General features: G+C 35.9%; 1 protein-coding gene and 1 long non-coding RNA gene across 7 annotated transcripts; one reads left to right on the top strand and one right to left on the bottom strand.

The window, feature by feature from the left end:
• Nucleotides 1-22,152: 22,152 nt before the first annotated feature.
• Nucleotides 22,153-24,905, top strand: LOC123467411. Of its 4 annotated transcripts, XM_045167383.1 has the most exons (10): nucleotides 22,153-22,658; nucleotides 22,715-22,822; nucleotides 22,881-23,116; nucleotides 23,176-23,357; nucleotides 23,419-23,911; nucleotides 23,973-24,090; nucleotides 24,153-24,243; nucleotides 24,321-24,426; nucleotides 24,490-24,776; nucleotides 24,836-24,905. In XM_045167383.1, the coding sequence occupies exons 3-8, from the start codon at nucleotides 23,051-23,053 to the stop codon at nucleotides 24,364-24,366; spliced, it is 996 nt and encodes a 331-aa protein (XP_045023318.1). In that variant the 5' UTR covers nucleotides 22,153-22,658; nucleotides 22,715-22,822; nucleotides 22,881-23,050; the 3' UTR covers nucleotides 24,367-24,426; nucleotides 24,490-24,776; nucleotides 24,836-24,905. The 4 variants fall into 4 exon arrangements, with proteins under 4 accessions (XP_045023318.1, XP_045023316.1, XP_045023315.1 ...); XM_045167381.1 differs by lacking the exons at nucleotides 22,153-22,658; nucleotides 22,715-22,822 and having other exon boundaries at nucleotides 22,956-23,116; nucleotides 24,160-24,243; nucleotides 24,303-24,426; XM_045167380.1 differs by lacking the exons at nucleotides 22,153-22,658; nucleotides 22,715-22,822 and having other exon boundaries at nucleotides 22,956-23,116; nucleotides 24,303-24,426.
• Nucleotides 24,906-27,023: 2,118 nt separating this feature from the next.
• Nucleotides 27,024-27,842, bottom strand: LOC116931935. 3 transcript variants are annotated; one of them, XR_004399206.2, is made up of 3 exons: nucleotides 27,730-27,842; nucleotides 27,469-27,667; nucleotides 27,024-27,401 (listed from the first exon to the last, which is right to left on the bottom strand). It is a non-coding gene; the product is annotated as an uncharacterized LOC116931935 (long non-coding RNA). The 3 variants fall into 3 exon arrangements; XR_004399207.2 differs by having other exon boundaries at nucleotides 27,024-27,397; XR_006641753.1 differs by having other exon boundaries at nucleotides 27,024-27,667.
• Nucleotides 27,843-72,089: the final 44,247 nt, after the last annotated feature.

Here is a 72,089-nt window from a genome sequence, read left to right as displayed (position 1 = left end):
GCAATTGAATATCCTAAACAATTTAGTAGAACTAATGCAGGAATCAAATTCAAAATCAGTTTCTGACATAGTGATGTCAGAAAAACAGGATAATCAGATAGGCACCATGTTTTCATGGTTCGACACATTAAAAATTCTTATCCTATCTATTATCGGATTCATTATATTCATCATATGCCTACGCATATTCATCATTTGTGACCCTTTCACAAGAATCATGGAAAAAATTCGTCAAACTAGAAGATTAAGACGATACGAAATCAATATGGAAGAAGCACACGAATTAACTTCAATGATCGCAAATTCAAGCAGTCAACCACCAGAAGAAATAATAGAACAACCATTCACTAGGATGACGGCTCCTACACCTCTTACCATGGAAAGACCCACACAATCACGCCCAGCTCAACCAAGCGCACCGAAACAACGTAATATTTACCCTATTATGGAAGAAAACTGGGAATCCGATCAAGCTCGCAAATGCACAGGAAAACACATGACGTGCACTTACGTTGTGGGTTATGGAATGGTATGGAAAGACCTTTGCAGATGCTCAACAGAAGTTGAATCTAAAAACCTTTTGAAAAAAAAAAAAAAAACAACTTAACATGTTTTTATTTTTGGGTGAAAGGAGAAAGTAGTAAATGTATTAAAAATTTAATACTTCGTTATACCATTAGTGTTTAAACAGCCACCAAACAATCAAGTGTTAAGTAAAAATGAAAGTTTTTAACGTAGTGAAGAAAAACAACGAAGAAACCTTAGTGATGGAACAGAACAGTGAAGACGCAGTGCAACATAATGAAGCAAGTGACAGTGAAAGTCAACCAGAAACACACTACTTAGCGATCGAAAGTGACATTGAAACCGAAAGTGAAACACAACGAGATGGACTCTTCGGGGATTATGGTTTTTATCCACCAACGTTCGAATTTAATCCAAATACTACACAAAAAGCAACACTACCTAAATGTAGTAACTGTGCGATGAAAACGCACCCAACTTTATCGGCAGCGAGAGCAGATGCTATCCAAAAACGAACACAAACCATCACACGACTACGTGATCAAGAAATTTTCTTAGAAATGATAGACGCTCCAAGGGAAGAAATAAGAAGGTGTATCATCCAGAAATTGGGTCCCGCTGCATGGGATTACCACCCGAAGGCAGAATTTCTAAACCAAAAATTTAACAACAAAACACTGCTCCGTACAAGCGTGAAAGCGGGAAAACTGGACATTACGGATTTACTGTTAGACTACGGAGCTGACCCAGATATAGAAGAGGATGGCCAGACCAATGCACATAGAGCGGCAGCAGAAAATTACAAGCTCTTGATCAGGATATCATGATATCACAAATACAAGTTGTCATCGTATAATAGCCTTGTAGAAACACCACTAATGGTCGCCATCACCTACGGGCATGAAGAAGTGGCTAGTTATTTGTGGATAAGTTCCAACGTTGCCCAAATGGAAAAGGACAACAGCACCGTCCTACATTATGCCGCCAAACATGGAAACAACACTCTCGCTAGGGCAGCATGCGAAAGGAAAATCCACATTAACATCAATCAAACGACTAGACCAGGAAACTATACGGCCCCCACACCTCGCCACAATGTATAGGCAAGATCACATAGTAAATATCTTATTGGGACACGGAGCATATCCAGACATAACTGATGTCAATGGAAATACCCCGCAGGATTACGCGTTTGACGAACAAAGGAGAAACATATTCGAAGATTGGGACTATATAAGAGGCCGCAAGAGAAAAACTTCTGACAGCGAATAAAACTAAAATTAAAAAGAAAAACTAAAGGAAGAAAAGAGAAGAAAAGCATACAAGAAAGATGATTGATGAATGATTGAAATCTGTAGTAGCATTCAAGTAAAAAGGAACGTAGACCATCAATTATTAACTAACACTCTTATTAGCCTAAAGACGACGAATAACGGTCCGAGGAAACATATATTGTATTTTGTGCCTCATACTATATACACATAGCCCAACAAACAAGAATAACGGTGAAGGAAAGAAAATAGATGACAGGTAAAAACAAGTTTTCACCTAACCATTGTCATGCCAAATGCCGGAAAGAAGTAGGGAGAAGAAGAAAGAAGAAGACAAAGAGGAAAATTAGAGGACCAATTTCTTCTTGCCAAAGGGGGAAGGAATGTAATAGACCGCAGCAACTCCTCCCAGCAACAAGCCCCACCCAGCAAGAAGGTCGTCAAGAATGCAACCTTCCCTGAGGATAATAGTTTACGATAAAAGTAAAAGTTATTGTAAATCCCTCCTCTTCTTAACCTTCAATCTTTTGGTATATAAGTTCATGGTTGTATCGTCTTAAGTAGAGTTAGTTTACTGGTAAATACACAGTCTAGAAACTATTACATTTGTAGGTCCCAACGAGACTGCAAGAATAACATCGAGACTCTTGAAGAAAAGTTTCTGATCTGTGCTTCATTTGCTAGCTGCAAGTGTTCTACGCTTCTATCACCTTTTTTTATCTTCAAGCAACCGACATCGGAACATCATCGAGGTAAGCGAATGCCGTCTGATTCACCTGTACAAAAGACTGCTCTCAACGAGAAAACACTACTACCTTTATACCCCGTACTACAAGAATCTGATTTAACCGACCAAGACCCAAACCTAAGTCACCATCGAGAACAATTTTTGACCATTGGTAGACCTTAATAGCCTTAGAATTAAAGCAAGACTTAGAAAGAAGTAAATCATACCAGACAATCTCAACAACTGAAAATATCCAACAGTTACAAACACAGAAACAAGAAGCAAGTCAGGCGACGCAAAATTCGCTGCATTTTTACACTTATTACCTTCTAGAACAAACTTTAAAAGTAACAGATGGTGTAACGGCAGAAACCATTGCAAATGCTACTAAAACACTCAAAGACGATATAGTCGCACAAGGTGGGAACACCAGAACACTCGACAGTTTACTCCAACAACTACACACATTGCACGGAAAAGATAAAGAATTTTTGTTCGGTACCATCAGTGTATTGCAGAAAGAGTCAGTAATTGCACTAATTGAAGATAAAAGCAGATATCTGCGCTAAAATTTGAACTTTCAAACGCGCAAAAACAATTGGAGAGTAACAAAAAGAAGGCAAAGAGTTCCAAATACACTTTAAGCAGTTCGTTAGAGCAACTTCAAGAAAACAACGAAGCTCTGAAAAACTCCCTTGAAAAAGCCAATTCCCGAATCGCCGACCTAGAACAAAACCTTGAAGCCACCTTAGCAACCGAGAGCCAATTGCAGAATCTTCTAAAAAAAAACAAAAAAAAAGAGGAAAACAACGCAGCTGTCGAGGCCGAAGGGCAAGAAATAATTAACAAACTTGAAGGTGAGAAGACCAGACTAATCCCAGAAACTCAGCACTGCAGAAAACCAGATAAAACAAGTATCGGAAACAGCAGAGCAGCTCCAGAAAGAGATAAAAGTTTTGGCAGACAGACTCGACAAGGCTTCAGCAGAGAAAATCAATTTAAAGAAAAACTTGCTAGATTTTACTTCGAAGAACAAGAACCTTGAAAAAGACCTTCAAGAACTACCAAGATCGGGTACGAGGACAAGAAAATCAAATAATATTTCTAGAAAACCGGGTGAAAGAATACAAAAAAATTCAAGTTAAATTCAACGAGACTGAAGACTCTAACGACTCAAGGTAAGACGAGGACGAACCAGGATAAATAACCAAACTAGTGGGAGATATAAACGAACTGACCTTGCCGACAGACAGTGGAGACAAGTCACTCCACTACGAGCTGGAAATAGAACAAACAAACGATTTTGAACAAACAATAGAAAACCTGAAAACGCAAATAGAACACTTAAACAAAACAATCATCTATTTGGAGCAAGAAAATCAACAGCTAAAAAAGAAGGTCGACATGGGCGTAACACACGACGACGAGGACACTTCGGAAAAAACGTTCGCGAATACCCGCAAGAAAAATCCCAAGGATGACGATATTCCAGCAACTGAGCAGGACGACGAAGACGCAAAGAAAGTGAACAGGTACTTCACTCAGCCAATAGTGAAGGCCCTAGGAGAGCAAAAGGCAATCCCAATCTTTTAAGGAAAAAGCACTGATAAACTAATATCAGAGTGGCTACGCTGCGCCGAGCACGTAGCACGAAACAACGAATGGGACGACAATCAAAAGATGCGTTTCTTCTCTGATCGATTGAAAGGCGAAGCCTTCGAATGGCATGAAAACTACGCTGAGGAAGAAGGCGATGATCTAAATTACCAGGATTGGAAAGAAGCACTAATAACAAGATTTCAAGACACCTACGACTTAGCTACGCTGGAGAAAAAACTTTCAAAATTAACTGAAAAACCGGAAGAAAACTGCAGAGCTTTTGTTTCAAGGTTAAATAATCTTTACGATACCATCGCTGGTAAAGAAGAAAAGGCTGACCATAACCAAACTATTATTGAAGGACAATTACTAAACAAAGTGAAAAAGATGAGGGATCACAGAAAAAGCAAAATCGTACTACAAGGATTACTACCAAAGTATAAAGCAGAACTTTATCTACGAATGCCAGAAAACACAGAAGACTTTGACGCATTATGTAAACAACTTTTCATTTCTGAAAAAATTCTACACACAAAAGAAGCTACAGACGACAAGGAGATGTCAGCTGTCATAGCAGGGATAACGCATCACGAAAAACAACAAGACGATAAAATCCAACTACTTCAGCAAAAATTATCAGAAACTCTGTCAGAATTAAAATGTACTAATACGAAACGTGGATCCTCACAGGAAAACGACGTTACCATAGCTGCAACTGACCAATACGAAAACAGAAGACCACGTCCAAGTGAACGTTACTCAAGATCACGTGATTCGCGAGTGCGATTTGCTGACAGTCATAACAGCCGAGAATCAAGTCGAGAAAGAAGTCTAAGTAGAAACAGAGACAACAGCCCCTACCGCAGAGATTACAATTCGTCAGGACGAAGAAATTATAATCCTTCAGGATACAGGCAAACCAGATTTCCATCTCACCAACGTCCCCCATATCGGAACGACTACCCCAACCGACAAGGAAACTACAGCGCACCAAACAACTACAGACAACAAGCACGTTATAACACCAACCAACATCCACAGCAGCAACAGCACACTAGCAACAACCCTCGAACCACTGAAAATCGAGAAATAACCTGCTACAAGTGTAACCGAAGAGGACATATTGCAAGAGAATGTTGGACAGATATGGCACGTACCAAAAACCAAGGTCCCCGATAAACACCATAAAACCAATCCGTAACTCCCACTAATATACAATTTAGGATCAGCTGTAGAAGTAGAAATTCCAAAACTAATACGTATTCCCGTTAGAATTTTTAATAAGGAAATCATAGCTATAGTGGACACGGGCGCAGCCGCTAGTTTAGTATCCAGTAAAATATTGGATAATCTAGAGTGTAATGAGAACTTAAAACAAGTAGAAAATGCGAAGCCTCCTATTTTTAGAACGGTGTCGGGACAAGAACTTAAATCGATAGGGAAATTTGAATTTTCGGTTATTATCAATGATAACCATATTATTAACCATCACTTTTATGTTATGAACAACTTAAATGAACAATGCATCTTAGGATTAGATTTCTTATCTAACAATAATGTGAAGATTAACACTAGAAATCGTCAAATATGTTATGATCACTTTGGAGTAGAACATAATTTTGGGAGTAATACCATGCCCATTTATAGCGTAACATTTATCAAAGCAGGCATCCATATACCACTGATCCCAACTGATAGAGAAGACGAAGATCTTACACAACAAGATTATCGTAATTTAGAATCCTTCACTCAATTAGACTTTAATAATAAAACTAAGCAGATAGCTAAGATTGCTGAAAAAGAAGAACAATAGCTCAATGTATCAGACGACATACAAACTAAAATTGAAATTTTACTAAAGAAACACGAAGATCTTTTCGTAGACCAAGAATCCGACTTGGGTCTAGCTACACAAGTGAAACATCACATCAACATAGGCCATAACGCGCCCATTAATCAAAGACTGCGAAGAACACCCGAATCCCTAAAACTTGTTGTTAAGACTAAAATAGAGGTAATGCTAAGTAACAAAATAATAAGAGAAAGCCACAGTCCTTTTGCTTCAGTTATAGTAATGGTACCTAAAAAGATGGAGAGATGCGAATGTGCATCGACTACAGAGCTTTGAACAAAATTACTGTTAAGGATAAGTACCCTCTACCTAGGATAGATGACACAAATGCCGCGTTGTGCAGATCGGTTTATTTTTCAACATTGGACTTACTGAGCGGCTACTGGCAAATAGAAATAGAAGAAAGTGATAAACACAAAACAGCTTTCATTTGTGAATTTGGCCAATACGAATTTAATCGAATGCCATTTGGTTTAACAAATGCACCCAGCACTTTTCAAAGAGCAATGAATAACATTTTGAAAACGGTATTGTACAAATTCGCATTGGTTTACCTAGATGACATCATTGTGTTCAGTAATTTAATTACTGATCATGTGACACACTTGGAAGCAGTTTTGAGACTCCTTAAACAAGCGGGTTTAAAGTTGAAAAGGAAGAAGTGCGAATTTTTTAAAGAAGAATTAGATTATTAAGGATACATCGTATCCGGGAAAGGAATAACACCAAGTACAAAAAAGTTAGACGCGATTATTAAATATCCTGCTCCAAAAAACGTAAAAGAATTGAGCTCATTTTTAGGTCTAGCCAGCTACTACAGAAAATTTATTCGGGCTTTTGCTGATAAAGCCCATCCACTAACTGCGCTCACTAGAAAGTCAGCGGAAGGGGAACGGGGGAGGAACAAAGGGACGCCTTTGAATGTATTAAGAACTGTCTCATCACTAGACCTGTTCTAGGTTATCCGGATTTTTCTCGAGAATTTATCATCTACACGGATGCTTCAGGATATGGAATAGGAGCAGTCTTGGCTCAAATACAACCTCCACCTCAATCAGCTGATTTAGCGGAGTCCGACGGACAGGACCTTCGTAAATCAGACGGCGTAGTAGTCGTCATAGCCTATACCTCTAAACATCTGAACGACCGCGAGGCCAAGTGGTCAACCATAGAGAAAGAGGCATACGCAATAATCCACGCCATCGACGTGTTTAGGACGTACCTATACAGGCGTAAGTTTACCGTATTTACAGATCATAGACCTTTAGAATGGCTAATGAGTAAGACAGAACCAGCAGGAAGATTAGCTCGATGGGCTCTTAAGATCCTAGAATTTGACATCATTATTGGGTACCGACCAGGAAAGTCACACCAAAATGCTGACACACTTAGTCGCACCCCAACAGTGCCGCTAGCGAAAGTAGAAACAAAGTCAACAGGTACAAAAGAGAAACCAGAAGTAAAAAACGAAACCAAGGAAACTAGAACAAAACAAGTAATTTTCGAAACAGAAAGTAATCAGTCCGAGGACACGGAAAAATGGATAGAACTCCAACACAAACATGAGTATTGCCGAACAATATTAAAAGAAATGGCAAAGGCCAATCCAAGTAAAGACGTTAAAAATAAATTTAAAATAAACGAAAAAGGATTATTAGCAGGTATCAGAGGAAGAATTGTAACGCCAGTACGACTGGTGCCACAAATTTTAAAGGAAAATCACGATCACATATTAGCAGGACATTTAGGAGTAGGAAAAACGTTGGCTAAGACTTCAAAGACAGTACACATGGCCATGCATGCGTACCGCCGTAATAGAATACGTTAAAAGTAGTTTGATGTGTAGTAAAAGAAAAGCGGTAGGTGGTAGTAAAGCACCATTGCACCCTTTGCCTTTAGTTGAAGGAGTATGGGAAAGGATCGCTATGGTCATAGTGGGCCCAATTCAAGAAAGCGCTAAGGGATACAGATATATATTAGTTATTTCAGATTATGCCAGTAGGTTTGTTTTTACAGTTCCAATGAGAAATCAAACTGCCCAAACAATTGCGAAGGTTTTAGTTAATAAAATATTTACTAAATATGGATCTCCAGAAGTAGTTCTAACAGACCAAGGTACTAACTTTCTATCCAGTCTGATACAAGAGGTGTGTAAACTATTCAAAGTCAAACAAATAAGGACTACGGCCTATCATCCACAAACTGATGGATTAGTTGAGAGGTTCAATCGAACTCTCTGTGACATGTTAGCTTGTTATGTCTCAGACCAACCTGCTAACTGGGACAAATACTTTCCCTTCGTTACTTTTGCTTACAACACAGCAAAACAAGCTTCAACTCAAGAAACACCATTCTTTCTATTCTTCGGACGAGAACCAATAATGCCCAATGATATCAAGATTAACAGAAGATACGAGACCTATGAAGATACTAGTATGGTGTATTCACAGCAATGGGAAAAAGCTCAAAACTGGCAAGAGAACATCTCTTCAAATCCCAAACAAGACAGAAAAAATACTACGACGTAACCACGAAAATTATTAAATACAACATAGGTGACTACGTATTACTGAAGGCGCCACCAGCAGCAGGAAAATTCATAAATCGATGGAACGGACCATTTCAAATTTCAAGAAGCTTCTCGGATATCAACTACGAGATCCAGCACACTGAAAACAAAAAACTGAAATCTGTAGTATCAACCGTCTCAAACTTTACATACCAAGGAAACAAGAAACAACTAAGGAAGAAGAAATACTACAAAACCTACCAGAAAATGTTGAAGCCCAACGACGACCAGTAATTCACCAACGCCGCCCAGGCCGACCAAGGAAGCAGCAGCTGATAAATCCAGTGAAAATGAACATCAAACCACGCAGGAACGAAGGAGAACCAAAAGAACCAACAAACCACACAATACCCAACTTTTACCGTAACCAAATCCGAAACGATCCTATAACGAATCACCAATACAACTTACGAAGACGATATCAAGGACCAGATTACTAAACATTTTCTTTTTCACAGATGCAGACATTACTCTTCCTTCATTGCCTCCTTCATTCACTTAACCCTACTTACCCTATCTACGCATCCGTCTGAGATTGTAACAATATGAAAATACGAGGAATCCTAGACTTCGAATTGCCTTACTACTCTGACAATGAAAAACCAGAAACACAACACTTACCAAGGATACCAACTACTTACACCTTAGTAACCAAGCAAAAACCAGCAGCCACTTGGAAAGGATGGACATGTCGACAGTGGACTAAAACAAAGAAAATAACCGGATCGTTCTGGATCGGATCCTTCGATACAGTTTACTCCCAAGAAACAATACTAATCACCCCTTTGGAATGCTGGCGGATGGTCAACGATAAAAAATGTGGCGACAATAACATGCAAACCGGACGGACGGGACTCAGTTTTACAGCCACTCCTTCAGGAGCAGGAAAATGGTACGCCATCAAGGAATACCAAACACTCAACTGTATAGCGGAACAGATCACGCTACGTCAGGAGAAGCGAGATAGCCCAATCGAAAGCCCTTTCGGATTACTAAACACCACCCAACAGGAAGGGCAATTCATCCAAAATCAAAATACGATCGTTTGCGGAGAAAGAACAACCAACAGTTCATACACTCAGACGCTACTAAAGGGGAAAGGATACCTGGAAATTCCTCGAGAACCGGAGTCGGATAACTCCAGCCGCCTTTACGACACCAGTCGACAGATTGAAATATCTTTTCTTAACAAACCATATAAGGACATCGTACCAATAGGATATAAAGTGGTTGGAATCCCGCTAACGTACTTGACGTTTCCTGCAGAAACAACAAAAATTTTATATGATATGTTCAAGAACACAATCGCAACATGCCTTAAAAATACTAACCTTGCCACACCAGTCTGTGAAGACTACAGAGAACTGTACAAATCCAGACCACAACGTTCTCTTCTTCAAGAAGTTAACTTTCTTTTCGACACCCAAGTCGAAGACCAACAACTTGGAATTTGCCTTTACAGTATTTCATACGCCTGGGGAACTTTAAGATTGGCACATAGAAGACCAAAGATAATAAAGGAAGATGGAAAAATCGTACAAAAGGATGCAACAATATACATTACTTACGAGTCTGGAAGCAGAAATCCTTTGATAACGTACAGTCAACTTTCGAAGGACGACCCTCTCCCACCAGGATCGAAATTTGAGTACATTGTCGATCAAACAATACGCTTACAAAATACTCATGCATCACGGAAACAACACACGACTACGTATTTGCTGCAGCCTGTTCAGAAGAATCAACGAGATGGATATTAGAAAAAGAGAACAGCTACCTAATTTCTCAAGAATCAGAAATGTGTCTTACCGTAGAGCTTGACAAAACCTTAAAATTGGAAAAGTGTGCTTTGGAAGGAGATACCAGGAATAACCAGCAATGGTTCTTTCAAACAATAAATACCAATCCGGATGTTATAGAAAATTTTCCCGATGTAACATTGCAGGATATTCAAGAAGTCCGATTAGAACAACGAAGAGCAGTTACAACCACAATCAACTCACCCATATTTGGTGGTATCTTAAAAGCAAATCACGGCAGTGGAAACATCATCTGGGACATGATCGCCTGGGGATTGTTGAAAAATGGACAAATCCAAACGGGAAATGTGTCACACATCATGGGCTTGAAAAACAACTAACCATAGAAGATTGTGACACAGATTGGACAAAATGTCAAGAAGAACTAAAAACGTTTATCACAAGTAACGATCCCCTGGTCACAAGTATCCGTAGGAAACTGCAGTAAAGTAACTACCAAAGGCCAAGCTTTCGAGTATACGTCTGATTTCACCATAAGACCGTTCAACACTAATGCTTGCGTCAAGGCAAACACAACGATGCTTATTCTACAGGAATGCGCCAACACCAGTTCAATTTCGGGCACTTTCGAACACACAGGACAGCTCATGGCAACAGACAGAACTGGCCTACATTCACCGGCGTCAGACAGAAAATGTCTCACACTAAAAGTAGGACGTCTGAGTTTAGGACATTGCCACGGTTCAAGTAGAAAACAACAGTTTAACTTCGAATATCGAAACCCGCACCAAATACGGACGCTTTCAGCAGCAGCCATTATAGCGCTTCACACTCAACAATCATTGGACGGAACACAACTCCCACTTATACCACCTCTTCTCAAAAGAGAAAGTAAAGCAAACAACGAAAACTTAACCACGCCCACCACACAAAAATCTATTTCATCTACTTCAAGCACCACAAAGACAGTAAAACCGACTACAAAATTAAGCACAACCACAATTAAAACAACAATAGCCACAACAGCCATAAAAACGACCGTTAAAAGCACATCACTGACAACTAGGCCTACAACAACTACTAAGCCTACGACTACCACAACTAAGCCTACGACTACCACAACTAAGCCTACGACTACCACAACCAAGCCTACAACTACAACAACAAAGCCTACAACAACAACAAATAAGCCTACTACTACAACTGCTACGCCTACAACTACAACGAAAAAGCCTACAACTACAACAACAAAGCCTACGACTACAACTACTACGCCTACAACTACAACAACAAAGCCTACAACTACAACAGATAAGCCAACAACTACAACAACCCTGCCTACAACTACAACTACTAAGCCAACAACTACAACCACTAGGCCTACATTTCCAAGTACTGAACCTACATTGCCATCAACTACAACTGAAACCACGTCCACTGCACTATCATCAACGACAACTATGGCGACTACAACAACAACTGAATTAATAAGCAATTCAACAAGAAATAACACAACAACTGAAAAAAATAGAAGATCCTCCAGTCACGAAAAATCAGACCATTACGGAAGATGCAATAATGGAAATTATTGATGACACTGAACAAACAGCTCCGCAAGAAATACCCGAAGCAGCGTCTTTAACACTAGAACAAGTACCGGAGGTACCAATAAAAGATGAAACAGAAAGCGGTCTACCCCAAAATATAGAAGAATTCGGTGACAAAATTAAATCCGAAATTTTAAAAATGCAGGAGCAATATAAAATAAGTATAGAAACAGAACACGAAAACAAACTTGCAAAAGAAATCCACGACGTATATTGTCAACTATCAACGATAAAGAAAACTCAAGCGGTGATTCTAGCTCAAAGTAACGGAATTCTTGCTGCTTCAGCGCTTGGATTACCCATCTGTACGAGACTGCAAGGCTTCGGACAAGCGATGACACTTCAAAAATATGAAACAAAACGGATTTTCATCTCCGCAAAAGAATCCAAATGTGGATTTCAACCATTCTTTACCTATGAAGATAAAAACTGCACAATTGGAGTAGATGGATGGTCTATACATCCATATTCCGATTGTTTTTGGAAAACTAATTTGGTAAATTTAAAGGGATTCCATCACACCTGGGAACACAATTCAACAGACGGAGACTGGGTAAAACAAAAAGCAAGCATTCACATGCCGAACTTAGACCTTATCACAGAGTTCGAAGAGTTGCACTTGAATGATTTCGACTACAGTTTGAAGAGCCATCCAGCACATAAAACAATGGAAATGGAGCAATTGAATATCCTAAACAATTTAGTAGAACTAATGCAGGAATCAAATTCAAAATCAGTTTCTGACATAGTGATGTCAGAAAAACAGGATAATCAGATAGGCACCATGTTTTCATGGTTCGACACATTAAAAATTCTTATCCTATCTATTATCGGATTCATTATATTCATCATATGCCTACGCATATTCATCATTTGTGACCCTTTCACAAGAATCATGGAAAAAATTCGTCAAACTAGAAGATTAAGACGATACGAAATCAATATGGAAGAAGCACACGAATTAACTTCAATGATCGCAAATTCAAGCAGTCAACCACCAGAAGAAATAATAGAACAACCATTCACTAGGATGACGGCTCCTACACCTCTTACCATGGAAAGACCCACACAATCACGCCCAGCTCAACCAAGCGCACCGAAACAACGTAATATTTACCCTATTATGGAAGAAAACTGGGAATCCGATCAAGCTCGCAAATGCACAGGAAAACACACGACGTGCACTTACGTTGTGGGTTATGGAATGGTATGGGAAGACCTTTGCAGATGCTCAACAGAAGTTGAATCTAAAAACCTTTTGAAAAAAAACAAAAAAAAACAACTTAACATGTTTTTATTTTTGGGTGAAAGGAGAAAGTAGTAAATGTATAAAAATTTAATACTTCGTTATACCATTAGTGTTTAAACAGCCACCAAACAATCAAGTGTTAAGTAAAAATGAAAGTTTTTAACGTAGTGAAGAAAAACAACGAAGAAACCTTAGTGATGGAACAGAACAGTGAAGACGCAGTGCAACATAATGAAGCAAGTGACAGTGAAAGTCAACCAGAAACAAACTACTTAGCGATCGAAAGTGACATTGAAACAGAAAGTGAAACACAACGATTTGGACTCTTCGGGGATTATGGTTTTTATCCACCAACGTTCGAATTTAATCCAAATACTACACAAAAAGCAACACTACCTAAATGTAGTAACTGTGCGATGAAAACGCACCGTGCAACTTTATCGGCAGTGAGAGCAGATGCTATCCAAAAACGAACACAAACCATCACACGACTACGTGATCAAGAAATTTTCTTAGAAATGATAGACGCTCCAAGGGAAGAAATAAGGTGTATCATCCAGAAATTGGGTCCCGCTGCATGGGATTACCACCCGAAGGCAGAATTTCTAAACCAAAAATTTAACAACAAAACACTACTCCATACAAGCGTGAAAGCGGGACAACTGGACATTACGGATTTACTGTTAGACTACGGAGCTGACCCAGATATAAAGAGGATGGCCAGACCAATGCACATAGAGCGGCAGCAGAAAATTACAAGCTCTTGATCAGGATATCATGATATCACAAATACAAGTTGTCATCGTATAATAGCCTTGTAGAAACACCACTAATGGTCGCCATCACCTACGGGCATGAAGAAGTGGCTTGAAAGTTATTTGTGGATAAGTTCCAACGTTGCCCAAATGGAAAAGGACAACAGCACCGTCCTACTTTATGCCGCCAAACATGGAAACAACACTCTCGCTAGGGCAGCATGCGAAAGGAAAATCCACATTAACATCAATCAAACGACTAGACCAGGAAACTATACGGCCCTACACCTCGCCACAATGTATAGGCAAGATCACATAGTAAATATCTTATTGGGACACGGAGCATATCCAGACATAACTGATGTCAATGGAAATACCCCGCAGGATTACGCGTTTGACGAATAAAGGAGAAACATATTCGAAGATTGGGACTATATAAGAGGCCGCAAGAGAAAAACTTCTGACAGCGAATAAAACTAAAATTAAAGAAGAAAAACTAAAGGAAGAAAAGAGAAGAAAAGCATACAAGAAAGATGATTGATGAATGATTGAAATCTGTAGTAGCATTCAAGTAAAAAGGAACGTAGACCATCAATTATTAACTAACACTCTTATTAGCCTAAAGACAACGAATAACGGTCCAGGAAACATATATTGTATTTTGTGCCTCATACTATATACACATAGCCCAACAAACAAGAATAACGGTGAAGGAAAGAAAATAGATGACAGGTAAAAACAAGTTTTCACCTAACCATTGTCACGCCAAATGCCGGAAAGAAGTAGGGAGAAGAAGAAAGAAGAAGACAAAGAGGAAAATTAGAGGACCAATTTCTTCTTGCCAAAGGGGGGAAGGAATGTAATAGACCGCAGCAACTCCTCCCAGCAACAGCAGCCCCACCCAGCAAGAAGGTCGTCAAGAATGCAACCTTCCCTGAGGATAATAGTTTACGATAAAAGTAAAAGTTATTGTAAACCCCTCCCTTCTTAACATTCAATCTTTTGGTATATTAGTGCATGGTTGTCTCGTCTTCAGTAGAGTTAGTTTACTGGCAAATACACAGTCTAGAAACTATTACATGAGTTTATACTTCTACATGTAAAATGCATAAAATATACTTGTATTCAATGTTAATACACTGTGATATTATGAATTTATACATCTACATGTAAACAGCATGAAATATACTTGTATTCAATGTGAATAAACTGCTATTCCATGAGATTTTACTTCTATATTAAAACACCATCAAATATACTTGTATTCAATGTGAATACACTGTGATACCATAAGTTTTTACTTCTATATGTATACAGGATCAAATATACTTGTATTCAATGTGAATACACTGTGATATTATGAGTTTATACTTCTACATGTAAACAGCATCAAATATACTTGTATTCAATGGGAATACACTGTTATACCACGAGTTTTTACTTCTATATGTAAACAGGATCAAATATACTTGTATTCAATGTGAATACACTGTGATATTATAAGTTTATACTTCTACATGTAAAAAGCATCAAAAATACTTGAATTCAATGTGAATACACTGTGATACCATGAGTTTTACTTCTATATATAAGCAAGATCAAATATACTTGTATTTAATGTGAATACACAGTGATATTATGAGTTTATACTTCTACATGTAAACAGCATCAAATATACTTGTATTCAATGTGAATACACCGCTATTCCATGAGTTTTTACTTCTATATGTAAACAGCATCAAATATACTTGTATTCAATGTGAATACACTGTGATACCATGAGTTTTTACTTCTATATGTATACAGGATCAAATATACTTGTATTCAATGTGAATACACTGTGATACCATGAGTTTTTACTTCTATATTTATATGGGATCATATATACTTGTATTCAATGTGAATACACTGTTATATTATGAGTTTATACTTTTACATGTATACAGCATCAAATATACTTGTATTCAATGTAAATACAATGCTATAAAACGAGTTATTAATTCGATATGTAAACAGCATCAAATATACTTGTATTCAATTTGAATACACTGTGATATTATGAGTTTATACTTCTATATGTAAACAGCATCAAATATACTTGTATTCAATGTGAATACACTGTGATATCATGAGTTTATACTTCTACATGTAAACTGAATAAAAAATACTTGTATTCAATGTGAATACACTGTGATATTATGAATTTATACATCTACATGTTAACAGCATCAACTATACTTGTATTCAATGTGAATACACTGCTATATCACGAGTTTTTACTTCTATATGTAAACAGCATCAAATATACTTGTATTCAATGTGAATACACTGTGATATGATAAGTTTATACTTCTACATGTAAAAAGTATCAAACATACTTGTATTCAATTTGAATACACTGTGATATTATGAGTTTATACTTCTACATGTAAACAGGATCAAATATACTTGTATTCAATGTAAATACACTGCTATTCCATGAGTTTTTAATTCTATATGTAAACAGCATCAAATATACTTGTATTAAATGTGAATACACTGTGATACCATGAGTTTTTACTTCTATATGAAAACAGCATCAAATATACTTGTATTCAATGTGAATACACTGTGATACCATGAGTTTTTACTTCTATATGTATACAGGATCAAATATACTTGTATTCAATGTGAATACACTGTGATACCATGAGTTTTTACTTCTATATTTATACGGGATCATATATACTTGTATTCAATGTGAATACACTGTTATATTATGAGTTTATACTTCTACATGAATACAGCATCAAATATACTTGTATTCAATGTAAATACAATGCTATAAAATGAGTTTTTAATTCTATATGTAAACAGGATCAAATATACTTGTATTCAATGTGAATTAACTGTGAGACCAAGAGTTCAAACTTCTACATGTAAACAGCATCAAATATACTTGTATTCAATGTGAATACACTGTGATATTATGAGTATATACTTCTATATGTAAACAGCATCAAATATACTTGTATTCAATGTGAATACACTGTGATATCATGAGTTTTTACTTCTACATGTAAACTGAATCAAAAATACTTGTATTCAATGTGAAAACACTGTGATATTATGAATTTATACATCTACATGTTAACAGCATCAACTATACTTGTATTCAATGTGAATACACTGCTATATCACGAGTTTTTACTTCTATATGTAAAAAGCATCAAATATACTTGTATTCAATGTGAATACACTGTGATATGATAAGTTTATACTTCTACATGTAAACAGCATCAAACATACTTGTATTCAATGTGAATACACTGTGATATTATGAGTTTATACTTCTACATGTAAACAGCATCAAATATACTTGTATTCAATGTAAATACACTGCTATTCCATGAGTTTTTAATTCTATATGTAAACAGCATCAAATATAGTTGTATTAAATGTGAATACACTGTGATACCATGAGTTTTTACATCTATATGTAAACAGCATCAAATATACTTGTATTCAATGTGAATACACTGTGATACCATGAGTTTTTACTTCTACATGTAAATAGGATCAAATATACATGTATTCAATGTGAATACACTACGATATTATGAGTTTCTTCTTCTTCATGTAAACAGCATCAAATATACTTGTATTCAATGTGAATACACTGCTATACCATGAGTTTTTACTTCTTTATGTAAACAGCATCAAATATACTTGTATTCAATGTGAATACACTGTGATATCATGAATTTTAACTTCTATATGTATCCAGGATCAAATATACTTGTATTCAATGTGAATACACCGTGATATGATGAGTTTATACTTCTACAGTAAACAGCATCAAATATACTTGTATTCAATGTGAATACACTGCTATTCCATGAGTTTTTACTTCTATATGTAAACAGCATCAAATATACTTGTATTCAATGGGAATACACTGTGATACCATAAGTTTTTATTTCTATATGTCTACAGGATCAAATATACTTGTATTCAATGTGAATACACTGTTATACCACGAGGTTTTACTTCTGTATGTAAACAGGATCAAATATACTTGTATTCAATGTGAATACACTGTGATTTTATAAGTTTATACTTCTACATGTAAACAGCATCAAATATACTTGTATTCAATGTGAATACACTTTTATACCACGAGGTTTTACTTCTATATGTAAACAGGATGAAATATACTTGTATTCAATGTGAATACACTGTGATATTATGAGTTTATACTTCTTCATGTAAAAAGAATCAAATATACTTGAATTCAATGTAAATACACTGTGATACAATGAGTTTTTACTTCTTTATATAAGCAGGATCAAATATACTTGTATTCAATGTGAATACACTGTTATATTATGAGTTTATACTTCTACATGTAAACAGTTTAAAATATACTTGTATTCAATGTGAATAAACAGTTATACCATGAGTTTTAACATCTATATGTTAACAGGATCAAATATACTTGTATTCAATGTGAATACACTTTAATATTATGAGTTTATACTTCTACATGTAAACAGCATCAAATATACTTGTATTCAATGTGAATACACTGTTATAACATGAATTTTTACTTCCATAAGTAAACAACATCAAATATACTTGTATTTAATGTGAATACACTGTTATACCACGAGTTTATACTTCTACATGTAAAAAGAATCAAATATACTTGTATTCAATGTGCATACCCTGTGATATTATGAGTTTATCCTTCTACATGTAAACAGCATCAAATATACTTGTATTCAATGTGAATACACTGTTATACCACGAGTTTTTACTTCTATATGTAAAAAGCATCAAATATTCTTGTATTCAATATGAATACACCGCTATTCGATGAGTTTTTACTTCTATAAGTAAACAGCATCAAATATACTTGTATTCAATGTGAATACACTGTGATGCCATGAGTTCATACTTCTACATGTAAACAGCATCAAATATACTTGTATTCAATGTGAATTTACTGCTATACCATGAGTTTTTACTTGTATATGTAAACAGCATCAAATATACTTGTATTCAATGTGAATACACTGTCATATTATGAGTTTATACTTCTACATGTAAACAGCATATAATATACTTGTATTCAGTGTGAATACACTGTGATACCATGAGTTTTTACTTGTATAGGTAAACAGCATCAAATATACTTGTATTCAATGTGAATACACTGTCATATTATGAGTTTATACTTCTACATGTAAACAGCATAAAATATACTTGAATTCAATGTGAATACACTGTGATACCATGAGTTTATACTTTTACATGTAAACAACATAAAATATACTTGTATTCAATGTGAATACACTGTGATACCATGAGTTTTTACTTCTATATGTAAACAGGATCAAATATGCTTGTGAAATTGCAATGTGAATACACTGTGATATTATGAGTTTTTACTTCTACATGTAAAAAGCATCAAATATACTTGTATTCAATGTGAATACACTGTTATACAATGAGTTTTTACTTCCATAAGTAAACAACATCATATATACTTGTATTCAATGTGAATACACTGTCATACCATGAGTTTATACTTCTACATGTTAACAGAATCAAATATACTTGTATTCAATGTGCATACACTGTGATATTATGAGTTTATACTTCTACATGTAAACAGCATCAAATATACTTGTATTCAATGTGAATACACTGTGATACTATGAGTTTGTACTTCTACGTGTAAAGAGCATCAAATATACTTGTATTCAATGTGAACACAATGTTATATTCTGAGTTTATTCTTCTACATGTAAACTGCATTAAATATACTTGTTTTAAATGTGAATACACTGTGATACCACGAGTTTTTACATCTATATGTTAACAGGATCAAATATACTTGTATTCAATGTGAATACACTTTGATATTATGAGTTTATACTTCTAAATGTAAACAGCATCAAATATACTTGTATTCAATGTGAATACACTGTTATAACATGAGTTTTTACTTCCATAAGTAAACAATATCAAATATACTTGTATTCAATGTGAATACACTGTGATATTATTAGTTTATACTTCTACATGTAAACAGCATCAAATATACTTGTATTCAATGTGAATACACTGTGATACCATGAGTTTTTACTTATATATTTATACAGGATCAAATATACTTGTATTGAATGTGAATACACTGTGATATTATGAGTTGATACTTCTACATGTAAACAGCATCAAATATACTTGTATTCAATGTGAATACACTGTGATACTATGAGTTTATACTTCTACGTGTAAAGAGCATCAAATATACTTGTATTCAATGTGAATACAATGTTATATTCTGAGTTTATACTTCTACATGTAAACTGCATTAAATATACTGGTATTAAATGTGAATACACTGTGATACCATGAGTTTTTACTTCTATATGTAAACAGGATCAAATATACTTGTATTCAATATGAAAACACTGTTATATTATGACTTTATATTGCTACATGTAAACAGCATCAAATATACTTGTATTTAATGTGAATACACTGTTATACCATAAATTTTTACTTCTATATGTAAAAAGCATCAAATATACTTGTATTCAATGTGAATACACTGTTATATTATGAGTTTATACTTCTACATGTAAACAGCATAAAATATACTTGTATTCAATGTGAATAAACAGTTATACCATGAGTTTTAACATCTATATGTTAACAGGATCAAATATACTTGTATTCAATGTGAATACACTTTAATATTATGAGTTTATACTTCTACATGTAAACAGCATCAAATATACTTGTATTCAATGTGAATACACTGTTATAACATGAATTTTTACTTCCATAAGTAAACAACATCAAATATACTTGTATTTAATGTGAATACACTGTTATACCACGAGTTTATACTTCTACATGTAAAAAGAATCAAATATACTTGTATTCAATGTGCATACCCTGTGATATTATGAGTTTATCCTTCTACATGTAAACAGCATCAAATATACTTGTATTCAATGTGAATACACTGTTATACCACGAGTTTTTACTTCTATATGTAAAAAGCATCAAATATTCTTGTATTCAATATGAATACACCGCTATTCGATGAGTTTTTACTTCTATAAGTAAACAGCATCAAATATACTTGTATTCAATGTGAATACACTGTGATGCCATGAGTTCATACTTCTACATGTAAACAGCATCAAATATACTTGTATTCAATGTGAATTTACTGCTATACCATGAGTTTTTACTTGTATATGTAAACAGCATCAAATATACTTGTATTCAATGTGAATACACTGTCATATTATGAGTTTATACTTCTACATGTAAACAGCATATAATATACTTGTATTCAGTGTGAATACACTGTGATACCATGAGTTTTTACTTGTATAGGTAAACAGCATCAAATATACTTGTATTCAATGTGAATACACTGTCATATTATGAGTTTATACTTCTACATGTAAACAGCATAAAATATACTTGAATTCAATGTGAATACACTGTGATACCATGAGTTTATACTTTTACATGTAAACAACATAAAATATACTTGTATTCAATGTGAATACACTGTGATACCATGAGTTTTTACTTCTATATGTAAACAGGATCAAATATGCTTGTGAAATTGCAATGTGAATACACTGTGATATTATGAGTTTATACTTCTACATGTAAACAGCATGAAATATTATTGTATGAACATGGCTTCCCTTAACGTCAAAAATTGTTTTGACTTGCTTGCCATGCCTTTGATTGGGTGGAAATCATCACGTGACAGTTAATTTTTTTTTTCAGGCGTCCATTTTCTTTTTTTATCTCTTACTTACTTAGTGTCAAAATGAACGAAGCAGAACCCAAAAGTAAACGACTGAAGATGGATGAATATAACGAAAGGAAAAAACTTGAGAGAAGGAAAAAAAAGTCCTTTTCCTGGTACCAGAGGGTATGGTAGTTGTAATTCCAATGCTCTTCTGAACAAAACTGGTATCGGAGCTCAATTACTTAAATTTAGGAGTGAAAAGAGAAAACGAGAATGTTGTTTAAAGAAAGCTGATCGAAATTCGTAGTCTGGTGAGCTTTTTCATGTATATAGAATTGAGATGATAGTGTTTATGTTTTGCGATAAATATGTTTTTGTATTTGTGTGTGATTGTTTACTTTGAGTTTTTTTATTTGTTGTTTGTTTTCAGAGAAAGGTAAAAATTCAAATATTCTAGACACAGAGATATATGTTGTTGCTTCTCTTGCATCTTTTAAGGATTATATGGAAACATCCATTGGAATAAGTGAGTTGCATCGTTTACTTTGTTGTTGGTGATTTGTTCTTCAAATATTTTAAAAGTTCGTATAAACAAGTTCTCTTCAAAATATGTTTGAAGACATTGTAGTAGAAGAAAATAACTTAACAGTTCAACAAAGAAATCCAAAGAAATCATGGAAAGAACGTGTGGAATCCATGGAAAAAGCTTGGAAAGACGTTTTTAAAACCCTCCTGAATGACGTTTTTGCCAGACAGGCATTTTATATTTCGCCTTGTGGAAAGTGTGGTTGTAAGCTGCCGAGGTTTGTCATTCGATGCAAAACTTGTTCCATTTTCTATTGTGAAGACTGTGATTTAAAACACCACGAAAAACATTTGTTTCATCAACGAACGCTAGCAACAGCAACATCGTCAACCTGTTTACTCGTCCACCAATTTATCAATGCAAAGGGAGAACTATTTTCAAAAGGTTTTACGTAAAAAATACTGTTGAACATAAATAATTTTATTATTTGTTTGTTATAGATATTTCAATTCTTTGCTTTAAACCCGAAAAATGCTCTAACTGTGATGGCCAAGAACAGTTGGAAATTTTACCAGGCGATGAAAACATAGCAGTTGTCAACAAAGATGGTATTTTTTCAAAAATAATTGCAATTCATTTTATACATAGCTTTTTTTTTACATTTAGGGCGGTTTGATTTAAAATCAGCAAAATTCTTTTGTTCTTATTGCAAATTGGTCACTAAAGCGTCAATCATTGACTATATTTGTTCTGGATATTAGCCAGGAGACCCTAATAATATATCCTACTTAATTTCTGAGGATTTATTACGGTTTTCGTACCTTACTAAACACAACATGCCTGGTACCTCTCTAAACAAGTTCTTGGAAACCCTTGAGACGCTGTTTGAAGGGTTTAGACCGGTAAACATAATGTTATATTTAATTTATCTAAATTATTTAATCTAGATTTTGATTTGTAGTTCAAGCCAATCAATAAAATTCATTTTCAGAATGCTAGTCGTCACTACGAAACTCTTATGCACCTTATTGACAACAAAATCAAGCTAAGAGACAAAACACTCTGTTTTAGTTGTAAAGGTATTATGCTTGCTTCTCATCCGGACGGAAATTTCAAACTTTATCGCCTGCGTTCTGCTTTGGGGTTGTAACTTTTTTTGCACAAATTCTTCCTGAAAATTTTCAATTATCATTTAAACATGCAGATTAAACCTGACTTCTTTGTACGGAAATGCGGTTATTGCTTATGATGAAGACATCGAGAAACACAAGTCGTTGATCGACTCCAAAATTTTTAAAGTACACCCAGGTTTCTTTCTTCACCGATATAATAATGTTTTGTTTTTTAGAGCAAGTCAAGTGAAACTTGTGGTGATTCAATTTTCAAGGCAGCAAGATCCGACGCAAGAAAAATATAAAAAATTAGACGAGACTGGGATCATGATGCGAACATGCAGACACGGCATCGTAGACAAGGCCGTTAATATGCATCAAGGAGAAACTTTTCGCCATACGCATTTTATTCACGTTGATCTTCCAGAAAAAAAATGTTCTTTTCTTTGCGGCGATGTTATGTGCCGTTATTGGAAGTGGGCCCAAAAGGTTGCGCTACTCTTTCCTGAATTTCAGCCAATGATTAAAGACATGAAGCCATTTCTTGGAAGAATGCATGCAAAAGTGCACGTATGGTACTGCCAGGTAAATTATTCGATTCGGATCAATAAATCATGCTGTATTTTAAGACGATCCTAAATTTCAGATTCTTTGGGTTGGACATTGGATGTTAGATGCTGCACTGACACTTGGAGAAGAGCAGGAACAGGTGTTCTCTAAAATGTCAAGATATGGCAGCGTGACGAAACATATGGGAGGAGCAAGTAATCATATACTTAATGTAACAAACAATCACAAATAGTTTTTCAATTACTCTTATATTCATATCGCAGGGACCATATAACCGCTGCTGTTTTTTCTGGAATGCGCAAAAGGAAAACGGAATGGTTCATCAACTTGTTAAAAGAAGGAAAAGAGTATGAAATTCCATGATTTGTTTTATACTACGATAAATATTTATATATCGACTACTTTGGCTTGAAATCAAATAAAGATTTCTAGTAAGCAGCTTAAAAGTGATTTTGAAACATACCATTTAAACGCTGAGGTACTTCCCAGGCTTCTTGAGGAACTGAGGAAGACAGCAGAAGATTACAAAAGTATTACTCATGCTACTTAACTTGAAAGGTTTCTGAAAGTAAATTCATTGCATTTTATGATAGCGGGAAGGAAACAAAGCAAAGATGATGAGTCTCCGTTACAAATGGCTCAAAAGGCTCTTGAAGGATATAACGCACATCAAAATCCTTAAAAGCCGAGTCTCCAGGATTGCCACTACATCCGAAAAAAAGGATTAAAATGAGAAAGGCAATGACACTAATGTCCAAAAAAAACGCCGATCTCATAAAATTCATCAATGCAAATTCCGAGTACAACATCACTGAAGAAAGCTTGCTAAATGGCCATTTTCCGTGGCAAAACTATGAACCATCTACCAGCAAATCAAGCAGTATTTAGCATTTGTTTAAAACATTTTATAACGTGCTGAGAAAAAAAATTTCCTTTCAGCGACCTTTCACGAAAAATTCCAGATTATTGACAATTGGATGTTGCTGTTGCGCTCAAACGAAGAAGTGTTGAAGTCAGAAAAAGAGATGCGCAACTTTGTGAATTCTATCATGTGACAGAAATCTTTACTGGAAACAGAAATTAAGTCCCACGTTTCCTTGATCTCTTCTACTAGTTCAACAACAAAAGAAAATAGGGTCGTGCAAGAAAAGACCGTTCTTATAACGCATGAGTTAACTAGGAAACATGAAATGTTGATTTATGCCGTTGCTACATTTCAAGAGATCGACGAAAATTTTGCAGATAGCCCTGGCACAAGGAGTTTATTTTCTTCAAACTCAAAAAGTTTTAGAACGGAAGAAGCAAATGAGGAACACGACGACAACTTTTCAGATGCAGAAATCCTAGACGATTCGCCTGATGACGAAACGTCCGACAACTGGTATGATGACGAAGAAATTCCTTATTAAAACCGGTGTTTGAGATCTAATCAATAAAATCGACTTTATTCGTGTATCTTAGTGGTAGTTTTTTATCAATCAATGAAACGCGGGCACACCCATTCCGAGAATAAAACGGTTTTTTTTATTCAATATATGTTTGTGCTGATCGGTGCGAAATATTTTTCTTGCTAGACGTAAAACACATTTGATAACACCACAAAAAGGTAAGAAGTAGGTAGTGGTAATCATTATTATTATTAGTTTATTAAATGGAAATGTCTACGTTTTAGCTACAAATCTGTTGGATGACTAGTTAAAACCTCAGAGTTCTTGATTCACAAAACGTACAACATTTAATTTATTTTTGACGTGATTACAAAGTTGTTGCCAAAATTAGAAGTTTGATTTCTTTAAAAACATGTTTTTTAAATATTATGTCATATGTCACAAGTATTTCACACTGTAATAAACAAAATATTGAAATTTTTATGGTGAAATTATTTGATTTCTGCCCTATAATGAAAAAAAATGCCCGTAGTAGTGACTAGAAGGTTATGTTAAAAACGATTAATAGAGAATGTGAAAAGATTTAGAGGAGGCGCTTCATCAAAATGTCCGTCATCAGAAGCATCAGGAAGGGGTAAATTTTGATAACAATTTTCGATCAACAACTAAAACAATAGCTATCTAAGTATTGTCTAATAGAAAAACATTCTCAAGATGATGCGGCATGTTAGAAGTCTTTTTTATGGTTTTAGTGTAGGTTGAGACTCAAAGGATAGACTTAAAGTTAACTTTTTTTCATCTTTCCCTCCCTCTAGTAAGTATAAAAAATCTTATATTTATTTGCGGCTGAGACTTTATCGATGCATCTACATTAGTTTAACGGCAATCAATAGCTCTCAGTAAAGACTATCGAATCGGTTAATTTGATAACAAAATAGTTAAAAGATAAGAATTCCCATGAAAACATTTGGTTTCATTTCATCTTCATATATCTCTAGCTTAAGCGCAATACTCGACCCAAAAGACGAAACGCAAAAAAAAAATAAATTTAGGGTTTATGGACTTTTTACCTATGTAATATTCTTTAGCGAGTTTGTATGAGTTCATAGCCCTTGTCGAGGGCTATCAATTACTGTTAAGTTTATGAAAATGCGTCTAATGGTTACTCCGAAAATAAATATTGGATTTTTGAATTTTCCGGGGGAGGGGGAGGGAGAGATATCGAAAAACATCTAATTTTGCGCACATCGTTTGGGTCTTACTGTACACCAAAACGGTAAAAAAATACATTTTAAACATTACTCGTCATCACCTGCCCATATTGTATCAGAACATATTTCGATACTTATAGTTTTGGATAAGAAATAGCATAAAAAATTTACCTCTTCCCCACCCTCCGGGGGAGGATTCCCGATTGCCGCCATTTATATAGTCCCTAAATTAACTCGTTTCATATTGTCTCTTTCTCTTATTTTTCTTTTAATAAACCATAAATCGTTTCATATTGTCTCTTTATTTTAGTCGTTTTTTTATGTATCATCATGAAGTCCCTTTAATGAGGAATTCCAGTCGTTTTAGGATTAACTAATGCACATGGAAAGCACTTGTCAGACATTTTCACGATTTATGGTCTACATTTTGTTTATTATGGATGAAAAATAATAACTACATTAGACGTACACATAGACACACACACATATAGTATGTTAATATAGAAACATCTTCAAATAGGAAATCTCTTTTTAGGCGACCACTTTTTATTTTATCTTCTAGGACGAATATAAAGTTTTGAGCTTTAAAGTTCCCACCTGCAGGGAAATCATTACAGGATTAACTTCTGTGGAGCTAAAAATGATTATTTTATTTTGATTCCTCCCGTTTTTTGTCCATCAGTTTCCGATGTACATACCGGTTGAAACATTTTATTATTAAACACAATCGAGATCATGAACGACGCCGTACGTAAGTCAACCACTTGAAATTACAACAATAATTTTGAAATTGCGAGTCTTTCAACTGTCAATTTGCATTCACTACAATGATTCCAACGTGTGACCTGTTCTCTGCTAGCATTACGACTCTTTCCTAGGATACTGGACAAACTTCTGAAATACTGACTTGTAGAAAAAAATCAGAAAAGAATAAAAATCTACTGCAGAGAAATACAACAAACTTTAATATTACGTTTTAGGAAAATGAATTCTGGATATTGATAGTTCTATATTCTGTTTTTTTTGGTTCTCCTGATCCAACGAAACAAGCAAAAGAACTATCAATCATTGACGCCACTGCAAATTGAAAGTCATACATAAATTGTTTCAAATGCAATGGCTATGATGGAGTCATAGTTCCGACACCACATTACATTTCAGACTTGATCTGGCTTCAGACAAAGAAAGGAATATTATTACATAGTTTATGTGAATGAATGAGTAGGAGTGTTACTTTCTATAGTTTTCGTTTTGCGTTGCCTTCTGGTTCCTTCAATTACCATAAAGAAAGTACTGGATATTAAATTTCTCATTGAGGCTGAACTTCTGTGCTCTTCAGAGCTTTCCCATGGTATAGGATTACTGGTACGCGTACATAAGAGGGCGCAAATGGGACGAAAACTGGAATATTCTGAATTGACAACTCTGGCCGGGTGTGTAACTGTGTAGACTACTTTAACATGGGCTCTTATGGGACTACCCCTTTTGAACTGTTACATTAAGGTGTTTGAATTTTTTTTTTCATTTAGAAAAATTTTTATCGTGCGAAGAATTAATTTTTATGCAAAGTTCATTTTTTGGATTTTAATTTTAAAATGTTTGTATAAAAAAAAAATAAAAATGGTCCAAGAATTTCTGAAAGTCTTTAACTTTCCACTTCTGCTAGACAGTTCCACATTATATATTAAAAGCGGAATTTGTTCTTTGGAGCAGTTACGTTTGCGTCTCGTTGGACGTAGATTGTTTACATTTTGGCTTTCGCCATTGTTTGCAGCCCGAATTTCAAAATAAAACGATAATTAAGTTGTCGTCGTTTGATTTTTAAACAATTTATTTGAGATGAGCAGTGCAATCACCATGGCAATCACTTCCAAAGAACAAATCCCGCTTTTAATATATAATGTGGAACTGTCTAGCAGAAGTGGAAAGTTAAAGACTTTCAGAAATTCCTTGGACCATTTTTTTTTTTTTTTATTATACAAGCATTTTAAAATTAAAATCCAAAAAATGAACTTTGCATAAAAATTAATTCTACGCACGATAAAATTTTTTTTAATGAAAAAAAAAATTCAAACACCTTAATCTAACAGTTCAAAACGGGTAGTCCCATAAGAGCCCATGTTAAAGTAGTCTACACAGTTACACACCCGGCCAGAGTTGTCAATTCAGAATATTCCAGTTTTCGTCCCATTTTCCCAGACGAGGGTCTCTGGAAATACGCCTACCAGTAACCCTATAACATGGCTTTCCTTTAGCCTCTGTAGAGTTACTATTATAGCAGTTTTTTTGCCTTACTTCGGATTCTTTCTCTATTTATAGCTTTCTGTTTTAAATTAAAGAAACACAACATGGTAAACATTGGGACTAATCTTTAAAAACCATGTGTCTACCAACACTTACCGGTATCAGTATCAAATTCAGCATCCCTAAACACACTCAAGAAAAAATCACAAAAACACTCAATAAGTTCATTACAAGTATCAAGATCATCGAACGAATTTAACACTTAATTTCTTACCACTAAAATATTTCCCCAATCCCTTATTTTGTAATAAAATTCTGCAAATTGTAATAAACAAAAACGCCACGGTGTGTTACGGCCCCTCAACAGGCGGCCCGTAAACTGTAACACGTTTCAACCAGCCATGGCCAGTGGCACCTAGGGCTCGGCCCCGGTTCTTGAAAACCCGGTTTACCCGCGGTTCGTCGCCAAAAAAAAGTCGCAAATGAGCGATCCGGGTAGTCTATTTGCGAAAGTGGGTAGGCTGGATGGATTTGATGGGCAAACCGGGTATACCCACCACCATCTTGGAAAATGGCGGCTTGCAAAGCCCCAAGTTAAATTAAAAGTAGTGTAGCAAAAAAAATTTTTTGTGGCGGGAAATTCAAAGGGCGTCACTAGATTTCAGGGAAAAACTCGAGTAATCGGGTAGGAAATCGGGGATAACCGGATTTTGAACCCGGGTAATGGAAACGGTTTTCGAAATTGTGTTACCCACATGGTACCCGGGTAGGTAGTGGGCACAAAGTCTTAGGAACCGTTACCCACCGGATCAAATTTTTTGCCGAGAAGACCTACCCATTCGCCCAAATACCTACCCATTGGACACGGGGCCGAGCCCTAGTGGCACCAAGAAAAAAAAAAAAAAAAACTGTCGATATCGAGTTAGTGTAACTATCGATTTCGATTTTCATCTGTCTAACTATCAGTTTCAAACAGTATTTTACGCAGGCTATTTTGGTTTTCGAAAACGATGCTCCGGTTGAAAAGAAGTTTTCAAAAAAGAGAGATACTGATCAATCTTCTGCTATTTTTCCCTACAAACAAGCCAAGAGCTCACCTACTATGGAATTGGATGAAGAATGTGTTAATAACAGCCTAATTGCAGGTGCAATTCCTCCACACACTTGTCTACTAAACGAAGGTAAGTGCAAGTAAAATCTGCATTCCTGACTTTGATCTGTAATATAAATATGTTTTTATGTAGGTTTGGAAAGGCCAGCAGACCACCTTTTTCTATTTGTTGTGATGAACCAATCTTAAGTCAACCTCATTTTGGAAGAATAAATTTGTTAAACAATTTATTAGTAATCTTGGGGGGGAAAATTTTTTTTCCAAACTGTCTGATCTCCCTAAATGGAAGAAAGTTGTAATTTTACGTATTAATCATGGCTCAATAGAGAAGTTTTAATAGTTTTGTAAGAACGTGTGGCAGAATTTAGATCCAGCAAAAAAATTCAAGATTCTCTTTATGCTATTTAAAACATTCAACTGCTGCAGTTAACAACTTAATTTGCCCTACTCGACAAATGAACTCAAAATGTTAAAGCTGCTTTGTTTTATTTAGAAAATTGTCACTTTGCAGCACTTTTCTAAATTTAATTTCTTATATCTTATTTTTAGATAGTATTTATGAGCAGTCACAGGAGGCCTATTCTTCGGAAGACTTCAGCTGTCTGTTCTATGACTGGTTTTACCAGTTACTTCCCAGTTAAACTGTAAAAATAGTAGATTAACAAAGAAAATTTTATTGTTGTTATTGGTATTTCTTGGTACACTAAATCCACAAACAGTGAACTGACAAAAATTCAGAACTTGAATATGTTTTGTTGATAACCTCTTGGAGCCCAGTTAAAATAAAAAAATGAAAAAAGTACGTACTCAAACTAAATAAAACTTCTTTTTGGCAGGAACTTAAAAGAAAAAAAACTTTCCCTTACAATCTTTAAATTTAAGCACAAATGACATAAAAGACTTTAGTTACAGAAATGTTTGATTGTTGATTTTTGTTCTGACTAATTTCGTTATTCATCGAAATGTATTTCGACTGTGTCCGATGAGGCAACTCGTCTGAATCTGATTCACAATCTACCTCAGTAATCCAATTCTGCTTCTCCTTGCGACCAGAGATATTGAACTGATGGGAAACCTTCATCGAATACGTGCTATTTTCTGTCATACCAAGTTTTTTGTAATAGAAATATTGTTTCAGTTTCAAAGTTAGTCATTACCAGCATTTTTTTCATCAGTGACTATGTCACACAGCCCAGCTACCTCAAATGCCACATTACGAGTTTCATGCAAAACATTTGGCAGATTGTCTTTGGAAATCGCTTTATTTCCTTCGCAAATCTGAAGACCTACTTCATCAGCTATTGACACGTCGGTTGACGTATAAATCAAAAATAATGAATTAATGATCTGTCTCAACAATGTAATGCACAATGAATTGCATTTGAATAGTCTCTACCTTCTCTTTCATCTAAATAGTCGATTTCCTTCTCTTTTTCTTCAAAATTTTTTTCGTCCACTGGACTACCTCTTCAATTGTTTTTCCGATGATTTCTGAAGTTATATATTTTTTCTTGAATGTAGATCATTTCAGTGCTATTTGATTTTTCAGTTTCCAATTCAGAGATATTAGTGATCAAATTGGAAATTCCTGCAATACAATCCCAAATTGCAGGATTCATTAATACGAATAATTTAAAATGATCAGTGTCCCATGCATTCCATCATTGTCTATTGTGTCTCCTTTTTCGTTCTGTTGGATTGTTTTAGAAGTTGACAAATCAAATTCATCTCCTAAAGGAATAGGTTTATCACACGACACTGGAAACAGAAAGATTGGAAAGGAAAATTAGATTTTAATTTGAGAAATTTTCATCACTTACATTCAATTGTTTCACTGAAACTTTTTCTAAAGTAAAGTGCAAAATCCACTGCTTCTTGGGTTGTGAGAATTTTTTCACCTTTACTACCAAAGGCCATTCCATTGAAATTGTCTGGACCCTTAGGATTTTCGACATAAGTAAAAATGAGACTACTCACGCCTTTCTGGGAGGATAACAAGCGAGCCTAAATAGATTTTCGATAAGATCTTTGTTTTAAAACAATCTGTATCCAACATTTACGGTTTGGAACAGATTTTTAAGACGGTAGAATTTGACTTGCCGACTGTTACACACTTTTTCTCATTTTCTAGCATGGAATTCCTAAAAACCAATAAATTCTTATAACAAACTAAATTATGGTAGTAAAAAGTGTAAAAGAGGCTACATGGAAATGCTGAAAAATTCCTTTGTTTTGAACGATTTTAAGCATGATAAATTATTTTTAAAAACGGACTAAAACATACAAACGAAACCAAAATGGCGCCTAAGGTCAAGATCAAATTTTTGGACAACCCTAAAGAAATCACGTGTGCAATATTCAGCCAATAAGCGGCGTGGCATGCAAGTAAAAAGTGTTTTTGACGTCCAAGGAGACCAGGCTGACTTGTATTCAATGTGAATACACTGTAATACAAAGAATTTTAACTACTATATGTAAACAACATCAAACATACTTGTATTCAATGTGAATACACTGTTATATTATGAGTTTATACTTCTACATGTAAACAGCATCAAATATACTTGAATTCAATGTGAATACACTGTGGTATTATGAGTTTATACTTCTACATGTAAACAGCATCAAATATACTTAAATTCAATGTAAATACACTGTGATACCATGAGTTTTTACTTCTTTATGTAAACAGGATCAAATATACTGGTATTCAATGTGAATACACTTTGAAATTATGGTTTTATACTTCTACATGTAAACAGCATCAAATATACTTGTATTCAATGTGAATAAACTGTTATACCATGAGATTTTACTTCTATATGTAAACAGCATTAAATAAACTTGTATTCAATGTGAATACACTGTGATATTATGAGTTTTTACTTCTATATGTAAACAGCATCAAATATACTTGTAGTCAATGTGAATACACTGTGATATTATGAGTTTATACTTCTACATGTAAACTGCATCAAATATAATTGTATTTAATGTGAATACACCGTGATGCCATGAGTTTTTACTTCTATATATGTAAAAAGGATCAAATATACTTGTATTCAATGTGAATACACTGTTATATTATGAGTTTATACTACGAAATGTAAACATTATCAAATATACTTGTATTCAATGTTAATACACTGTGATATTACGTGTTTATACTTCTACATGGAAACAGCATCAAATATACTTGTATTCAACGTGAATACACTGTGATACCATGAGTTTTTACTTCTATGTGTAAACAGGATCAAATATACTGGTATTCAATGTGAATACACTTTGATATTATTATTTTATACTTCTACATGTAAACAGCATCAAATATAATTGTATTCAATGTAAATACACTGTGATACCATGAGTTTATACTTCTACATGTTAACAGTATCAAATATACTTGTACTCAATGTGCATACACTGTGATATTATGAGTTTATACTTCTACATGTAAGCAGCATCAAATATACTTGTATTCAATGTGAATACAGTATAATACTATGAGTTTATACTTCTACATCTAAACAGGATCAAATACACTTGTATTCAATGTGAATGCACTGTGATATGATGATTTTATACTTCTACATGTAAACAGCATCAAATATACTTGTATTCAATGTGAATACACTGTGATATTATGAGTTTATACTTCTACATGTTAACAGCATAAAATATTATGAGTTTTTACTTCTATATGTAAACAGCATCAAATATACTTGTATTCAATGTGAATACACTGTGATATTATGAGTTTATACAGTACCCACCAAACTATTAGGTACACCCCCCTTTTTTCAGTGCATTTTTATGGCACTACGTGTCTTTAAAAAAGTGCAAATACTCTTGAACGGCTTGGGCTAGATTTTTTGTATTTTTTTCCTGAATAGATGTAATGATGTTCTACATTTTTCATACACACAAAAATGTCGTAGGATTAACCCCAATGGCGCTACGGTATCGTTCACTTTATTAGGTACACCCCGTTTTCCCCCATATGCGCCGTGTTAAATACGGCGTTTTCAAAAATATACAAAAAAAACTAAAAATAAAGATAAAATCTTTTTCTTTGCGCCAAAAGATGCACATTTCTTCACTCTATACTAATCCAAAGTATGATTTACAGTCAAACCAACTAAAAGAACCCTTCTATATACCCCGAAGTTTACCCCCCTCAACATTTTTACGGCAAAAATAAAACTGGCGATGTCACCACCAGATGCACTGCAAGATGCGGGATGTTGCTACCAGCCGCCAGCTTTCACAGAATATGGTTTGGGGTAGATTCTGATATGTTACCTCACCTCCTCGGCGGGAAGAAATTGAAAGAATCAATTACATTAAATGGGAAAAAAGTTGTGGCGATCACGCCATTCAAAATTCCTGTCCAAAGGTGAAAATGGGGAGAGCGAGTGATTTGACTGTGATGGAAAAAACTAAAATTGTGACACTTAGACAGGAAGGTGCTTCGTTACGTAAAATTTCTCTTGTTCTAGGCCGTAGTGTTAACGCAGTAAAGCAGGCATTAATAGATTTAATGAGACTGATTGCATAGGAAAAAGAGAAAGAAAGACTTCTTGCAAACGTAAAATTTCCAATGCATCTGCTAGATATTTACACTTATTGTCAAAAAGAGATCGTAGAAAAACTTTGCCTCTTCTTACTCAAGAAGTCAACACCGCAATAAGTACCCCACTTTCATTGTCGACTGTGCGTCGATCCCTGCAAAGTTTTGATATGAACGGCCGAGTTGCGTGCAAAAAACCTCTTCTCAGAAAAGCTAATATACGAAAACGCCTAAAATTTGCTGAAGAACATGTAAATTGGACTGAAGAACAGTGGAATCGAGTATTGTTTACTGATGAAACTAAAGTAGAAGTCTTTGGAACACATCGACGCATATTTGTCAGGAGAAAAGCCGGCGAAAGATATAGGAATGAGGGCCTTGTACCAACTGTAAAATTTGGAGGGGTTCGGTAATGTGTTGGGGGCAATTTGTGCTAAAGGAGCTTTACCACTGCACAGAATAGAAGGGATCATGACTAAGCAAACTTATCACCAAATTTTGATTTGCAAGGTAAAAATAATTTTCGTTTTTTTAGCACAAATGACGTATAAAAATTACTTTATTTGTATGTAAAATTTTATACTAGGCAGTGCCAGGAGGTCTTCGATTACTCGGAGAAGGATTTGTCTATCAAGAAGACAATGATCCTAAACATTCGTCACATCTTTGTCGAGGATATTTAGAAAGAAAAAAAAATTAGGTAGACAAATGATTTCTCGCCTAATTATTATTTTCAAAAATTTGTTATTTGAGTCTAGGAGTGTTAAAGCGCGTGGTTTGGCCTCCTCAGAGCCCGGATTTAAATCCTATTGAGCAGGTCTGGGATTTTGTAAAATCTAGGCTAGAAGAATCCGACAGAGTCACCGTGAGAACTATTTGGATAGAACTGGAGAAAGCTTGGAACTTGATTACGCCCGAATTAATACAGCGATACATCGGCACAATGGCTGACCGATGCAGAGCAGTAATACTAGCCAAGGGAGGGAACACAAGATATAAAAAAAATCTGATTATTTTCATTTTCGCATCGCATATTGCATATTTCATTGTTTATTTTCTAATGGAACTAAGACTAAAATTGAAACTTTTCGCTTTTTCGCAATATTGGCAAATAAAAATTTCCCATCAAACTCATTTTTTTTGTATAAAAATAACTACGTGATTCACGAAGAGAATTAAAGTAACCTCAAACCATATTCTGTGAAAACTGGCGGCTGGTAGCAACAGCCCGAATCTTGCAGTGCCTCTGGTGGCGACATCGCCAGTTTTGATTTTGCCGTAAAAATGTTGAGAGGGGTTAATTTTGGGGTATATAGAAGGGTTCTTTTAGTTAGTTTGACTGTAAATCATACTTTGGATTAGTATAGAGTGAAGAATTGTGCATCTTTTGGCACAAAGAAAAAGATTTTAGCTTTATTTTTAGTTTTTTTTGTATATTTTTGAAAACGCCGTATTTACCACGGCGCATAATATATATATACACCCCGTATCTAATAAAGTGAACGATACCGTAGCACCATGGGGGTTAATCCTATGACATTTTTGTGTGTATAAAAATGTAGATCATCATTAGGTCTACTCAGGAAAAAAATACAAAAAATCTAGCCCAAGCCGTTTAAGACACGTAGTGCCATAGGAATGCACTGAAAAAGGGGGTGTACCTAATAGTTTGGTGGGTACTGTACTTCTACGTGTAAACAGCATCAAATATACTTGTATTCAATGTGAATACACTGTGATACCATGAGTTTTTACTTCTACATGTAAACAGGATCAAATATACTTGTATTCAATGTGAATACACTGTGATACCATGAATTTTACTTCTATATGTAAGCAGGATCAAATATACTTGTATTCAATGTGAATACACTGTGATATTATGAGTTTATACTTCTACATGTAAACAGCATGAAATATACTTGTATTCAATGTGAATAGACTGTGATACCATGAGTTTAAACTTCTACACGTAAACAGCATCAAATATACTTGTATTCAATGTGAATACACTGTGATATTATGAGTTTATACTTCTACATGTAAACAGCATGAAATATACTTGTATTCAATGTGAATAGCCTGTGATACCATGAGTTTAAACTTTTACATGTAAACAGCATCAAATATACTTGTATTCAATGTGAATACACTCTTACACTGTGATATTAGGAGTTTATACTTCTATATGTAAACAGCATCAAATATACTTATATTCAATGTGAATACACTGTGATATCATGAGTGTAATAGACCGCAGTAACTTCTCCCAGCAACAGCAGCCCCACCCAGCAAGAAGGTCGTCACGAATGCAACCTTCCCTGAGGATAATAGTTTACGATAAAAGTAAAAGGTATTGTAAATCCCTCCCTTCTTAACCTTTAATCTTTTGGTATATAAGTTCATGGTTGTATCGTCTTAAGTAGAGTTAGTTTACTGGTAAATACACAGTCTAGAAACTATTACATTTGTAGGTCCCAACGAGACTGCAAGAATAACATCGAGACTCTTGAAGAAAAGTTTCTGATCTGTGCTTCATTTGCTAGCTGCAAGTGTTCTACGCTTCTATCACCTTTTTTTATCTTCAAGCAACCGACATCGGAACATCATCGAGGTAAGCGAATGCCGTTTGATTCACCTGTACAAAAGACTGCTCTCAACGAGAAAACACTACTACCTTTATACCCCGTACTACAAGAATCTGATTTAACCGACCAAGACCCAAACCTAAGTCACCATCGAGAACAATTTTTGACCATTGGTAGACCTTAATAGCCTTAGAATTAAAGCAAGACTTAGAAAGAAGTAAATCATACCAGACAATCTCAACAACTGAAAATATCCAACAGTTACAAACACAGAAACAAGAAGCAAGTCAGGCGACGCAAAATTCGCTGCATTTTTACACTTATTACCTTCTAGAACAAACTTTAAAAGTAACAGATGGTGTAACGGCAGAAACCATTGCTAATGCTACTAAAACACTCAAAGACGATATAGTCGCACAAGGTGGGAACACCAGAACACTCGACAGTTTACTCCAACAACTACACACATTGCACGGAAAAGATAAAGAATTTTTGTTCGGTACCATCAGTGTATTGCAGAAAGAGTCAGTAATTGCACTAATTGAAGATAAAAAGCAGATATCTGCGCTAAAATTTGAACTTTCAAACGCGCAAAAACAATTGGAGAGTAACAAAAAGAAGGCAAAGAGTTCCAAATACACTTTAAGCAGTTCGTTAGAGCAACTTCAAGAAAACAACGAAGCTCTGAAAAACTCCCTTGAAAAAGCCAATTCCCGAATCGCCGACCTAGGACAAAACCTTGAAGCCACCTAAGCAACCGAGAGCCAATTGCAGAATCTTCTCAAAAGAAAAGAGGAAAACAACGCAGCTGTCGAGGCCGAAGGGCAAGAAATAATTAACAAACTTGAAGGTGAGAAGACCAGACTAATCCAGAAACTCAGCACTGCAGAAAACCAGATAAAACAAGTATCGGAAACAGCAGAGCAGCTCCAGAAAGAGATAAAAGTTTTGGCAGACAGACTCGACAAGGCTTCAGCAGAGAAAATCAATTTAAAGAAAAACTTGCTAGATTTTACTTCGAAGAACAAGAACCTTGAAAAAGACCTTCAAGAACTACCAAGATCGGGTACGAGGACAAGAAAATCAAATAATATTTCTAGAAAACCGGGTGAAAGAATACAAAAAAATTCAAGTTAAATTCAACGAGACTGAAGACTCTAACGACTCAAGGTAAGACGAGGACGAACCAGGAGAAATAACCAAACTAGTGGGAGATATAAACGAACTGACCTTGCCGACAGACAGTGGAGACAAGTCACTCCACTACGAGCTGGAAATAGAACAAACAAACGATTTTGAACAAACAATAGAAAACCTGAAAACGCAAATAGAACACTTAAACAAAACAATCATCTATTTGGAGCAAGAAAATCAACAGCTAAAAAAGAAGGTCGACATGGGCGTAACACACGACGACGAGGACACTTCGGAAAAAACGTTCGCGAATACCCGCAAGAAAAATCCCAAGGATGACGATATTCCAGCAACTGAGCAGGACGACGAAGACGCAAAGAAAGTGAACAGGTACTTCACTCAGCCAATAGTGAAGGCCCTAGGAGAGCTATTCTCCAGAGAAGACCAAAAGGCAATCCCAATCTTTTAAGGAAAAAGCACTGATAAACTAACATCAGAGTGGCTACGCTGCGCCGAGCACGTAGCACGAAACAACGAATGGGACGACAATCAAAAGATGCGTTTCTTCTCTGATCGATTGAAAGGCGAAGCCTTCGAATGGCATGAAAACTACGCTGAGGAAGAAGGCGATGATCTAAATTACCAGGATTGGAAAGAAGCACTAATAACAAGATTTCAAGACACCTACGACTTAGCTACGCTGGAGAAAAAACTTTCAAAATTAACTGAAAAACCGGAAGAAAACTGCAGAGCTTTTGTTTCAAGGTTAAATAATCTTTACGATACCATCGCTGGTAAAGAAGAAAAGGCTGACCATAACCAAACTATTATTGAAGGACAATTACTAAACAAAGTGAAAAAGATGAGGGATCACAGAAAAAGCAAAATCGTACTAGAAGGATTACTACCAAAGTATAAAGCAGAACTTTATCTACGAATGCCAGAAAACACAGAAGACTTTGACGCATTATGTAAACAACTTTTCATTTCTGAAAAAATTCTACACACAAAAGAAGCTACAGACGACAAGGAGATGTCAGCTGTCATAGCAGGGATAACGCATCACGAAAAACAACAAGACGATAAAATCCAACTACTTCAGCAAAAATTATCAGAAACTCTGTCAGAATTAAAATGTACTAATACGAAACGTGGATCCTCACAGGAAAACGACGTTACCATAGCTGCAACTGACCAATACGAAAACAGAAGACCACGTCCAAGTGAACGTTACTCAAGATCACGTGATTCGCGAGTGCGATTTGCTGACAATCATAACAGCCGAGAATCAAGTCGAGAAAGAAGTCTAAGTAGAAACAGAGACAACAGCCCCTACCGCAGAGATTACAATTCGTCAGGACGAAGAAATTATAATCCTTCAGGATACAGGCAAACCAGATTTCCATCTCACCAACGTCCCCCATATCGGAACGACTACCCCAACCGACAAGGAAACTACAGCGCACCAAACAACTACAGACAACAAGCACGTTATAACACCAACCAACATCCACAGCAGCAACAGCACACTAGCAACAACCCTCGAACCACTGAAAATCGAGAAATAACCTGCTACAAGTGTAACCGAAGAGGACATATTGCAAGAGAATGTTGGACAGATATGGCACGTACCAAAAACCAAGGTCCCCGATAAACACCATAAAACCAATCCGTAACTCCCACTAATATACAATTTAGGATCAGCTGTAGAAGTAGAAATTCCAAAACTAATACGTATTCCCGTTAGAATTTTTAATAAGGAAATCATAGCTATAGTGGACACGGGCGCAGCCGCTAGTTTAGTATCCAGTAAAATATTGGATAATCTAGAGTGTAATGAGAACTTAAAACAAGTAGAAAATGCGAAGCCTCCTATTTTTAGAACGGTGTCGGGACAAGAACTTAAATCGATAGGGAAATTTGAATTTTCGGTTATTATCAATGATAACCATATTATTAACCATCACTTTTATGTTATGAACAACTTAAATGAACAATGCATCTTAGGATTAGATTTCTTATCTAACAATAATGTGAAGATTAACACTAGAAATCGTCAAATATGTTATGATCACTTTGGAGTAGAACATAATTTTGGGAGTAATACCATGCCCATTTATAGCGTAACATTTATCAAAGCAGGCATCCATATACCACTGATCCCAACTGATAGAGAAGACGAAGATCTTACACAACAAGATTATCGTAATTTAGAATCCTTCACTCAATTAGACTTTAATAATAAAACTAAGCAGATAGCTAAGATTGCTGAAAAAGAAGAACAATCACTCAATGTATCAGACGACATACAAACTAAAATTGAAATTTTACTAAAGAAACACGAAGATCTTTTCGTAGACCAAGAATCCGACTTGGGTCTAGCTACACAAGTGAAACATCACATCAACATAGGCCATAACGCGCCCATTAATCAAAGACTGCGAAGAACACCCGAATCCCTAAAACTTGTTGTTAAGACTAAAATAGAGGTAATGCTAAGTAACAAAATAATAAGAGAAAGCCACAGTCCTTTTGCTTCAGTTATAGTAATGGTACCTAAAAAGATGGAGAGATGCGAATGTGCATCGACTACAGAGCTTTGAACAAAATTACTGTTAAGGATAAGTACCCTCTACCTAGGATAGATGACACAAATGCCGCGTTGTGCAGATCGGTTTATTTTTCAACATTGGACTTACTGAGCGGCTACTGGCAAATAGAAATGGAAGAAAGTGATAAACACAAAACAGCTTTCATTTGTGAATTTGGCCAATACGAATTTAATCGAATGCCATTTGGTTTAACAAATGCACCCAGCACTTTTCAAAGAGCAATGAATAACATTTTGAAAACGGTATTGTACAAATTCGCATTGGTTTACCTAGATGACATCATTGTGTTCAGTAATTTAATTACTGATCATGTGACACACTTGGAAGCAGTTTTGAGACTCCTTAAACAAGCGGGTTTAAAGTTGAAAAGGAAGAAGTGCGAATTTTTTAAAGAAGAATTAGATTATTAAGGATACATCGTATCCGGGAAAGGAATAACACCAAGTACAAAAAAGTTAGACGCGATTAACGTAAAAGAATTGAGCTCATTTTTAGGTCTAGCCAGCTACTACAGAAAATTTATTCGGGCTTTTGCTGATAAAGCCCATCCACTAACTGCGCTCACTAGAAAGTCAGCGGAAGGGGAACGGGGGGAGGAACAAAGGGACGCCTTTGAATGTATTAAGAACTGTCTCATCACTAGACCTGTTCTAGGTTATCCGGATTTTTCTCGAGAATTTATCATCTACACGGATGCTTCAGGATATGGAATAGGAGCAGTCTTGGCTCAAATACAACCTCCACCTCAATCAGCTGATTTAGCGGAGTCCGACGGACAGGACCTTCGTAAATCAGACGACGTAGTAGTCGTCATAGCCTATACCTCTAAACATCTGAACGACCGCGAGGCCAAGTGGTCAACCACAGAGAAAGAGGCATACGCAATAATCCACGCCATCGACGTGTTTAGGACGTACCTATACAGGCGTAAGTTTACCGTATTTACAGATCATAGACCTTTAGAATGGCTAATGAGTAAGACAGAACCAGCAGGAAGATTAGCTCGATGGGCTCTTAAGATCCTAGAATTTGACATCATTATTGGGTACCGACCAGGAAAGTCACACCAAAATGCTGACACACTTAGTCGCACCCCAATAGTGCCGCTAGCGAAAGTAGAAACAAAGTCAACAGGTACAAAAGAGAAACCAGAAGTAAAAAACGAAACCAAGGAAACTAGAACAAAACAAGTAATTTTCGAAACAGAAAGTAATCAGTCCGAGGACACGGAAAAATGGATAGAACTCCAACACAAAGATGAGTATTGCCGAACAATATTAAAAGAAATGGCAAAGGCCAATCCAAGTAAAGACGTTAAAAATAAATTTAAAATAAACGAAAAAGGATTATTAGCAGGTATCAGAGGAAGAATTGTAACGCCAGTACGACTGGTGCCACAAATTTTAAAGGAAAATCACGATCACATATTAGCAGGACATTTAGGAGTAGGAAAAACGTTGGCTAGACTTCAAAGACAGTACACATGGCCATGCATGCGTACCGCCGTAATAGAATACGTTAAAAGTAGTTTGATGTGTAGTAAAAGAAAAGCGGTAGGTGGTAGTAAAGCACCATTGCACCCTTTGCCTTTAGTTGAAGGAGTATGGGAAAGGATCGCTATGGTCATAGTGGGCCCAATTCAAGAAAGCGCTAAGGGATACAGATATATATTAGTTATTTCAGATTATGCCAGTAGGTTTGTTTTTACAGTTCCAATGAGAAATCAAACTGCCCAAACAATTGCGAAGGTTTTAGTTAATAAAATATTTACTAAATATGGATCTCCAGAAGTAGTTCTAACAGACCAAGGTACTAACTTTCTATCCAGTCTGATACAAGAGGTGTGTAAACTATTCAAAGTCAAACAAATAAGGACTACGGCCTATCATCCACAAACTGATGGATTAGTTGAGAGGTTCAATCGAACTCTCTGTGACATGTTAGCTTGTTATGTCTCAGACCAACCTGCTAACTGGGACAAATACTTTCCCTTCGTTACTTTTGCTTACAACACAGCAAAACAAGCTTCAACTCAAGAAACACCATTCTTTCTATTCTTCGGACGAGAACCAATAATGCCCAATGATATCAAGATTAACAGAAGATACGAGACCTATGAAGATACTAGTATGGTGTATTCACAGCAATGGGAAAAAGCTCAAAACTGGCAAGAGAACATCTCTTCAAATCGCAAACAAGACAGAAAAAATACTACGACGTAACCACGAAAATTATTAAATACAACATAGGTGACTACGTATTACTGAAGGCGCCACCAGCAGCAGGAAAATTCATAAATCGATGGAACGGACCATTTCAAATTTCAAGAAGCTTCTCGGATATCAACTACGAGATCCAGCACACTGAAAACAAAAAACTGAAATCTGTAGTATCAACCGTCTCAAACTTTACATACCAAGGAAACAAGAAACAACTAAGGAAGAAGAAATACTACAAAACCTACCAGAAAATGTTGAAGCCCAACGACGACCAGTAATTCACCAACGCCGCCCAGGCCGACCAAGGAAGCAGCAGCTGATAAATCCAGTGAAAATGAACATCAAACCACGCAGGAACGAAGGAGAACCAAAAGAACCAACAAACCACACAATACCCAACTTTTACCGTAACCAAATCCGAAACGATCCTATAACGAATCACCAATACAACTTACGAAGACGATATCAAGGACCAGATTACTAAACATTTTCTTTTTCACAGATGCAGACATTACTCTTCCTTCATTGCCTCCTTCATTCACTTAACCCTACTTACCCTATCTACGCATCCGTCTGAGATTGTAACAATATGAAAATACGAGGAATCCTAGACTTCGAATTGCCTTACTACTCTGACAATGAAAAACCAGAAACACAACACTTACCAAGGATACCAACTACTTACACCTTAGTAACCAAGCAAAAACCAGCAGCCACTTGGAAAGGATGGACATGTCGACAGTGGACTAAAACAAAGAAAATAACCGGATCGTTCTGGATCGGATCCTTCGATACAGTTTACTCCCAAGAAACAATACTAATCACCCCTTTGGAATGCTGGCGGATGGTCAACGATAAAAAATGTGGCGACAATAACATGCAAACCGGACGGACGGGACTCAGTTTTACAGCCACTCCTTCAGGAGCAGGTAAATGGTACGCCATCAAGGAATACCAAACACTCAACTGTATAGCGGAACAGATCACGCTACGTCAGGAGAAGCGAGATAGCCCAATCGAAAGCCCTTTCGGATTACTAAACACCACCCAACAGGAAGGGCAATTCATCCAAAATCAAAATACGATCGTTTGCGGAGAAAGAACAACCAACAGTTCATACACTCAGACGCTACTAAAGGGGAAAGGATACCTGGAAATTCCTCGAGAACCGGAGTCGGATAACTCCAGCCGCCTTTACGACACCAGTCGACAGATTGAAATATCTTTTCTTAACAAACCATATAAGGACATCGTACCAATAGGATATAAAGTGGTTGGAATCCCGCTAACGTACTTGACGTTTCCTGCAGAAACAACAAAAATTTTATATAATATGTTCAAGAACACAATCGCAACATGCCTTAAAAATACTAACCTTGCCACACCAGTCTGTGAAGACTACAGAGAACTGTACAAATCCAGACCACAACGATCTCTTCTTCAAGAAGTTAACTTTCTTTTCGACACCCAAGTCGAAGACCAACAACTTGGAATTTGCCTTTACAGTATTTCATACGCCTGGGGAACTTTAAGATTGGCACATAGAAGACCAAAGATAATAAAGGAAGATGGAAAAATCGTACAAAAGGATGCAACAATATACATTACTTACGAGTCTGGAAGCAGAAATCCTTTGATAACGTACAGTCAACTTTCGAAGGACGACCCTCTCCCACCAGTTTGAGTACATTGTCGATCAAACAATACGCTTACAAAATACTCATGCATCACGGAAACAACACACGACTACGTATTTGCTGCAGCCTGTTCAGAAGAATCAACGAGATGGATATTAGAAAAAGAGAACAGCTACCTAATTTCTCAAGAATCAGAAATGTGTCTTACCGTAGAGCTTGACAAAACCTTAAAATTGGAAAAGTGTGCTTTGGAAGGAGATACCAGGAATAACCAGCAATGGTTCTTTCAAACAATAAATACCAATCCGGATGTTATAGAAAATTTTCCCGATGTAACATTGCAGGATATTCAAGAAGTCCGATTAGAACAACGAAGAGCAGTTACAACCACAATCAACTCACCCATATTTGGCGGTATCTTAAAAGCAAATCACGGCAGTGGAAACATCATCTGGGACATGATCGCCTGGGGATTGTTGAAAAATGGACAATATCCAAACGGGAAATGTGTCACACATCATGGGCTTGAAAAACAACTAACCATAGAAGATTGTGACACAGATTGGACAAAATGTCAAGAAGAACTAAAAACGTTTATCACAAGTAACGATCCCCTGGTCACAAGTATCCGTAGGAAACTGCAGTAAAGTAACTACCAAAGGCCAAGCTTTCGAGTATACGTCTGATTTCACCATAAGACCGTTCAACACTAATGCTTGCGTCAAGGCAAACACAACGATGCTTATTCTACAGGAATGCGCCAACACCAGTTCAATTTCGGGCACTTTCGAACACACAGGACAGCTCATGGCAACAGACAGAACTGGCCTACATTCACCGGCGTCAGACAGAAAATGTCTCACACTAAAAGTAGGACGTCTGAGTTTAGGACATTGCCACGGTTCAAGTAGAAAACAACAGTTTAACTTCGAATATCGAAACCCGCACCAAATACGGACGCTTTCAGCAGCAGCCATTATAGCGCTTCACACTCAACAATCATTGGACGGAACACAACTCCCACTTATACCACCTCTTCTCAAAAGAGAAAGTAAAGCAAACAACGAAAACTTAACCACGCCCACCACACAAAAATCTATTTCATCTACTTCAAGCACCACAAAGACAGTAAAACCGACTACAAAATTAAGCACAACCACAATTAAAACAACAATAGCCACAACAGCCATAAAAACGACCGTTAAAAGCACATCACTGACAACTAGGCCTACAACAACTACTAAGCCTACGACTACCACAACTAAGCCTACGACTACCACAACTAAGCCTACGACTACCACAACCAAGCCTACAACTACAACAACAAAGCCTACAACAACAACAAATAAGCCTACTACTACAACTGCTACGCCTACAACTACAACGAAAAAGCCTACAACTACAACAACAAAGCCTACGACTACAACTACTACGCCTACAACTACAACAACAAAGCCTACAACTACAACAGATAAGCCAACAACTACAACAACCCTGCCTACAACTACAACTACTAAGCCAACAACTACAACCACTAGGCCTACATTTCCAAGTACTGAACCTACATTGCCATCAACTACAACTGAAACCACGTCCACTGCACTATCATCAACGACAACTATGGCGACTACAACAACAACTGAATTAATAAGCAATTCAACAAGAAATAACACAACAACTGAAAAAAATAGAAGATCCTCCAGTCACGAAAAATCAGACCATTACGGAAGATGCAATAATGGAAATTATTGATGACACTGAACAAACAGCTCCGCAAGAAATACCCGAAGCAGCGTCTTTAACACTAGAACAAGTACCGGAGGTACCAATAAAAGATGAAACAGAAAGCGGTCTACCCCAAAATATAGAAGAATTCGGTGACAAAATTAAATCCGAAATTTTAAAAATGCAGGAGCAATATAAAATAAGTATAGAAACAGAACACGAAAACAAACTTGCAAAAGAAATCCACGACGTATATTGTCAACTATCAACGATAAAGAAAACTCAAGCGGTGATTCTAGCTCAAAGTAACGGAATTCTTGCTGCTTCAGCGCTTGGATTACCCATCTGTACGAGACTGCAAGGCTTCGGACAAGCGATGACACTTCAAAAATATGAAACAAAACGGATTTTCATCTCCGCAAAAGAATCCAAATGTGGATTTCAACCATTCTTTACCTATGAAGATAAAAACTGCACAATTGGAGTAGATGGATGGTCTATACATCCATATTCCGATTGTTTTTGGAAAACTAATTTGGTAAATTTAAAGGGATTCCATCACACCTGGGAACACAATTCAACAGACGGAGACTGGGTAAAACAAAAAGCAAGCATTCACATGCCGAACTTAGACCTTATCACAGAGTTCGAAGAGTTGCACTTGAATGATTTCGACTACAGTTTGAAGAGCCATCCAGCACATAAAACAATGGAAATGGAGCAATTGAATATCCTAAACAATTTAGTAGAACTAATGCAGGAATCAAATTCAAAATCAGTTTCTGACATAGTGATGTCAGAAAAACAGGATAATCAGATAGGCACCATGTTTTCATGGTTCGACACATTAAAAATTCTTATCCTATCTATTATCGGATTCATTATATTCATCATATGCCTACGCATATTCATCATTTGTGACCCTTTCACAAGAATCATGGAAAAAATTCGTCAAACTAGAAGATTAAGACGATACGAAATCAATATGGAAGAAGCACACGAATTAACTTCAATGATCGCAAATTCAAGCAGTCAACCACCAGAAGAAATAATAGAACAACCATTCACTAGGATGACGGCTCCTACACCTCTTACCATGGAAAGACCCACACAATCACGCCCAGCTCAACCAAGCGCACCGAAACAACGTAATATTTACCCTATTATGGAAGAAAACTGGGAATCCGATCAAGCTCGCAAATGCACAGGAAAACACACGACGTGCACTTACGTTGTGGGTTATGGAATGGTATGGGAAGACCTTTGCAGATGCTCAACAGAAGTTGAATCTAAAAACCTTTTGAAAAAAAAACAAAAAAAAAACAACTTAACATGTTTTTATTTTTGGGTGAAAGGAGAAAGTAGTAAATGTATAAAAAATTTAATACTTCGTTATACCATTAGTGTTTAAACAGCCACCAAACAATCAAGTGTTAAGTAAAAATGAAAGTTTTTAACGTAGTGAAGAAAAACAACGAAGAAACCTTAGTGATGGAACAGAACAGTGAAGACGCAGTGCAACATAATGAAGCAAGTGACAGTGAAAGTCAACCAGAAACAAACTACTTAGCGATCGAAAGTGACATTGAAACAGAAAGTGAAACACAACGATTTGGACTCTTCGGGGATTATGGTTTTTATCCACCAACGTTCGAATTTAATCCAAATACTACACAAAAAGCAACACTACCTAAATGTAGTAACTGTGCGATGAAAACGCACCCAACTTTATCGGCAGTGAGAGCAGATGCTATCCAAAAACGAACACAAACCATCGCACGAATACGTGATCAAGAAATTTTCTTAGAAATGATAGACGCTCCAAGGGAAGAAATAAGAAGGTGTATCATCCAGAAATTGGGTCCCGCTGCATGGGATTACCACCCGAAGGCAGAATTTCTAAACCAAAAATTTAACAACAAATACTACTCCATACAAGCGTGAAAGCGGGACAACTGGACATTACGGATTTACTGTTAGACTACGGAGCTGACCCAGATATAGAAGAGGATGGCCAGACCAATGCACATAGAGCGGCAGCAGAAAATTACAAGCTCTTGATCAGGATATCATGATATCACAAATACAAGTTGTCATCGTATAATAGCCTTGTAGAAACACCACTAATGGTCGCCATCACCTACGGGCATGAAGAAGTGGCTTGGAAGTTATTTGTGGATAAGTTCCAACGTTGCCCAAATGGAAAAGGACAACAGCACCGTCCTACTTTATGCCGCCAAACATGGAAACAACACTCTCGCTAGGGCAGCATGCGAAAGGAAAATCCACATTAACATCAATCAAACGACTAGACCAGGAAACTATACGGCCCTACACCTCGCCACAATGTATAGGCAAGATCACATAGTAAATATCTTATTGGGACACGGAGCATATCCAGACATAACTGATGTCAATGGAAATACCCCGCAGGATTACGCGTTTGACGAATAAAGGAGAAACATATTCGAAGATTGGGACTATATAAGAGGCCGCAAGAGAAAAACTTCTGACAGCGAATAAAACTAAAATTAAAGAAGAAAAACTAAAGGAAGAAAAGAGAAGAAAAGCATACAAGAAAGATGATTGATGAATGATTGAAATCTGTAGTAGCATTCAAGTAAAAAGGAACGTAGACCATCAATTATTAACTAACACTCTTATTAGCCTAAAGACAACGAATAACGGTCCAGGAAACATATATTGTATTTTGTGCCTCATACTATATACACATAGCCCAACAAACAAGAATAACGGTGAAGGAAAGAAAATAGATGACAGGTAAAAACAAATTTTCACCTAACCATTGTCACGCCAAATGCCGGAAAGAAGTAGGGAGAAGAAGAAAGAAGAAGACAAAGAGGAAAATTAGAGGACCAATTTCTTCTTGCCAAAGGGGGAAGGAATGTAATAGACCGCAGCAACTCCTCCCAGCAACAGCAGCCCCACCCAGCAAGAAGGTCGTCAAGAATGCAACCTTCCCTGAGGATAATAGTTTACGATAAAAGTAAAAGTTATTGTAAACCCCTCCCTTCTTAACATTCAATCTTTTGGTATATTAGTGCATGGTTGTATCGTCTTCAGTAGAGTTAGTTTACTGGCAAATACACAGTCTAGAAACTATTACATGAGTTTATACTTCTACATGTAAAATGCATAAAATATACTTGTATTCAATGTTAATACACTGTGATATTATGAATTTATACATCTACATGTAAACAGCATGAAATATACTTGTATTCAATGTGAATAAACTGCTATTCCATGAGATTTTACTTCTATATTAAAACACCATCAAATATACTTGTATTCAATGTGAATACACTGTGATACCATAAGTTTTTACTTCTATATGTATACAGGATCAAATATACTTGTATTCAATGTGAATACACTGTGATATTATGAGTTTATACTTCTACATGTAAACAGCATCAAATATACTTGTATTCAATGGGAATACACTGTTATACCACGAGTTTTTACTTCTATATGTAAACAGGATCAAATATACTTGTATTCAATGTGAATACACTGTGATATTATGAGTTTATACTTCTACATGTAAAAAGCATCAAAAATACTTGAATTCAATGTGAATACACTGTGATACCATGAGTTTTACTTCTATATATAAGCAAGATCAAATATACTTGTATTTAATGTGAATACACAGTGATATTATGAGTTTATACTTCTACATGTAAACAGCATCAAATATACTTGTATTCAATGTGAATACACCGCTATTCCATGAGTTTTTACTTCTATATGTAAACAGCATCAAATATACTTGTATTCAATGTGAATACACTGTGATACCATGAGTTTTTACTTCTATATGTATACAGGATCAAATATACTTGTATTCAATGTGAATACACTGTGATACCATGAGTTTTTACTTCTATATTTATATGGGATCATATATACTTGTATTCAATGTGAATACACTGTTATATTATGAGTTTATACTTTTACATGTATACAGCATCAAATATACTTGTATTCAATGTAAATACAATGCTATAAAACGAGTTTTTAATTCTATATGTAAACAGGATCAAATATACTTGTATTCAATGTGAATACACTGTGATACCATGAGTTCAAACTTCTACATGTAAACAGCATCAAATATACTTGTATTCAATTTGAATACACTGTGATATTATGAGTTTATACTTCTATATGTAAACAGCATCAAATATACTTGTATTCAATGTGAATACACTGTGATATCATGAGTTTATACTTCTACATGTAAACTGAATAAAAAATACTTGTATTCAATGTGAATACACTGTGATATTATGAATTTATACATCTACATGTTAACAGCATCAACTATACTTGTATTCAATGTGAATACACTGCTATATCACGAGTTTTTACTTCTATATGTAAACAGCATCAAATATACTTGTATTCAATGTGAATACACTGTGATATGATAAGTTTATACTTCTACATGTAAAAAGTATCAAACATACTTGTATTCAATTTGAATACACTGTGATATTATGAGTTTATACTTCTACATGTAAACAGGATCAAATATACTTGTATTCAATGTAAATACACTGCTATTCCATGAGTTTTTAATTCTATATGTAAACAGCATCAAATATACTTGTATTAAATGTGAATACACTGTGATACCATGAGTTTTTACTTCTATATGAAAACAGCATCAAATATACTTGTATTCAATGTGAATACACTGTGATACCATGAGTTTTTACTTCTATATGTATACAGGATCAAATATACTTGTATTCAATGTGAATACACTGTGATACCATGAGTTTTTACTTCTATATTTATACGGGATCATATATACTTGTATTCAATGTGAATACACTGTTATATTATGAGTTTATACTTCTACATGTAAACAGCATCAAATATACTTGTATTCAATGTAAATACAATGCTATAAAATGAGTTTTTAATTCTATATGTAAACAGGATCAAATATACTTGTATTCAATGTGAATTAACTGTGATACCAAGAGTTCAAACTTCTACATGTAAACAGCATCAAATATACTTGTATTCAATGTGAATACACTGTGATATTATGAGTATATACTTCTATATGTAAACAGCATCAAATATACTTGTATTCAATGTGAATACACTGTGATATCATGAGTTTTTACTTCTACATGTAAACTGAATCAAAAATACTTGTATTCAATGTGAAAACACTGTGATATTATGAATTTATACATCTACATGTTAACAGCATCAACTATACTTGTATTCAATGTGAATACACTGCTATATCACGAGTTTTTACTTCTATATGTAAACAGCATCAAATATACTTGTATTCAATGTGAATACACTGTGATACCATGAGTTTTTACTTCTACATGTAAATAGGATCAAATATACATGTATTCAATGTGAATACACTACGATATTATGAGTTTCTACTTCTTCATGTAAACAGCATCAAATATACTTGTATTCAATGTGAATACACTGTGATATCATGAATTTTAACTTCTATATGTATACAGGATCAAATATACTTGTATTCAATGTGAATACACCGTGATATGATGAGTTTATACTTCTACTTGTAAACAGCATCAAATATACTTGTATTCAATGTGAATACACTGCTATTCCATGAGTTTTTACTTCTATATGTAAACAGCATCAAATATACTTGTATTCAATGGGAATACACTGTGATACCATAAGTTTTTATTTCTATATGTCTACAGGATCAAATATACTTGTATTCAATGTGAATACACTGTTATACCACGAGGTTTTACTTCTATATGTAAACAGGATCAAATATACTTGTATTCAATGTGAATACACTGTGATTATATAAGTTTATACTTCTACATGTGAACAGCATCAAATATACTTGTATTCAATGTGAATACACTTTTATACCACGAGGTTTTACTTCTATATGTAAACAGGATGAAATATACTTGTATTCAATGTGAATACACTGTGATATTATGAGTTTATACTTCTTCATGTAAAAAGAATCAAATATACTTGAATTCAATGTAAATACACTGTGATACAAAGAGTTTTTACTTCTTTATATAAGCAGGATCAAATATACTTGTATTCAATGTAAATACACTGTGATATTATGAATTTATACTTCTACATGTAAACAGCATCAAATATACTTGTATTCAATAAGAATACAACGCTATTCCATGAGTTTTAACTTCTATATGTAAACAGCATCAAATATACTTGTATTCAATGTGAATACACTGTGATACCATGAGTTTTTACTTCTATATGTATTCAGGATCAAATATACTTGTATTCAATGTGAATACACTGTAATATTATGAGTTTTTACTTCTACATGTAAAAAGCATCAAATATACTTGTATTCAATGTGAATACACTGTGATATTATGAGTTTATACTTCTACATGTAAACAGCATCAAATATACTTGTATTCAATGTGAATACACTGTTATACCACGAGGTTTTACTTCTATATGTAAACAGGATCAAATATACTTGTATTCAATGTGAATACACTGTGATATTATGAGTTTATACTTCTACATTTAAACAGCATCAAATATACTTGTATTCAATGTGAATACACTTTTATACCACGAGGTTTTACTTCTATATGTAAACAGGATCAAATATACTTGTATTCAATGTGAATACACTGTGATATTATGAGTTTATACTTCTTCATGTAAAAAGCATCAAATATACTTGAATTCAATGTGAATACACTGTGATACAATGAGTTTTTACTTCTTTATATAAGCAGGATCAAATATACTTGTATTCAATGTAAATACACTGTGATATTATGAGTTTATACTTCTACATGTAAACAGCATCAAATATACTTGTATTCAATAAGAATACAACGCAATTCCATGAGTTTTAACTTCTATATGTAAACAGCATCAAATATACTTGTGTTCAATGTGAATACACTGCTATACCATGAGTTTTACTTCTATATGTAAACAGCATCAAATATACTTGTATTCAATGTGAATACACTGTGATATTATGAGTTTATACTTCTACATGTAAACAGCATCAAATATACTTGTGTTCAATGTGAATACACTGCTATACCATGAGTTTTACTTCTATATGTAAACAGCATCAAATATACTTGTATTCAATGTGAATACACTGTGATATTATCAGTTTATACTTCTACATGTAAACAGCATCAAATATACTTGTATTCAATGGGAATACACTGTTATACCACGAGTTTTTACTTCTATATGTAAACAGGATCAAATATACTTGTATTCAATGTGAATACACTGTGATATTATGAGTTTATACTTCTTCATGTAAAAAGCATCAAATATACTTGAATTCAATGTGAATACACTGTGATACCTTGAGTTTTTACTTCTATATGTATACAGCATCAAATATACTTGTATTCAATGTGAATACACTGTGATATTATGAGTTTATACTTCTACATGTAAACAGCATCAAATATACTTGTATTCAATGTGAATACACTGTGATATTATGAGTTTATACTTCTACATGTAAACAGCATCAAATATACTTGTGTTCAATGTGAATACACTGCTATACCATGAGTTTTACTTCTATATGTAAACAGCATCAAATATACTTGTATTCAATGTGAATACACTGTGATATTATCAGTTTATACTTCTACATGTAAACAGCATCAAATATACTTGTATTCAATGTGAATACACTATGATACCCTGAGTTTTTACTTCTACATGTAAACAGTATCAAATATACTTGTATTCAATGTGAATACACTGTGATACCATGAGTTTATACTTCTAGGTGTAAACAGAATCAAATATACTTGTATTCAATGTGAATACACTGTGATACCATGAGTTTTTACTTCTATATGTAAACAGCATCAAATATACTTGTATTCAATGTGAAGACACTGTGATACCATGAGTTTTTACTTCTATATGTAAACAGGATCAAATATACTTGTATTCAATGTGAATACACTGTGATACCATGAGTTTTTACTACTTTATGTAAACAGAATCAAATATACGTGTATTCAATGTGAATACACTGTGATATTATGAGTTTATACCTCTACATGTAAACAGCATCAAATATATTTGTATTCAATAAGAATACAACGCTATTCCATGAGTTTTAACTTCTATATGTAAACAGCATCAAATATACTTGTATTCAATGTGAATACACTGTGATACCATGAGTTTTTACTTCTATATGTATTCAGGATCAAATATACTTGTATTCAATGTGAATACACTGTAATATTATGAGTTTATACTTCTACATGTAAAAAGCATCAAATATACTTGTATTCAATGTGAATACACTGTGATATTATGAGTTTATACTTCTACATGTAAACAGCATCAAATGTACTTGTATTCAATGTGAATACACTGTTATACCACGAGGTTTTACTTCTATATGTAAACAGGATCAAATATACTTGTATTTAATGTGAATACACTGTAATATTATGAGTTTATACTTCTACATGTAAAAAGCATCAAATATACTTGTATTCAATGTGAATACACTGTGATATTATGAGTTTATACTTCTTCATGTAAAAAGCATCAAATATACTTGAATTCAATGTGAATACACTGTGATACAATGAGTTTTTACTTCTTTATATAAGCAGGATCAAATATACTTGTATTCAATGTAAATACACTGTGATATTATGAGTTTATACTTCTACATGTAAACAGCATCAAATATACTTGTGTTCAATGTGTATACACTGCTATACCATGAATTTTACTGCTATATGTAAACAGCATCAAATATACTTGTATTCAATGTGAATACACTGTGATATTATCAGTTTATACTTCTACATGTAAACAGCATCAAATATACTTGTATTCAATGTGAATACACTGTGATACCCTGAGTTTTTACTTCTACATGTAAACAGTATCAATTATTCTTGTATTCAATGTGAAGACACTGTGATACCATGAGTTTTTACTTCTATATGTAAACAGGATCAAATATATTTGTATTCAATGTGAATACACTGTGATACCATGAGTTTATACTTCTACATGTAAACAGAATCAAATATACTTGTATTCAATGTGAATACACTGTGATACCATGAGTTTTTACTTCTATATGTAAACAGCATCAAATATACTTGTATTCAATGTGAAGACACTGTGATACCATGAGTTTTTACTTCTATATGTAAAAAGGATCAAATATACTTGTATTCAATGTGAATACACTGTGATACCATGAGTTTTTACTACTATATGTAAACAGAATCAAATATACGTGTATTCAATGTGAATACACTGTGATATTATGAGTTTATACCTCTACATGTAAGCAGCATCAAATATACTTGTATGCAATGTGAATACACTGTAATACCAAGAGTTTATACTTCTACATGCAAACAGCATCAAATATACTTGTATTCAATGTGAATACACTGTGATACCATGAGTACATCATCCGAAGAGTGGTAAAGCCCACAGCTTGGGTACATCCGTTTATATCTCTTCCGAAGAAAAAACGTGACATCCGTCTGGTAATCGACTTTCGTGAGTTGAACAAGTGCATAATTAGGCCAAATTTTGAGACGGCCACACCTTTTCAGGCAGTGCGCACCATTCCGCCCGGAATGAAATTTTTTACAGTCATTGATGCGCTGAAAGGGTATCATCAGGTACCGCTAGATGACGAATCGATCGACCTGACAACATTTTCTACTGCCTTTGGGCGATATTAGTACCTTCGTCTTCCGTTCGGCGTCTCGCATGCAGGTGACGACTACTGCCGTCGAGTGTCGGAAGTGTTTGATGATCTCCCGAATTGTCGACGCATCGTTGAAGATATTCTCGTATACTCCGCAACATACGATGAGCACATCGAAGCGGTACGAGAATTATTCCATCGAGCAGCAGCTCACAGCGTTGCCATCAACACCACCAAAATAGTGTTCTCCCAGCCCGCTGTTACTTTTGGCGGTTACGTCGTCGATGCTGACGGTTTTCGCCCGGATCCAGAGCTCACCCGAGCTATCCGCGAGTTTCCAACATCCGGCTCGATTACAGACGTCCGTTCATTTTTTGGACTTTGCCAGCAAGTTGGCAATTTTTCTGACCAGCTGGCCGCTGCATTAGATCCATTATCCCCACTGCTCAAGACTGGCTACACATGGGAATGGACCACTCAACATGAAGAAGCTTTCACGGCAGCAAGAACACTCTTGTCTACCGTTCGTGATTTAGCGTTTTACGACCCAAAGCGCCCGACAAGTCTTCATGTTGATGCATCACGGCTTAATGGACTCGGATTTTTACTAAAACAGCTCGACGATTCAAAAGTGTGGCGTGTTGTGCAAGCGGGATCTCGTTTTCTCTCTAGTGCTGAAACACGTTATGCCATGATCGAACTCGAGTGTTTAAGTGCTGCATGGGCTATGAATAAGTGTCGTCAGTTTCTTGAAGGACTTCTTTCGTTTGAATTAGTGACGGACCACAAACCATTAGTGCCCATTCTGAACAGTTACGCTCTAGACAAACTAGACAACCCCCGTTTGCTTCGTTTACGCCTTAAGATGCAGCGCTACTCATTTATTGCTCGTTGGGTGCCCGGAAAACAAAACTCCGACGCTGATGCCCTCTCTCGAGCGCCGGTTGATAAAGCAACCACTAGTGATGAACTGGCTGAAGGATTGCCATCTTTTCAGGGAAAAATTGCTCTGATGAGTCTTTCCGGCAATCAGCTATCACAAACTGATCCGAATCTCGACCCAGTGTTAGAAAAGATTAAGTGTGCTGCAGCCATCGATCCGGTTATGGTAAAACTGAGAAATCAAATCATCTCCGGTTTTCCAAACGACAAGTGTAATTTAGACAGTGACTTGCCTCCCTTTTGGAGTGTAAAAGAACGTTTAGCAATCGATGACTCAGGTGACATGATTGTAATGGGACCTCGTGTCGTTATTCCGCATTCTATTCGTGCAAACATCCTGCGTGATTTAGTGCAGATGCACCAAGGTGCAACAAAAACACGTCAACGAGCCCGTTTATCGGTATACTGGCCGAACATTGATAATGACATTGTGAACGCCACCAGAAATTGTAAAACGTGTACAAAACATCTACCTTCACAGCAACCAGAGCCGTTTCGAGTCCGTCCACCAGCAACGCGTTCGTTTGAACAAATCCATGCGGATCTAGGCGAAGTGAATGGCCGCCATTTTTTAGTGATGGTGGATTCATTCAGTGGTTGGCCTCATGTGGTTGCATTTCGTGACAGAAAAACAACAGCACACAATGTCATTGGCCATATCCGTAATTTTTTTTCTAGCATAGGAGCTCCAGTCACCTTTTGGTCCGACAACGGGCCGCAGTTTGGTGCAGCAGAGTTCCAGCGTTTTCTCATGGATTGGGGGATTACTTCCCTCATGTCTTCACCATATTATGCTCAATCCAATGGCCGGGCTGAAGCAGAAATCGACTCAATGAAGACGCTCATCCGTGGATCATGGACAGCTGGCGCATTTAACGAAGAGAAATTCGCCAAAAGTATCCTGCTTTTCCGAAACGTGCCGCGATCTGGTGTAGCAAGTCCAGCACAGTTGATTTTCAACCGTCCGGTGCGTGACTGTCTACCAGCTCATCGACGCTCATTCGCACCAGAATGGCAAAAAGCAGCCGATGTACTCGAGAAACGGGCGAGACGGTCCAAGGAGCTGCAAATAGCTCATTACAACAAGCATACGTGGCCCCTCGCCCCCGTTTATCATCGGCAACCATGTCCTGATCCAGCATCCCATCAGTAAGCTGTGGTGTACCCCCGGAGTAATCGTAGAAGTCGGCCATCATCGAGACTACCTCATCAAGACTCCAGCCAGGCAGATTTTTCGGCGCAATCGGCGTTTTCTTCGCCCTCGCGTACCCGTATTTCCAGCTACTACACCAGCTACTACACCAGTCCAGCCGGAAGTCGTTCAACCGCCGCAACCGGAACCAACCGAGCCACCGGAACGAGAGAATCCTGCTCCACCGGTACAAGAAAATGCTGTTCCACCGGTGTTACGCCGTTCAACAAGGAAAAAACAGCCGCGGCGCCACTTCTTCCCAGCCGAGTGGACACAATAACACCCATCCCAGTCTCATCTTTACTTATTCATGGCTATGTGTGTGTTGTGTGTCCCCAGTTATTATTTTTCCCTAACATGTTTAAAAAGCAAAGTTAACAATGTACGTTATCTTTGCTCATTGAAAGGGGCGTGTGATGACGCCATCTGGCAACACCGCACCCGTCGGCTCTATATATAGGGGAGAACCCCTTCCCTCTGGTTCAGTCTCTGTCTGCTCTTCATAGAGCACTGGTCGCAGGTGTATCCAATACACGTTGATCCAAGCCGCATCCTATTCTCTCATTCTAAGTTCATCACAGGAACGTGTTTAGTCTCGACCCTCGGGTTAGTATTAAACAGCAAGGTTGTCATTTGGTTTGCCAATAATTCCAACACCTCCCCTCAAACGAAATGCCCGGGCAGAGGTTCCATAACTCCGACTTTTTCTCGCAAGTTGTTGAAACGAGGCCTTGGTAGTGGTTTTGTGAAGATGTCCGCCACCTGATTTTCAGAGCCCACAAATTTGATATCAATCAAACCATTGCTTTGCTGCTCCCGTACAAAATGATATTTAACATCCACATGTTTGGTGCGTTGATGAAACTCGGGGTTTTTTGTAAGACGAATAGCACTTTGACTGTCGCAAAATAAAGGAATTGGGCCAGTCTCTTTTCCTGTAATCTCGTGAAGTAGCCACGATATCCAGTTAGCCTCTTTAGATGCGTCACAAGCCGACATATATTCAGCCTCTGTAGTTGACAAGGCCGTACATGACTGACGTCTGCTTGTCCATGACATTGGACCTCCATGAAATAGGAACACAAAACCGGTGGTGGATCGCCGCTTATCAAGGTCTCCGGCGTAGTCAGCGTCGGCATATCCGGTGATTGAACTTGTGTTGCTTGGATGAAAACAGATACCATGGCGTAAAGTCCCGGCGAGGTAAGATAGGATTCTTTTGATGGCGCTCCAGTGAATGAGGCCAGGATTCTGGCAGTGTTGGGCCACTTGGCTGACCGCGAACGCAATATCGGGACGAGTCATCGTCATGATATACATTAAGGATCCCACTGCCTCTCGGTATGGAACTTTTGCCATTGTTTCCATTTCTTCGTTGTCTTTAGGTCCCATGTTTGAGCTGAGTCTCGTACCAGGATCTGCTGGAATTAGCTTCGGATTGCATTCTGACATATTAAATTTTTCAAGAACAGTGGTCGTGAAGTGCGTCTGAGTGAGAAAAAGTAGGTGTTGATTACGATCCCTAAAAATATTGAGACCAAGAAACCGATCAACAGACATTGTTCGCATCTCAAACTCTGTTCGTAGGTGTTCCAGGATGTTGTTGAGTGAGTCCTCCTTGTTACTGCATATCAGTCCGTCGTCAACGAATATGACCACTAGGGTAAACTCCTCCCCTTGACGACGGAAATATACACATGGGTCAGATGTAGAGCGACTTAGTCCAAACTTTAGAAGAAATTCATTGAATTTCACGTTCCAGCACCTTGGTGACTGCTTTAGTCCATATAGACTGTTCACAAGCTTGCAAACTTGATTCTCCATCCCTTTGGCAGCAAAACCTTCAGGTTGTTCCATGTATATTTCCCTTATTAAGATGACCATACAAGAAGCTGTTTTTATATCTAGTTGAACCATGTTAAGATCAAGAGCAGCCACGAGTCCAAGTACAAGGCGTAGGGTGGTATGTTTTACTACGCGGGAGAAAGTTTCTTGAAAATCAATACCTTTCCTCTGTGTATATCCCTTGGCTACTAACCGAACCTTGTAGCGTTCGGGAATGTCGTTATGGCCGGGCTTAATTTTGAAAATCCACCGACACTTTATGGCTGTACGATTTTCTGGAAGATTCGTTATGGTCCATGTTCCATTCTTGATTAACGACTCGTACTCTTCTTGGATGGCTTCTTTCCAGAATTGAGCCTCTTGAGAGGACAGAGCTTCATTAATAGTTTGGGGTTCAGTTGTTCTGGACGCCAGTGATGTCAAGCCAGATATACCTTTGTACTGTTTGTACTTCTCCGTGTATGTTGGTGTGCGCTGTGATCTGCGCGGCGCTGGAATTTCTTCTCTTGGATCTGTTTGTCTGGCCGATGACAGGAGTTCTTCTTGATCCCATCCATGGAATCCATCCGGTTCGATTTCTGATTCATCGCGAACATCCATGGATTCGTCTTCTACTTCTGGCGATTTCATTTGGGTTTCTTGAGTTGGCCTGGGTAGTTCCGGTGTTTGGTTTAGGTTATTCACGGAAATTTGTGGTTTTGACACTTGGTGTGACTGAGGCTGAGCAGTGTTGACATCTCCATCTGCAACTGGATAGTCAAAATGATAGCTTTTTACCTCTTGTTGTGATGCACATGAAGATTTCTCATCGAATATAATGTCTCGGCTTATGATAATTCTTCGAACGACTTTGTCCCAGGTACGATATGCCTTGGATGTTTCACTATACCCTACAAAGATGCACTCACGTGCCTTAGCATCCAGCTTTTTTCGAGTGGCATCAGGAACATGGACAAACGCTGTGCATCCAAAAACACGTAGTTGTGAGACGTTGGGTTTCTTGTTAAACCAGAGTTCATATGGTGTCTTCTCCGATGTACTTGTCAAGGATCGATTTAATACATAGGTGGCGCACGATATCGATTTTCCCCATAGCTCGACTGGAACTTTCATGGCATACATCTGACTCCTAGCTGCTTCCATGAGAGTCCTATTGGTCCTTTCCGCTACTCCATTTTGTTGAGGTGTGTATGGTGCAGTGGTTTCATGGCGGATGCCGGATTTCGCTAACCAGTCAGCAAGGGTTTTGCCAAGAAATTCTCCACCATTGTCTGACCGGATTGTCCTCACCTCTTTGCCTGTTTCATTCTTTACTTGAGCTACAAATAGTTGTAGGACATCTGGGAGTTGTGACTTCAGCTTGAGTAGTCGAGTAACACACCACCCACTAAAATCATCCTCAAAGACAGAGAAGTATAGAGAGCCGCTTGGGGTGGCTACTGACATTGGTCCACAGATGTCAGTGTGAATCAATTCTCCAACTTGGCTCGCTCTTGTTCGTCCGGGTTTGAACGAAAGTCGATGCATTTTTCCAAGTGTGCATCCGTAGCATGGTATAGATGGGTCTACGTTGTTGTTGACCGCTCCGAGTCCATTAGCACAGCCAGTGGACGCCATCTTGAGGATAGTATTGTGATTTAGATGAGCGAATCGTTGGTGCCAGGTAGAGAGAGATTCCACCTTTGCTGTAACGAGTGCACAGCTTTGTGGGGCCTCCTGTGCTAGTATGTTGAGATGATAAAGTGTGTTTCCTACTCGTTGGCCTTCTATTTCTGCTCTTCCTCCCCTCGAAAATCGAACCGTTTCCCCCACGAACAGAACTTCAGATCCAGTGCTCGTTGCTGACGCGATGGAAAAAAGGTTCGTCCCAATGTCTGGCACGTACAGAACGTCCTTGATTGTAGCCCGAAGAGATTGTCCATTAACTGTGGAGACAACATGGATGTTTCCTTTTCCTTGGACAAAAAGCTTTACTCCGCCAATACCGGTGACAGCCCAAGTGTTTGGTTCAATTTGTTCGAAGCTGTGTAGTGTTGACCGTTGATCTGTCATATGATGAGTGGCGCCGGAATCAGCATACCAGTCATAAGACCGTCTTGCAGAGAAGCAAATACTGGATGAGTACCCAAAGTCTTGTTGTCTGTTGTTAGGTTGTTCTTGAGATTGAGTTTGATTTGTCTCGGCTCTTGTGCGCTTCCGACAAACTGCTATTACATGGCCTGGAATGTTACAGTAGTGACAAACAACCCAGGATCGTCCATTTCCACGTCCACCACGATTTCCTCTTCCATTTCCGCGATATGCCCCTCTGTAATTTCCACGGAAACTCCCACTTTGAGCAGCAAAGTGATGAAAGCCATCCGATGTGCGTGGTTGAAAAGGTGGAACCAAATTTCCAGCAAAGTACGCAGCATCCAGTGGATCAGCTTGCCCTTTGTTGTACAGCTTAGTCATTTTCTCTTCTTTGATAAGCCGTGACGTCAGGTTTGTGATTGTCTTTTCTTCTGATGCTACGCTGTCCCATGCTGAATGAAAATGTCGAAAACTTGGAGGCAGCGACATAATTATCTTGGCCATGATTTGTAAATCCGATACAGGGGAATCTAGATCTTTGAGCTGTGCTGCCATTTGTTCAACAGATGCAATGAACGCCATTACTGTTTGACCTTTAAAAGATATATAATAACAATCAGTTACTGTGTTTGTTTGTTTGTTTTTTTTTTTAACTGGTTGAAACTTATAGTCAAAGAATTTAGCCATCAGCAGATGTTTGTTCTCTATAGCGACCTCTGCATACTCAGTCAGAATTCTGTTCCACATCTCACATGCTGTTGATGTGACACCCGTGAAGGGTTGATTTTTGTTCTGAGCTGATAGCTGAATAAATGCTGAGCCTTGCGTTCACATCTTTCTGTTTCCAGGCCAATATGAGGTCGTGGTTGACCACTTCTCCTGTTTCATCCAATATCTAGATAGTTGAATATCAGAACTTTTCAGTAAATTGTTTGTAACAGTTTCACGTTTGAATTTAACTGAGCACTGTGCCCGCATCACTTGTTGTTTTTAAGTGGATATATACTAAATAATAACTGAGCCTTTTGCTCGCATCACTTGTTGTTTGTAAGTGGATATATACTAAATAATAACTGAGCCTTTTGCTCGCATCACTGTTAGTAAGAGAAAAAGTATCTTTAAAACAACTGAGTATCAGACTCATACTCTCATCACTTTCGTGGGATACTGAAGAAATGAGTTGTGGCATAAGTAGTCATTACAGGAATATGTTTTTACCTTTTCGGGTTCAGTTTCAATTCCTTCCACCACTCGTGTGTACCCTTTCTTCTCCAAGTACATCCATATTCCATATTTCCACGACGGAAAATTGGTCCCATTAAACTTGTCAATATGATCAGTGTCTTTAGTCACGTTAGCGTTCGCCATGTTACTATATGGAGGGAGAAAAAAAAATTTATAAGGTATACATGTGTAATCGTTGCGAACATCTGGGCCCATAACCTATTGAAGAATTATTATTAAGTATAGCACTGAGTCTTATATAAACAGTTAGTGACAGCCTTTTATTGCAGTAACAATTTAATACATAGTAGCAGACATACCAAATTGAAGAGACAGAACACGTTGACTTCCAAAAGTAGACTAGAATAGTTATACAGAGAGAGAGCAGACGTCGACTGCTTGGAACGTGTTTAGTCTCGACCCTCTGGTTAGTATTAAACAGCAAGGTTGTCATTTGGTTTGCCAATAATTCCAACAATATTATGAGTTTTTACTTCTAGAAGTAAACAGAATCAAATATACTCGTATTCAATGTGAATGCACTGTGATACCATTAGTTTTTAAATTCGTAAACAGGATCAATTATACTTGTATTTGATGTTAATACACTGTGGCATTATGAGTTTATACTTTTACATGTAAACAAAATCAAATATACTTGTATTCTTTGTGAATAAACTGTGATTTTATGAGTTTAAACTTCTACATGTAAATAGAATAAAATATACTTGTATTAAATGTGAATACACTGTTATATTATGAGTTAATATTTCTACATGTAAACAGAATCAAATATACTCGTATTCAATGTGAATGCACTGTGATACCATTAGTTTTTAATTCTATTCGTAAACAGGATCAATTATACTTGTATTTGATGTTAATACACTGTGGCATTATGAGTTTATACTTTTACATGTAAACAAAATCAAATATACTTGTATTCTTTGTGAATAAACTGTGATTTTATGAGTTTAAACTTCTACATGTAAATAGAATAAAATATACTTGTTTTCAATGTGAATACACTGTGGTATTATGAGTTTATACTTATGTTATGTTATTTATTATGAGTTTATATTTCTTCATGTAAACAGAATCATATATACTTTTAATCAATGTGGATACACTGTGATACCTTGAGTTTTTATTCTATTTGTAAACAGGATCAAATATACTTGTATTCAATGTGAATACACTGTGATATTACACTATAGGTAAACAGCATCACATATACTTGTGTTCAATGTGAATACACTGTAATACCATGAGTTTTTCTTTCTATATGTAAACAGCATCAAATATACTTGTATTGAATGTGAATACACTGTGATACCAGGAGTTTCTACTTCTATATTGCAATAATTGATCTCTCACGTCTGCCGTGACTAATTTAATGGTACACAAGAGGGAGGACGGGAGCATACAAATGTTGTTAGTCACAATAGAAAAGTATTCTGGTCAGCATTTGCGTGGGTCGTAAATGAATATTTTTTGTTAGGATCCATGAGCCAGTGACGTCGGCTGCCAGGATATGAAGTGATCAAAGGGTAGGAAAGTAAACAAGGATGGTTGGAAGGTTACTTACCGGGATTGGGAATCCATGTCGATGTCTCGTTGCTAGCAGTAGAAATGAAGATGTCGGGGCCAGAAGCGCGGATCGGGGCTGCAATGGGGAGTGGTGGTATACCGGGGAGCACGTACGCATAAAATGAGCGTTTGCCCAAAACGTTTATTTCGTTCAGTAAGCAAGCCCTACAACGGGGAACACAAACAACAACACGCAGCAGTTCCGCCGATTGCTAAAAAGGGACTTTCTCGGGTGACGAATAAGATGTCGGTTTTATACTGCCCCTAGGCTAGGGGACGCTAACGTTGGCGTTTGCCGAAAAAAAGAAAGCATAGGCCACCAGTTCACGCAGAAATGTGGACTCGTGTGGAGGTGAAAAGGTAACGCAAGGCATTGACGCTTCGGTCAAGCGGAAGAAGGTAATAAAAACGATAAGATCGATAGAAGGGGAGAAAAAAAAGGGTCAAGGGAAGGGACAATGGTTTACACAATTCAATATAACACCTTAAGTTAAATGTTTATTTATTTTTATTCCAGAGTCCTTACAATATGTTAACACGATCAAATATACTTGTGTTCAATGTGAATACACTGTGATATTATAAGTTTATACTTCAACATGTAAACAGAATCCAATATACTTGTATTCAATGTAAATACAATGTGATATTATTAGTTTATATTTCTACAAGTAAACAGAATCAAATATCCTTGAATTCAATGTGAATACCCTGTGATATTATGAGTTTACACTGCTACATGTAAACAGAATCAGATGCACTTATATTCCATGTTAATACACTGTGATACCATGAGTTTACATTTCTAGATGTAAACAGAATCAAATATACTTGTATTCAATGTGAATACACTGTGATACCATGAGTTTTTACTTCTAATTGTAAACGGAATCAAATATACTTGTATTCAATGTGAATACCCTGTGATACCATGAGTTTTAACTGCTATATGTAAACAGGATCAAATATAATTGTATTCAATGGGAATACACTGTGATACCATGAGTTTATACTTCTACATGTAAACAGAATCAAATATACTTGTATTCAATGTGAATACACTGTGATACCATGAGTTTTTACTTCTATATGTAAACAGGATCAAATATAATTGTATTCAATATGAATACACTGTGATACCATGAGTTTATACTTTTACATGTAAACAAAATCAAATATACTTGTATTCAATAAAAATACACTGTGATAGTATGATTTCATACTTCTACATGTAAACAGCATCAAATATACTTGTATTCATTGTGAATACACTGTGATACCATGAGTTTATACTTCAACATGTAAACAGAATCAAATATACTTGTATTCAATGGGAATACACTGTTATACCATGAGTTTTTACTTTTACATGTAAACAGAATCAAATATACTTGTATTCAATAATAATAAATTCTTATACCATGAGTTTTTACTTTTATATGTCAACAGGATCAAATCTACTGTTATATTATGAGTTTATACTTCTACATGTAAAAAGAATCAAATATACTTGTATTCATTGTGAATACACTGGTATACCATGAGTTTTATTTCCATATGTAAACAGAAAAAAATATACTTGTATTCAATGTGAATACACTGCGATACCATGAGTTTTACTTCTAAATGTAAACAGGATCAAATATACTTGTATTCAATGTGAATACACGTGATACCATGAGTTTATACATCTACATGTAAACAGAATCAGATATACTTGTATTCAATGTGAATACACTGTGATACCATGAGTTTTTACTTCTATATTTAAACAAGATCAAATATACTCGTATTCAATGTGAATACACTGTGTACCATGAGTTTACACTTCTAAATGTAAACAGCATCAAATATACTTATATTCAATGTGAACACACTTTGATACCATGAGTTTTTACTTCTATACGTAAACAGGATCAATTATACTTGTATTCAATGTTAATACACTGTGATATTATGAGTTTATACTTCTAAATGTAAACAGAATCAAATATACTTGTATTAAATGAGAATACACTGTGATATTATGAGTTTATACTTCTACATTTAAACAGAATCAAATATACTTGTATTTATTGTGAATACACTGTTATACCATGAGTTTTTACTTCTACATTTAAACAGAATCAAATATACTTGTATTTATTGTGAATACACTGTTATACCATGAGTTTTTACTTCTATATGTAAACAGCATCAAATATACTTGTATTCAATGTGAATACACTGTGATACCATGAGTTTATACTTCTACATGTAAACAAAATCAAATATACTTGTATTCAATGCGAATACACTGTGATACTATGAATTTATACTTCTACATGTAAATAGGATCAAATATCCTTGTATTCAATGTGAATACACTTTGATACAATGAGTTTTTACTTCTAAATGTAAACAGGATAAAATATACTTGTATTCATTGTTAATACACTGTGATATTATGAGTTTATACTTCTACATGTAAACAGAATCAAATATACTTGTTGGGGAGACCGGGGTTGGATGGGACAAAAAAATAAAAGATCATTAAAGCTCTATAGATCTTTTTATGTATTTGATGTATGTCTAAAAGAAGTATACGGATTGAAAAACAAGGCTTTTCTGTTTTCCTGTTTTTTTTTATTTTTATTTTCGTTGAAAATTGATAGTTTTATTTAAGATTTTTTAATCTTCATTCATATTTTTTCGTCAAATTTAACGGGGTTGCTTGGGACAGATAAGAAAAGGAAACTGAAGGTATGTTATATATAGGTAAAAAAAATAAATAATAATATATTTACATTCACCAATGAATTTTCATTAAAAAATACTAAATACGTTTATCATTAATCACTATTTCATATAGTAATTAATCTGTAAACTGGTTTCTATCTAAAAACATATATTCAGTGTGAGGGGGTTGGCGTTAGAGGAAAGAAGGCGTTGCTGTAAAAAATTCGATGTTTATTTTAATTTAATCGATTTTGTTTTTATATTTCTTGTTGTTAAAAGTAAGTCTGCAAATATTGTTTTTGCAACCTAAATAGCTCATCCCGCATCACATTTTCTAAAGGTAGTAAATATATCTTACAAATTTCTAAAACTGTATGCCACTAAACTTTTATCCATTTTGTTACCCTACCTTGCAGGCTGAAGTAGGCCTAAACCGTTTTTCAATTGGTTTAAGTTTTTGAAGTGAATCCGTTAGGCCTACATGACTTTTACATATATTAGAAAGAATGGAGATACAGCACCAACTGAATCTGCCATCAAAGAAGCATTACTCCAACAACATTCAAGAGACATTAGCTTTAGAAAAGCAGCGCAACAAGGCATATCAAAATCTTCTCTTCATCGTTTGTCGAAACAGTTTGATCCCACTGATCCAAATACTTCTACGTTGAAACAGAGCTTTCACAATCGACAAGTGTTAACTCCAGAACAAGAAGAACTGTCACAATATCTAATTGTTGCACAGAAGTTAAATCACGGCCTCACTCCTCTTGATACAAAGAAATTGGCCTATTGTTACGGTAAAGCAAATTTGATTTCAATGCCTAATCAGTTGAGTGTAAAGAAAGCAGCAGGGTCAGATTAGTTTTCCTATTTCTGAAACGAAATAAAAACCTCTCGATAAGGAAGCCAGAACGAACAAGTCAAGCGAGAGCAGCTGCTGTAAATCACCGCGTCATTGATAAGTTCTACGATGATTTGTTTGAATTAATAAACAAGCACAACTTTCAACCTGAAGATATTTTTAATTGTGATGAAACAAACAATCCTACAGTAGTTGAGCCACAGAAGATTGTTGCAAAGACTGGAGTGAAGGCGGTAGGTCAAATATTGTAAACATTTTCATTGATTGCTATGAAACACAACTTTCTATGAATGATTCATGTTTCAACAACCACAAGTCAAGAACAAGGAACAAATGTAACAATGTTAGCGTTTGTTAATGCTGCTGGTAAACATTTTCCTGGAGTATTCGTATTCCCAAGAGTGAAAGTCAATCTTGAGAAGATGATTAATCTACCAGAAGGTTTCATTCCTTTAGCACACAAAACTGGCTGGATGACGGCAGAATTGTTCTTGATTTCCCTTCAACATCTTCAGAAACAGATTAACTGTTCACCACAAAAACCAATTCTTTTGATTATGGATAATCATATTAGCCATATAAGTTATCCTGTTGTTGAGTTTTCCAAAAAAAATTGAATCATTCTTTTTACTTTACCACCTCATACCTCACACGAAACGCAACCACTCGATAAGTGTTTATTTGGGCCTATGAAACAAGACTTAAAACAGGAACATCATGATTGGATTATGCAGCATCCTGGGCAGCGAATTTCAATATATGATGTCCCTGGATTAACTATCCAACCGTACAAAAAGAGATTTATTTCAAGGAACATCAAGTCGGCATTTGCAGCATGTGGCATTTATCCTTTTAATAGGCATGCGATTCCAGAACATATGTTTGCTCCTTCAGAAGTCACAGATTTACCTGCAGGTACGAAATAATTGTATTAAGTTAAAGAACACTATATTCACTGTTGGAGTTTTTTTTAAGTTGTTCCAGTGGATCAAGTAGAAATAGATCCGGTCTGTCAAAAAACAAACGCTCAAGAGCAGTTTCGTAATGCAGTTGTCAGCCATCTAAATACTACTTTACCAGGTATTAGTACCTAGCGCTGCATTCACTAAAGTATAAATTTTAATTGATAGTTTTTGCTTCCAATTTCAGCTCACCTGCCACTGCAAAATGCAAATACGAATTTAACTCCATCTAGTCAAGGAGCAAGTCATTGTGTGGAATGTGGATGTGGAACAACTACTAATTACATGTTGACAGTTTCATCTTGCGGTAAAGTGGTCAGTGTAACTCCTATTTCAACTACTACAAATGAAAAGGGTTGTCGACATGTGAGCCTTGATAACTTTCAGCATATGACTGGAAGACATGTGACACCAGCGGAAGTTATTCTTCACCCACAAGTCCCTCAAACAGGACCAAGAGTATCAAGATTCAAGAACCGTGGGTCTTCACGTGTACTAACAAGTACGCCTGAAATGATTCGGATCAAAGAAAGCTACAAGGAAAAAATGGAAAAAGAAAATAGGGTGGCTTTAAGAAAAAACGGAAATGTTAAGAAGAATAATTCCAAGAAAACAAAAAGTCTAGAACTGTCAAACCCTAACTCTTCAAATCTGAATTCTGCATCAAATCAACAGGTAACTACAAAGACCAATAGACGTGACATCGACTTACTCGACTATATTCCAAAAACTGGCAGTAACATTGTTGTCGGGCAACGTGCACCTTCAACTCGTAAAGTCAATCGAAAACTTATTACTGAATTTGTTTAATTCTGATATTCTCGTGAACAATCTATTTGCAGTCAAATTAATCTCGTGAAAATTCGTGAAAAATGGGTCAATGCCATCTTGAGTTTAAAACAAACAAGTATTCTATTTCCTAATTTTCAATGATAATGGAAAAAAGAAATCTCGTGATAATTTACATTATGTGCGTCAATCCAGTCTTTAGTTTAAAACAAGAAGTGTTTCCTATTTCCAAATGATAATGGAAACAAATAATCTCGTGATAATTAATTGTTGCTAAAATATAAATTCCTTAAACTAAAAGAAGTGAAAAAATGATTTTCTCTTCTAAAATTGAATTTTGAAGCTTTTCACAAATACAGATGAAAGAAGAATAAAATGTCTATGTTTCTTTAATCGATAGGCCTACTATAAAAAAAATACGGAGTAATAATAACTATATCACAATTTGTTGTTGTGTCTGTGTTTTTTCAAAGCAAATCAATGTAATGGCAAAGATACTAGTTATTTCCAAGTTGTAATTGGCATCTCAAATTGATTCCAATCGTATTCACATACAAACAACCATCCATTGCATATTGGGAGAAATTGTTCACTTGGAAACGCAACGCTCCTTTTTCTGGTGAATAGAAAATGAATGTTGCTTGAATATTGTGTAAATCACGTGCAAATCGATTTTCAAAACGAGGAAGAGTTGATCTATTGCGTTGGTATTGGGGATAAGTGATGTAATTTCCAGTGGACTTATCTAAAGGCCATAAACTGTATAAAGTGATTTCAGCTCTGCGATTGAGCCCCTCTCCTTCACTTGGTTTCATGGATACGTCTGGGTATACAGCCACCATCTTGCAACCCATTGATACTATATAAATTAAGATGTTAAAATAGTTACTTGAAATTAATTATTAAGTCGCATACCAATGTCATCCAGATTCAAATGAGCAACATCCAAAGGGCCTTCGAAAAGAATTTTACCATACCCTTGACGAATTATAGTAAATGAAGTAACAATACACTCTCCATTTTGATCCAATCCTTGCTTTGCAAGTTCTTCCAAACTCGGTATTACTGAATATCCACAACGACGTAAAACTATTCCGACAGGGTGACGAGACCTCTTACTTATCACGTTGTTTACGTTTCAGATTTGAAACCACTGGTAAATCGATGTGAACCAGCCGGTAAGAGGGAATTATCGATTATTAGTTAGGCCACTCCCACTGGGATGGTCAAAATTGTCCCATACAACACCATTTCCGTTGTCCACATCAACCCCTCATGAAGTACCTTTACATTTATATTTACTACAGCTAAAATAGAGCCGGTAAATACTTTTTTTTTTACTTTAGATAGTAAAATGACAGGTTATTCGAATGCCATATTTTCTTTTTAATTAGCTTTAAGTAATTTAAAGTGTTTTTTAACTTTAAAACAAAGTAAAAAGTTTTGGCTTTTTCCCAAAACTCTATTTTTACGTCAACGCTCAAACTATAAATTATGTTTAATGAACATTTTGTGGAGAAGTCCGTCACACTATTCTTTGTACATTGTAGAAAAATTAAATTTATTTAATACATTGAACATACAAAAAGGGTACTGTCCCACGTAGCCCCTGTGCCACCCAACCCCGGTCTCCCCTATTCAATAAAAATTCACTGTTATACCATAAGTTTTTACTTCTATATGTAAACAGGATCAAATACACTTGTATTTAATGTGAATACACTGTGATATTATGAGTCTATACTTCTTCATGTAAACAGAATAAATTATACTTGTATTCCTCGTGAATACACTGTTATACCA

The sequence above is a fragment of the Daphnia magna genome, unplaced genomic scaffold, assembly GCF_020631705.1.
Source record: "Daphnia magna isolate NIES unplaced genomic scaffold, ASM2063170v1.1 Dm_contigs187, whole genome shotgun sequence".
NCBI lineage: Eukaryota > Metazoa > Arthropoda > Branchiopoda > Diplostraca > Daphniidae > Daphnia > Daphnia magna.
This window is presented reverse-complemented; position numbering and strand designations above follow the sequence as displayed.

Bases quoted from the DNA above. Each gene is read 5' to 3' on its own strand.
- LOC123467411 (XM_045167383.1), top strand. From the start codon at position 23,051: ATGCCTGGTACCTCTCTAAACAAGTTCTTGGAAACCCTTGAGACGCTG. The intron at 23,117-23,175 runs GTAAACATAATG...TTTGATTTGTAG, and splicing joins TGTTTGAAGGGTTTAGACCG to TTCAAGCCAATCAATAAAAT. The intron at 23,912-23,972 runs GTAAATTATTCG...CCTAAATTTCAG, and splicing joins TGCACGTATGGTACTGCCAG to ATTCTTTGGGTTGGACATTG.